At 53.7% G+C, this 56957-nt stretch overlaps 2 protein-coding genes across 2 annotated transcripts; one reads left to right on the forward strand and one right to left on the reverse strand.

Moving 5' to 3' along the window:
* The first annotated feature begins 403 nt into the window (after positions 1-403).
* Positions 404-9463, forward strand: RPIA (ribose 5-phosphate isomerase A). Its single transcript, XM_032950868.2, has 9 exons — positions 404-547; positions 2944-3004; positions 3869-3924; positions 4757-4816; positions 6363-6427; positions 6539-6607; positions 7330-7471; positions 7729-7828; positions 8498-9463. Exons 1-9 carry the CDS (start codon positions 446-448, stop codon positions 8599-8601), a joined length of 759 nt encoding a protein of 252 aa, XP_032806759.1. The 5' UTR covers positions 404-445; the 3' UTR covers positions 8602-9463.
* A 174-nt stretch (positions 9464-9637) lies between these two features.
* LOC116940706 (RNA-binding protein 20-like) lies at positions 9638-53855 on the reverse strand. Its single transcript, XM_076065810.1, has 13 exons — positions 53388-53855; positions 38363-39797; positions 37476-37537; positions 35796-35834; positions 35338-35384; positions 34716-34807; positions 20615-20761; positions 18749-18880; positions 17821-17897; positions 16174-17243; positions 13728-13817; positions 11864-11985; positions 9638-11105 (listed from the first exon to the last, which is right to left on the reverse strand). Exons 2-13 carry the CDS (start codon positions 39578-39580, stop codon positions 10998-11000), a joined length of 3204 nt encoding a protein of 1067 aa, XP_075921925.1. The 5' UTR covers positions 39581-39797; positions 53388-53855; the 3' UTR covers positions 9638-10997.
* Positions 53856-56957: the final 3102 nt, after the last annotated feature.

Genomic DNA, 56957 nt, shown 5'->3' on the forward strand with positions numbered 1-56957 from the left:
CTCACACAATAAAAGAGATTGGTTTAATCTGTGTATTTTTACCGATGTGTTTACCTTTCCTATACTTTGCACTGCTATCGTGCTTTGGTATCATTTGTTGCTGTAAAGTTTCTGACCCGCCCCTACTGGGCGTCTGTGAAAAAGAGCTTGAAAGATCTTCGGATTCCTGATGCAGTCGAAATAAACATTATCATTCTATATTCTTTGGTTCTATTCGGTAAAGTCACGTAGGTAAAAATAAAATAACCGAATAGAACCAAAGAGTATGGAACCTTGCAGTCACGAAAGCTTCAAATCTAGAATTCTCATTCTCTCGTGCACGTGCACGGGGCCGAGTTCCCGCGCTTTCCGCGTGAGGACACGCCCCCTCACCCCGCCCACGGTCCCGCCCTCGGCGCTCCCCACGTGGCGGCGTCGCGGCCAATAGGAGCGCTCGGGGGCCGGCATGCAGCGCGCGCTGAGCGGAGCGGCGCGGATCGGAGCGCGCATGGCGGAGGAGGCGGCGAAGCGGAGCGCGGCGCGGGCCGCGGTGGAGCAACACGTGCGGGTGAGCGGCTCCTCACACAGACACACTCACCACCCACTCGACTCGCGCGTCAGTCACTCACCTAACCCACTCAACTCACACGCTCACCAGTCACCCTCCCCTCACCCAACTCAGCCACTGAACTCGCACGTTCACCAGTCACCTCACCCACGCTCACCCCTCACCCACTCGACTCGCGCGTCAATCACTCGCCCTACTCTCCCCCCAGCCACTCGCCCTACTCTCCCCCCAGCCACTCAATGCAGGTCAATCACTAACTTCATGCACTCACCCCACTCGCCTCACTCACCCACTCAACTCGCACGTCAACCAGTCACCTCACTCTCATCTCACCCCACCCTCAATTCACCCCACTCTCAACTCACCCACTCTCAACTCACCCCACTCTCAACTCACCCACTCTCAACTCACCCCACTCTCAACTCACCCACTCTCATCTCACCCCACTCTCAACTCACCCACTCTCAACTCACCCCCTCTCATCTCACCCCCTCTCATCTCACCCCCTCTCATCTCACCCCACTCTCAACTCGCCCCACTCTCAACTCGCCCCACTCTCAACTCACCCCCCTCTCAACTCATCCCCCTCTCAACTCACCCCACTCTCAACTCACCCCACTCTCAACTCACCCCATTCTCAACTCACCCCCCTCTCAACTCACCCCATTCTCAACTCACCCCCCTCTCAACTCACCCCACTCTCAACTTACCCCACTCTCAACTCACCCACTCTCAACTCACCCCACTCTCAACTCACCCCCTCTCATCTCACCCCCCTCTCAACTCACCCCACTCAACTCACCCCACTCAACTCACCCCACTCTCAACTCACCCACTCTCAACTCACCCCCTCTCATCTCACCCCCTCTCATCTCACCACACTCTCATTTCACCCCACTCTCAACTCGCCCCACTCTCAACTCACCCCCCTCTCAACTCATCCCCCTCTCAACTCACCCCACTCTCAACTCACCCACTCTCAACTCACCCCCTCTCATCTCACCCCCTCTCATCTCACCCCCTCTCATCTCACCCCACTCTCAACTCGCCCCACTCTCAACTCGCCCCACTCTCAACTCACCCCCCTCTCAACTCATCCCCCTCTCAACTCACCCCACTCTCAACTCACCCCACTCTCAACTCACCCCACTCTCAACTCACCCCCTCTCATCTCACCCCCTCTCATCTCATCCCACTCTCAACTCACCTCACTCTCATCTCACCCCCCTCTCAACTCACCCCCTCTCAACTCACCCCACTCTCAACTCACCCCCTCTCAACTTACCCCACTCTCATCTCACCCCACTCTCAACTCACCCCACTCTCAACTCACCCCCTCTCAACTCACCCCCTCTCAACTCACCCCACTCTCAACTCACCCCGTCTCAACTCACCCCACTCTCAACTCGCCCCCTCTCATCTCACCCCACTCTCAACTCACCCCACTCTCAACTCACCCCACTCTCAACTCACCCCACTCTCACCACTCTTAAATGACACCTCAACCGCTCGCCTCATCACCTCGCTCTCATACCACCTGTACTACTAACCTCACATAACTTTCCCCCTACTAGCCTCGTCCATTTACCTCCCGCTCATGTCGCTCCTCACCCAAACAGGATCCCCTCCACCATCCCTTTCACTGAGGGATTACTGTGTGGTGTTATCTTGGTGTGGTCTGGGACTGTTTTGTTGTTTTGCTGCCATGCCCAAGCTTGATAAATATAATACATTATTTTTTTATTCATTCATATTTGGTGACTTGCCCTTTTCTCTATTTTGCACTCCGATCGTTTTCTGCGTTGTTTATTGTAACTTGCTGACTTGCCCCATACAGCTTCATAGCTTATCGGATTCCTCCAGTCTAAATAAAGATTCTGATTCCCTTGTGATTCCTGCACCCCACCCCCCTCAACTCCTCCGCTCTAGAGCCCGCCACACCACTGACCCTGATCTAACCCCCGACTCACCACCTGACAGCCCCGTAGCCAGTGCTGTTCCACATATAGCCCAGGGGTCGGCAACCAATAAAACAAAATTTTATTTTTCTGAATTCGGTACAGAATTCAATATTTCAAGAGCGGCGATGCATGTGACTACATACATTACGTCACGGAGCAGTCCGGAAAGAGACACAAGCGGCACCAGAGCTGCAGGTTGCCGACCCCTGACATAGCCGATACATTAGCTAACCTGAACCCATAACCCGGCTCAACTGGGCCTTAACCTGAACCGACAGATTCGGCACTCGGTCCGCTGTGCGACACTGCCAGGTTCAGTCCAATGCCTGGGACTGTCTGACCCGGTGTCCCTCTTGTTCCCCCTCTCTGTCACTTGCCTTCCATTGTCCCCCCGTGTCTCCTCTCTGTGTGCCCGTGTCTCCTGGCACCCTGCAGGGTGGACATGTGGTTGGAATTGGGAGCGGTTCCACCGTGGTGTTCGCCGTGGAGAGACTGTGTGAGGCAGCCTCGGCTCTACACCATCACCAGTGGCAACTGCACACCTTTTTTCGCTGTTTTAAAAAGTCTCATCCCCTGGTTTTACCCAGGTGATGCTTTCGGCGTGATGAGACCAAGCGTGCGCTTGGGTCGCCCACAGAGCTGGTGTCATGGTTCGTGTTTGAGAATGGGCTACAGAAGCTGATATCACAGCTACCTCCCGAGTTCCCTTCAAGTGACCTCTGGTTCACACACGGTAGAGGCCACAATTTGCCACAGACGAATGTTCATGAATTGGCACCCAAACCGATGTTTTTTTACTTTTACATAGCTGGAAGTTATCCTCATTAAGTAAAGAATTCATTTTAATGTGATGGTATTTATATGCAGTCATTTGCTGACAGAGCTAAGACCATCAACTCACTGCATTAAGCAACTGTAGTCACGTGTTGGCCAGGATCATGATTCGGTCAGCGTGCTGGAGGAGGAGGCTGTCACATGGTTGTGTGGCTACGTGGGCTGACGTCCACTCGTATAACATTGACATACATATGCATTAAATTAGTTAGTTTTCTGGTGTAGCTGGTACTTTTAAATGTATAAAAGTTACGCGTAAAAGCATTCGCTAAATAAACACTGCATTAAGTAACCAGTCTCAGGGATGCCACCTCAGCTGTCAGACCTCCAAGCCACTGGGGAAACTCTGGCCACCACTCACTTAACCATTGGTTATCAACGCGACTTGCCGTCGCGATCAAGGTGTTTTCAGGTCTTGCACATTCAGCTCATGTTATGGTGCTGTGAAACACTGAACTCGTCAGCATCGGACCCATGAATTGGCAACCTACAATTGCTTGCTTTAATGGCATTGCTTTTTCTGCAGCGGAAAAGGTGAAGAGTGAAAATTTGAAAATCATATGCGTCCCTACATCCTTCCAGGTACAGTACGTGGGCTTTAACAGGCATGGACACGATAGCATTGGAGATGGTGCTGTGCCAGTGGAAGAGCAGCCTGCCAGCTGGGTTCTGTTGCACAACGTTAGCTTCATGGTAGGGTTCCAAAACCAATAGAGGCAGTTCCACAAATTGGGTAACCTCACTGTCAAATTCATGCTAATAATATGTATGGGGTATTATATTGAAGGTTATGATTTTGGAAGATGTGGCTTATTTATGGAGTACGTGAAATGGCTCTGCATGGAACTGAATGTGCCAACACCATCCCAGCGCGGATAGAAACAAGTCGGCTTGTACGAGTATTTACGGCACGGTTGTATTTTACAAACATTTCTTCATTAAATTGTTACAGCCATAATTGATTGACACTATGACTGAGTAATACGTCACTTCATGGTTATACAAATTATTACCCGCATATTTAAAATGTCTCAAATATAGTCCAATATCTTGGCACTGCCCATATAGTAGTCGCTAGGCCATCAATGTGGGCTGTTTCGAATGTTCTTCCCAGGTGTCGACAGCGCCCTAGCCAGGCCCCCTGGATAGGTATGTCCTATGCATACCAAGCAAAGTGAAACGTTAATGAGTGACTTGTACAATTAGTTCACCTAGATGCTTTAGGCAATAGCCATACACAAAAGCCAGTTATTCATTGCCTAGGCTCACCAAGGCAATATATATTACATGTTCATCCCAATACGTTAGAGCAGTGTAATATCAATGAAAATCCTCCGCCCTGGTAACCATCCAGGCACTGGGAAACGTGTGCCGTGGTGGGCAAGATTCAGTCGGCGTGTTATCGTTTCCGCAGGCACGACAGCTCATCCTGGAGCATGGCCTCACGCTCAGCGACCTCGACAGACACCCTGAGGTGAGTGGCTGGCATGGGGAGAATTTGTTTGAATACGATTGGATAGTGGCAAAGACGAACGTGATGACGGTGGTGGGATGGCCGCAAGGAGTTTGGTCCAGCTCCAGTTCGGGGAACATCACGAGAGCGCTTGCTGAGAGCTTGTGCTGACAGGGAGTGCTGATAGCTTGTGCTGAGAGGAAGTGGTGAGAGGAAGTACTGAGAGCTTGTGCTGAGAGCTTGTGCTGAGAGCTTGTGCTGAGAGCTTGTGCTTTGAGCTTGTGCTGAGAGGGAGTGCTGAGAGCTTGTGCTGAGAGCTTGTGCTGACAGGTAGTGCTGACAGGTAGTGCTGATAGCTTGTGCTGAGAGCTTGTGCTGAGAGGAAGTACTGAGAGCTTGTGCTGAGAGCTTGTGCTGAGAGCTTGTGCTGGGAGGGAGTGCTGACAGGGAGTGCTGACAGGGAGTGCTGATAGCTTGTGCTGATAGCTTGTGCTGAGAGCTTGTGCTGGGAGGGAGTGCTGGGAGGGAGTGCTGGGAGGGAGTGCTGTTAGGGAGTGCTGATAGCTTGTGCTGAGAGCTTGTGCTGGGAGGGAGTGCTGAGAGCTTTTGCTGGGAGGGAGTGCTGGGAGGGAGTGCTGGGAGGGAGTGCTGGGAGGGAGTGCTTGGGAGGGAGTGCTGGGAGGGAGTGCTGGGAGGGAGTGCTGACAGGGAGTGCTGATAGCTTGTGCTGGGAGGGAGTGCTGAGAGCTTGTGCTGGGAGGGAGTGCTGGGAGGGAGTGCTGGGAGGGAGTGCTGGGAGGGAGTGCTGGGAGGGAGTGCTGGGAGGGAGTGCTTGGGAGGGAGTGCTTGGGAGGGAGTGCTTGGGAGGGAGTGCTTGGGAGGGAGTGCTTGGGAGGGAGTGCTTGGGAGGGAGTGCTTGGGAGCTTGTGTTGCCCTCCATTGAGGTCTGACCTTCGAACCCGGATCAGGCACTGATGGATGGGTTGTGGCACAGAGTGTATTGATGCTGCCAAATCTGGTTGTGTTAGTTTATTTTTCGCTTGGCTTGTGTGTACCTTTTTATACGGATGCCTTGTAGAGTGTCTTGAGCAGCTCTTGTATTTAGATGCATTCCACATTTGATCTATGGTATCCATTGAGCCAAAATAATCGGCAGTTGTAATGTGTTCAATTACAAAAGGATTGTCTTGAGCATATTACCACTCGTAGACTTGGCAGCTGAGTTCTATATCTTGCAGTGCTGGGGTTTAGTATGGAGGCATTACTAATCTGGCCGGCTGGCTTGGCGATTGAGCGAGCGATTCGCTGAGCATGAGGCCAATGTCCCATCATCATCCTTCCTGGTTCGATAGGCAACAAATCCCACTTTTTGCGGACATCAACAGCGGATGTCCTGTGGATAGTCTCACCCCTGCGATACGAATGGGTAATTTCGACCACTGGCTCAGGGCTGTAAAGAGGAGATGAGCAACACTTCACTTCTCATGTGAGCAGGAAATATTTAGTAGCGCTCGAGTGAAAACTCAGTATTTACCAGCAGCCATTGCTGTTATTGTGTCGCCTGCAGCTGGACGTGGCCATTGACGGTGCAGACGAAGTGGACTCCAAGCTGACCTGCATCAAGGGAGGAGGGTAATGAGCACCGCACGGCATCGCTCGCCATGGCGGGGCGTGGGAGAGGCTTGTATATGCGGCTCGCTGCCTCGGCCGTGTGTGGTAAGTGCTCCTCATCCCACATTCCAGGGGCTGCCTCACGCAGGAGAAGATCGTCGCGAGCTGTGCCAAGCGTTTCATCGTTGTTGCCGACTATAGGTAAGCAAACAAGGGGGGTTTCATGTCTCGCTGAATGTTTTCCGGGTTTATGCTAAGATTGGAATAGTGATGTGACTTGCAGCCACAGCCATGAAAAGAGGTAGACTGGATGCGGTGCATTCTGGGTGCGGAAGTATTTACCGGGTCGTGGACCCGTTAAGAGTTGGCTGAAATGAAGCTTGGAAGTAAACGTGATGTCCTTTGAATGTCGGGGTTTTCCCGTTCGAAGGACACAGGGTGTCATGGTCGTTTTGACGCTCGCCTGCTTTGACTGCGACAGCCGAGTGATCTGACAGGAGGAACTAATTTACAGTGGCCCCAACGGCATTGGTGAAAGTCAGCGCTGTACCCTGCAAATCCTCATCAGATTTAATGCCTCTTTCTCTTCGAACGAAATCTCATCTGTTTTACATTTATAATGTATTCCATGAGTTTGAGATTTTTTCTTGGTACTTGGACAATGGATTTCATTTTCATATAACCATATGAAGTACATTTTCCCATGTTTTTATTTTTATTGCAAAAACAATTTTGTAACCATGAAAAAAGTTCTGCCCCACGACTGCGATGATGTATACTTTGTAACATTTTCACGCTGCACATTTTAAGCCAAAGCCTTCCTTTGCAAACGAGCCTCTCACTGGGCACCTCGCCTCGTTATGAAGCTTTTTGGTCGGAAGCGATGACCTCCAGCACCGTTCGCCCCACTGACTTCTGTGCAGGAAGCGATCGTCGGAACTGGGCCAGCAGTGGAAGAAGGGCGTCCCCATCGAGGTGGTGCCCATGGCGTACGTTCCGGTAGGGCGCACCATTGCCGCCCGCTTTGGGGGCACCGCCGACCTGCGCATGGCTGTCAGCAAGGCTGTGAGTGCCCATTATTCACCGCTTATTGTAATTTTTGCTTTGTTCCATATTCATTATTTCTCAGCCCATGGTAACAGTTGGTCTGTCCGAATGATGGATGTTCTGCGGTGTATAGCGCCGTGTCGCTCTGCTTTTTCTAGCCGTTTATGCATATTCACGCATTTTTTTTTTGCCCTCCACTATTATAACTCAGCCAGACTCGCTTCTGAAATGGCCGTGGCATATTTTAGCGGTCGTAACGTCCTGCAATGTTCTAGGGTCCGGTGGTCACGGACAACGGGAACTTCATCCTGGACTGGAAGTTCGACCGTAAGCACGACTGGCAGGTGGTCAACACGCAGATAACGCTCATTCCAGGTATGAGACAAAACGGTACAAAAAAAACTTCAGTCAAACATTCCTCACGCAAAAAAAAATTGTTAACATTTCAACCCATGGACAAGTGCCCATTCTTGTTATTTGTACAGATACAGCCCCATGCTGTGCGAGTTAAATGATCATACTTGACCGCTCTGGTCAGTGTGGGTTGGTTATAGCAGAGAGTATAGATGTGGCAGTGGTACAAGAAAAGTACAACAAGGAATTGTGCTGCTGCCACCATAGCCACTTCGGGTTGCTATTTATTTAATATATGAAAAGTGCGTTGAGAAGAAGTCCTTTCCCCAGGCCTTACTAGGGTTGCTCCACACGGCTGTGCTTACCGTGTGAGTGCGGGGAGAGGAAGTGTAGCGATTGGCACGCTGCGCTACAAACTCAGCGACCAGGGTTTGATTCCCGTTCGTGACCAACACCAGTGATGATTATCTGAACTGGTTCTGGACCTCCCCAAGGTCTACTCAGCTTCAAATGAGTACCTGTTGCACTGTGTAAACCTTGCCATTTGAGACACAAAGGTGGCCGGGCGTGGTGGTGACCACCCACCCCCATCGTGTGCCGTACTGGCCTTAATAGTTGCTCGCTAACAGCAATTGCCCCAAAAGTATGTTAATGCTATGCGGGGGATTTTTGTGCGTGTTTGTGTGGCAGGGGTCGTGGAGACGGGCTTGTTTATTGGCATGGCGGAGAAGGCCTACTTTGGGATGCAGGATGGCAGCGTGGCCACCCAGGAGCCAGGTGATCAGAAGAACTAGTTGGTGGAGAGGCCGGAGGTGACGTGTCACAGAGCCCTCCCAGTGCTCGCGAGCTCGCAGATTCCCTTTGCTGTACACTCACGTGATCGAACGTTCATCTTGCAGCTTGCCAAATTTATGTTTACATTTGTACGGTGCCTTCGTTTGCCATGTTGAATTGCTGGTATCATACTGTGTACTATAATTTTTGGAATGCCAAATATAACAGCAAAATCCAATGAATGTTTCAGTTTTTTAGTTTCTCCTTGACTGAATTTCATACACAGCATTTGTAAAATATACGAAGAGACAATGAAAAATATATCAACCAAATCTTTGCAATCGTTGAACAGATAAAACAAATTTTGTGCATATCCACTGCTGTCGACATATTTCGACTCGGTACTTGAGAAAAGGGTAGATAAATATTGGATGCATTTTTTTATATTTTATAACCTTTGTAGCTGCTGTTGCGGTTGTGATTTTTCCAGGGGAGATTAAAAAACAGGCGTAGGTAACTGGTATTGAATGCTGGGTCTGGCATAATTTGAATTCACTGCAGAGTGCCTACAACAGTTTAGAAGACTTAGTCCATATTATCAGTAGCACTGCCAGGGTCTGTCTTCTCATCTGTTTTTCTAAAAGTTTTACGACGCGTGACGTCTTACCAGTGTTCGCAATGCTTCTTGGCAAGTTTGTGTCCGGTTCATTTGTGTGAATTACACTACCATAGAAACGATGATTTGAAATCGACTCTTGACCAACAGCTGTGTGTGCATGTTGGACTTCTTTTGCATCGCACTTAGCCAACTGAGCTAATCGGATGTGCGAAACGTCTTTGAAGTTGCAGTCAATAAAAATACATTCTCTTGATTAATTACAATTTGGTGGTTTCACGTGATACGTTTGAGAAATCCTCTTTGTTGTCTCCCTGAGTTCTGCGCATTTTCAAGATACAAAATTCTTGGGACAGAATCGGCTGTAAGAATCTGGGCCTCATGAAGGCTTGACTTAAAACGTAAGACAAAGAACTGTTAAATGACAATCCACGAGGATGTAAATGTTTTCAAACGAGGGTGTTTTATTTTACAGATATTTACCTTTTCACAGCAATGTTGAAAGTTCAATATTTTCCCGTAAAAATTATAAAACAAAACATGAAAAAGGACTGCAGCAAACACCCGAGCAAGGAGACGAAATGAGCGTTAACGTTGTTGCAACATTACTGTACCTCCCAATAAGCTGCAAAGAGCCTCCTTTGCCAGGTCGGCATGCAGTGTGATTACACATGCCACTCTGGGGTATTCCTGTGGCATTGCGGAAGTGCGAGTCTGAAGTTGCACAGACAAATAAACAAACTAATGTGCAGGCGTATAAATAACTTGATGTGCACAACGCTCCGCTCGGCACGTTTATGAAAAGCACTCGAGACGGTGCTCGCTGCGATGAATTAAAGATGGGCCCACGTGGCCACTCTGATGTTCTTTGGTATCGGGCGTGTCTTTACAGTGGGTAAACGGATTTGTTATTTCAGCCTAAAAACGTATTGACGGGTTGGGTGAAAAAGTTTGTTGGTGTCAGGTTTTTGGCAAAGGGAAAATGTTGCCCGTGAGAACACGTCGGCGATTCTCACGCTGCCCATGGTAACGATGGCGGCGCATGCAATGATTCTATTGGACTCGGAATTTACCTGTACCCAAGTGTACCGTTTCTGTTTTCCCTGCGTCACAAAGGACGAATCTGTGACATTCAAGTCGGCTCCATAATGCGATGATGGCAACGTACCTGAGAAGACCTAAGAGCGGCTTTGTTGCCGTCTCAATACCCCATTTACAAATATCGACCCATAAATACAAATAAATAAATAATTGGCGTTCTTACATCAAATATCAACTAAATTCACAACAAGAAACTAAATGAACAAAGAAACCTGTAACAACCATTTAGACTTGTTTTCCTTCTGTCAAAAAGTACAATAGGTAAAAGGTTGAACATGTACGGTCTGGCCAATCCACTGCTGGATGGGGGACTCGCCTTGCCGCATTCATCATGGGGGTTATTGACCTTATTTCACCACGCTGGTCAGTGTGGGTTTGGAAGTGGGGGGATCATAGTTGAGTACAACGGATTTTTCTACACTGCTGTCTGATGACAAAGCCTACACCACCCGTTTTATGCATGGTGGTCGCCCATCCGAGCACTGTCCAGGCTCAAAAATCCTGCTTAGATTCCAAGCTCTGATGAAATCGGGCGCGGTCCGGGTAGATTTGGTCACACGTAGGCCGTCGGAGATCGAGCTGCTGGGGAGCGCACGGGATTTCTGGAAGCCTCGTCAGCAGCATGTGATGTCCACCTGGGGTCGCGACCTCAGGATGCACCACCCGGCTGTGGGGGGGGGGGCGAGCGTGTGGTGCTTCTCACAGCTGCGTCCGATGTCCCTCGGTGACGTGCTCGCCACACTCCGCTCCCATCGCCTCCCCCAGCCCGCTCTCCCCCAGCTCCCCCAGCCTCTGGATCAGGTACCTCTGCCGGATCAATGGACACAAGGCAACAGCGGACACTTGTAACGACTTGAAACAACAACTGTTGGGTTTCAAGAGGCTCGAGGGGCCAGAGACATTAAGACGGCATCGCTGGATATCCTGGGTTGGAATTGGAGGTTTGGCTGCTGTAATTATACCGGGCTCTCAAGTCCAGCGAGTTGACGGTTTAGAGCCTAGAATATTTAAACTAAACAATTTTATTTTACCAGGTCAGGCCCAATGGATTATATATATCTTTTTCAGAAGCGACCTGGCCACAAATGATAGCTCAACAAAGTGGCTTATGTGAAAATCTATAAGAGCCAAATACTCTGAACGTAGTCTCACAGGAGACTACTCTTGTGCAGTCTCTTATTACTGCAGAAGAAAGCCATAATCAAATCAGATTTTTCACTCCATCTTAAAACAATTACATTTTGAATGAGCACTCAAATTGCGACTGCGCCTTATGACGCTGTCTCGAAACAGTGGGGATATTCTCTCGAGGCAATCGGTCACGGGCAGAGGCAAGGGTGCAAGATCCTGAGCCTGGACTTGAACAGGGAGAGGGAAAACTGGCAGCGATGACATCTCGGATTTTTGTCGTGCGCGCCGAGCAGAACAGACGTCACGACCCCGGGAGAGCACCCTACAACAGCATCACCAGGGCAACCCTCGCGGTAACGTCCTGCGGGGGCAAGGGGTTCCGTGCTCCGGGGGGTGGGGCAGCCGTGGAAACGGATCGCGGTCCCGTCACTCGCCTCCACGTTGCGGTAGTGCGTGGGACTCCGGCAGTGGCTCTCCCGCGCCGAGCTCTCGCACACGTAGAACAGGCGGCACAGGAGGCAGTAGAACCCCGTGCGCGGCACCACGAAGTTCACGCCTGCAGGAGGAACGGCAGCGTGAAGGGCGCTCGCCCGGCGTGCCGTGCGCCGGCGGCCGGTGGCGGCCCACGCGAAGCTTCACCGCGCGGAACGTCTCTCAGAGCGGCGCCGTAAACGGGCACCACGACGGTCCCTCTGATGGCCACAGCGGCTCCAAGGCCGATCCCCAATCACATTTAAGATCGCAGTGCTCACCATCTTTAAGATCCTCTGTGGACTTGCCCCTGTCTGCCTCTCGCCTCACTCTACTCCACGCACTCTCCAACCTTTTCCCCTCTCTTCTCTACTCCACGCACTCTCCACTTCAGCAACCCCTGTGTGAACCAGTTCAATTGCAGGGATGTCAGATGTAGTTTTGTTGCATCCACTTCCGCGTGTCCTTCACTAACACAGAGGCTTGCGCAAAGCCGATCGCGCAATCGGGGTAACATTTGGGGAGGGGGAAAAAAAACGACGAAGAGCCAACTTCAAACGCGGCGCTCCACGCGTTTGTTTGAAAGTTTCGCGGCCGTGACGGAGGGGGGTGGGGGGGTGGGGGGGGAAGCGCGTGCCGCGTTTTGAAGGTGGCGCGGCCCCACTAACCTGCGCCGGTCCAGCGGGACCCGCCGCGCTAAACAACGTCGGGGCCACGCGCTCATGACGCCGCATTCGACCAAGGTTTCGGATGCACGAACGGAAGAGCGGGAGGCGTTGCTGGGACACGTCGTCCCAACAGAGCAGCCTCTCAATTAGCCCCGGCCGCGTGCCGCGCGGGTTCCGCGCGCCCGCCGGTAGTGCGCACTCAGGGCAGGCATTCCCTCCCCCCGGCAGACCCCTTCAGTCGTTGACCCCTCGTAACCCCGCGAGCCCTGGGGCCCTTTTAGCGGCACCATGCATCAAAGGCGCCCGGGCCGAGAAGGCCCCCCACCATGACCCAACGCGCTCCCCTCTCGGGACCTGGCTGGCACGCACCCACCTCCGACTCGTGAGCGAGATCGCTCCCGACGGCAGGCGACGAGCGGGCGGTCGCGCGGTCGGCCATGAGCGGATTGCGGCCGTGTGCACTCTCACGGTCGCGCCGTGGCACGGAGCTCCGATGTGCTATCGGGTCGTGGCACGCCATTGTTGCTGGGAGCTTCTCCAGGAACTGAATTCAATATTCATCCCTTGAAGATTCTTCCAGCATGTGCAGCTATGGGTGTACCCCCCGCCTCCCCCTCTCCCCCGACAGTGCTATCCCCCTTTGTGACCCCCATTTCACTTTGTCCTGGAGTCTCCATTGCCAACAAAACATTACTCACAACCTTTAAAGCTAACGATTAATTTTTACTATTTGCAGTGCGCGTGTGTGTGTGTGTGTCGTGGTTAGTGCACTACAAACCCAGAGACCAGAGCTCACTTGCCGTTCACAGCAAACATCAGTGGCAAGTATCTGAATCGGTTCTCGGCCGACTTAGCTATAAAAGAGTACGTAGTACAATGTGTAAATATATCAGCACTGCGCAGACAAAGATGGCCAAATATGGTTCTGGCTACACCACCCATTCGTCTGCCACATTAGCCTAAATAGGTGCTCACTATCAGCACTCCCCAATAGTCTAAGCAGGCTATACTTGTGTGTGTGTGTCGCTACGATGCAATCGGAGTGTGATTCCTGGCCATAGTCAACATCGGTGGGGCAAGTGGTATCTGCCCCTGTCCCGGGGACATCGACTAGGTCGACACAGCCTCAAGTGAGAACGTGGTGCAGTGGTGGACTTGCCGATAGGAGGACTGAGCGATTCCTCGCCGGCCGCCGACACGGAGACGCACGCAGGGGACCCCGTGCATCTCTTCAGGTCGCTGAGGATTTCTGCGGAGGAGCGAGAGGCACGGACGATGTTGACTAAACTGTTTTATTTATTTATTAGGTAAGGCCCACTGAGCTACATAGCTCTTTTTCAGAAGCGACCGGGCCACTAACGATAGCTCAACAAAGTGGCTTACTATGTGCAAATGTATAGCAGTAGCAAAAAAAATCTAAACGCTTGTTGTTTCTACATGTGGAGGGAAAAAAACCGGGGGACACGGAGAAATATCCACGCGACCACAGGGAGAGAGACACGCAAACTCAAAATATACAGGCGTCGGGATCGGGATCGAACCCACGACCTCATGTACACCAGGCGAGGTAGTTAACATCTCGCCGCTGTGGCACCCCTTGACACCAACTCGCGCGTGACGCACGACATGGTCGCACGGCTCGCCCACGTCGAGGCCTCGGGCTCCGGTGCCATCGTTAGTGGTCGTGGCCGGCCCAATGGGGGGCCCAAGCATAATTTATTTTTGGGGTTCCCCCCTTTCAATTTCTAAGAGCCTAGCGAGATGACAGAAGACGTACGGACGAGAGAAAGAGATGTCACGTGGGATGAGAGAAGAAGAATGAGGACAATGTTGAGATATACTTCCCATTGTTAAGGTTATTAGGGTTTGAATGTTGATATTTGGTTCAACAATATTTTTTTTCATGAATCTGGGGCCCCTTCAGCTGCGTGGGGCCCTAAGCTTGAACTTGGTTGGCGTTTGTATGCCTAGCGCCACCGCTGGTCACCATCAACATCGCCGTCGTGTTGAGCAGATTCATGGGTTTTTTGGATGCGTTATGTTTAGAATTCACCGACATCGAGATGATTTGCCAGATAGTAAAACACGTACAGGCATTTCTAGGGGCCTTGTAAGCCTGACACAAAAATCACACCTAAGATTGTTACTCCAAACGGCATAGAGGGAGGGGGGAGTGGCGGAACTGTGGTTAGCGCACTGCGCCACAAACCTGGCGACCCGAGTTGACGTTCCAGGCCACGGCAAGCGACATCCGAATCGGCGCTTCAACAACCCACCGCACTCACCAGCTTTGGTGACGTACGGTCCAGCAACCCCGATGGGAGGTAATAGTCCAGCAGTGGATTGACAAGGGGGCTGTTAACGTTGACGTTGCTACAAATGGGAAGCAATTCAAGGGCAGCTGGTTTATGAAACCAGGTTGAACGCGACCAGCAGGGGGCAGAATCGAGCCGCGGATGAGATAAATAAAATAAAAGTTGAAAACGTGCCTTTTGTCGCTAGCACCACGGGGTTCCATATTTGTCTTTGGGTTAGGTCACACGTGGCGGGGGCTTTATGCCAGTGTCTTGTCATTAACCCTCCACCACCTGACCAGATTTAAAACGTCGCACGTTGGCGTTGAACTCGGTGGGGGAGGGGAAGTCCAAAGCCGCCCGTGAGCAGCTGGAGCTCTATCGGTCAGAGTTTGATGAAAGCATCGTCACGGTACAAACAACAACAATAATAATGTCTGTGTTTAACCGGACATTCTCGTCGGGCGGTGGAGGGGTTGACGACAAGAATTGTGACGTAAAAACTACCAGCACGCGTCGCCCGACACGAAGAAACAGAAACGACTAAAGAAATAAAAAACCGTATGAAGCGCCTGTGCAGAGTGGTGAAGTATGGTCAAGAGTGATGTTTCTATTGTGTAGGAGTCTCGTTTGCCAAGAGGGAGGAGCCGGCGCGTGACTCCGAGACACCTCCACAGCGGGAGCGACGCGACCCGTCAGAAACAACACTGACAAATCATCACCAAAACCACCCCCCCCCCACCGCGGCAGATTCTATCGCCGCACGTGCCCCTCGATAGCTTACAGATTTCTATTTAGATCAACGCTCGCCGCTGCGGCCGACAGCCCCCCGGACGCGTGGCAGATGCCGCCGCCTCCACCGGAGGGAGAAGCCCGGTGCCGTAAAACACGAGAGGGATGTGACTCGAGACGATGGGAGACGCGAGATGGAGATGACTTGTGGCCACGCTGACTCGATTGCCTCCCGGGCGCGCAACCATTGGATGCAGCGATTTAAAAAAAATCGACACCGCACACTTCGTTCGAGGGGGTCACGTTCTAACCAAGCCGCCCCCCAACCCCCCCCCCCAAAGCCGTCGCACGCGCGAGCCGATCTCGTCGCTCCATCTCCGCGATGGACGTCTCTCTCCCCGGCTCGTGCGCACACGCGCCTCTTAATTGAAGAATTCGGAACTGTGCAAATTACTCGTGAAGGTAAGGGTCAAGGCGGTACGAACGTACCACGCAAATATTTATTGATTCTTGAATAAAGTCACGACCCCAAATCCGGGCAATGCCGTGTGCACTTATGAATCAGGAGTTGCCACGCACCTGGAGCGAGGGGTTGGCCCGCGGGCTTCACAGCTCCGGGCCACCCGTCGCGACTGTTGTCACCGACGCCTGCCCCCCCGTCCCCCTCCATCACCACCCCGGGCCGTGGTCCCTCGGCGTCCTGTACGTCGCCGTCGGGTTCCGACCTGCCGCTCCGCGGGAAGGACGCGGGTTCGTCCCGCGAGCCGCGAGGCTCTCGGGGGAGGGCCGGGGCTTCCGCGTCCGCGTCGGCCGTCCCCTCCAAGCGGCCTTCCCCGTTGGCGGCCGGGACCGGCTCGGGCACCGTCTCCTCGGCGTCCGCCGCGTCGGCTCCGCCGCGGGGGGCGACGTCCGGGAGATTTGCGGCCTCGTCACCCGACGACGGTCGATCGCCACCGCCCGGGGGTGCCCGCTCATCCACGAGCGTCGCCGCCACAGACGCCGCGGCGGCGGCGGCGGCGGCGACCTCGTCGGCCCCCGCCTCCTCCCCGCCGCCCGATCCCTCGCCGACGACAAGGTGAGCGGAGCCCTTCTCCTCCTCCCCCATCTCCTCTTCGGCTCCAACCTCGTCCACGGTGACGAACCCGACGTCGCCCAGGAAGAAGTCCTGCTCCTCATCGCGATCGCGGAGCGCGTGAAGCCCGCTCGGCTCCTCTGTCGTGCCGCCGCCCCCCCGCGTCTCGCCCGCTCCATCCCCTCGCCGCTCGGTGGGGTCGCGTCGCCACGCTCCTTGCGCGAGATCCTCCAGCTCGCTCGGCGCAGGGCGCGGCCTCGCCCCGTTCTCCCTCGTCGTCTCGCTCCCCCCCGTCTTCTCGCCGTCCCTCATCGCCGCCTCGCCGTCGTCCATCGTGGCCTCGTGCTCGCGCGGGCTCGTCGGCCTGTTCCCGCTCTGCGAGGGGTTCTCGAGCGGAGGACTCTGGGACTTGCGGCGAGGAGAGGGGGTGGAGGGTCCAGGAGACGAGCTGGAGAGGCTCTCACGGCGCAAGGGCGACCGGCTCCGTTTCCACGGCGCCGGGCTGATCGCGCGCGCCGCGTTGGCCGTGGGAGACTCGCGGTCGCGGGACAGGGGACTGCGCGACCGCACTCGGCTCCTGCGGAGTTGCAACAGCGGGCGCTGGCATGAGCAGGCGACTCGGCACCCGGCAGCGTCCAGCAGCGATCAGCAGCGACCGAAAAGCGACCGGCATCTCGACTGTAGCAGTCGGTTGTGGTTTTTCAAAAGCACTCGGACCTGCTCTCGCCACACCTCTATTGCGACGTCACTGTTTTCAGTGCATCTGGTGAACTGGGCCCCCCACTAGAGGGGGGTCTCTCGAGGTCCCTGTATTGGAGGCCCTTCCTTGAGCAGTGCCGCGAGCGAGCAACTGCAGGGCTGCGCCTTTACCTAAACCAGTGCAGTCATTAAAGGTGGAAAAATGACGGAAGAAAGAGGCTGACAAAGAGCCGATTGGAGTGCTGTTGGAAAACCACGGAGGTTGAGTGAGGAATCGGCTCGTGTGCGCGGGTGCTCGATGATTTGTTTGAATCGTAGGACCGCGAGAGATGATGACAGCTTTGAGAGGATCCTTCATTCAGCAGTGGATAGATGATGGCAATGGCGATGTCAATCATGATGATGATGAGTGTCGTGGTGCTGGTGAGTGCCAGCGCGGAGGAATGTGTCCGTACTGGGCGGTGCCGCCGTGAGCTCTGGCCGAGTGCCCCGTCTCCTCCATCAGCACCTCGTCCACAGGGCGTCCCGGTTTCTACCGGCGGAGGACATCGCACGCACGCGGCATGGGGCAGAGGGCAGAGGGCACGGGGTATGGGCATGGGTTAGAGGGAAGCGGGAAGGCACCGCGCAACGTACACCAGGCACTCAATTCTCAATCAATATTTTCAGGATCGTTCCTAGGGCTGCCTTGGATTACCAGCGTGAGGCACTACCACTAGCGTGCAAGGTATGGCTATCCATACTAACGCTATGTTACTGCACCGTATAACCGGTTGGTGACTCAGCGGTAGAGCGAGCCTCTCGCAATTGGAAGGTTGCAAGTTCACATCCCGGTTGGGGTTTCAGTCAGCCCCTCATCATCCCTCTGGGTACGATAAAATAGGCACCACCTTGTAGGGAAGTCATCAGTGGTTGTCCTGTTGATAGACTCGCCCCTGCCATGGGAATGTGGAATTTCCACCATATTCTGCTCATTTGAGCAGGAAATCACTTCGACTATGCCCCTATAATTATATGACAAGTAAGGCGAGATGGAGGTGCCGACGTTAATCCTGGCACAGCGTCGTTCCCGACCGTTCCGGCTGAAACTCATCACGTCCACTCACGCAGGACAGCGATCCGCTAAGTTTGCCGACCCCTGCGAGTCTGCGCCGCGACCCGGATCTCCGGGTCGGCCGACCTCCTCCGCCAGCACGCGAACCTGACGACCCTAGACCCCACCAAACGTCACGTTTGGCCGACATCAGCAGCTGCGTCGCCGGGGCCGGGCACGACCTCCCGGGCCGGAGGATCGCCGCGATGGCGTGGGGGAGGGGGGGCGTGGGGGGTCACCACGAGGGACCCTGGGTTCCGGGGCCCCACCGCGACGGGAGGGACGGGCACCTTGAGCACGAGGCGCTGGTAAGAGCTGGACATCTGCACGGCGACCGGCTGCTCCTGCAGGAGTGGGGGGTGCGCCGCGTACGTCCTCACCAGCGCCCGCGCCGCCTCGGGCCTCGCCATCTCCAGGAAAGCCTGCGAGCCGCCGGGAGCAGAGCGCGCACGCCGCGCTGGCTACCGCTGTTTTTTCTACCACGCTCGCGGATGCGTCGGCTCAAAACGCCAAGCGGCCAGCGACGAACAGGAGCGGTGGCGCAGTGCTATGCGAGGGTGTAACGCGAGTCACGAATCCGATTGGCACGGTTGGCTAAGTACGTGCGAAAGTAGAACATACAGGCATACAACTGAGCAGGGTTATTATAGTAAGAGCTTGGGAGCAAAGAAACGATGATGATGATGGGATGGAGGGAAATGCAAAAGTGGAGCGGTGCGAGGGAAGAAGCGGAAAAGAAAAATGAGCTGACCTGCAGTGTGGTGAATGAGCGGGTGAGCGAGTGAACGGGTGAGCGAGCGAGCGAGCGGGCGAGTGAGCGAACGGGCAAGTGAGCGGAGCAGCGCGAGGGAAAAAGCGAACAGGCGAGCGTTTTCACCTGCAGCGTGGCGATTTGAACGCGCCGGTAACAAAGGCACATTTGACATTGCCTCGCCCCCACGCGGCGCTGCCCGCCGTGGCACGTGTTGATTGTTTTGAGCTCGCGCAAGCAAGCAAAAAAGGAAGGGGGAAAAACATGTAAATGGGATGTCACGTGCGCCGCGGCGCACGTGATGAAGATGCCGCGCAGCGGTGCGTGACGGTCGCCGGTGCTTTGCCGTTTGTATTCCCGGGCAAACGACCTTGAGATGCTATCAGAAGCCCCACTTTTTTGACAGCAGCGAAAGTTTTTACTTTCACTCAGCTGCCACCTTATCGATCAAAAGTGTTTGCTCCTGGCAGTGTCTGTGTGTCCACATGTCGGTGCGCGTGTGCGAGGAGTTCGGGGGGAGCGGGGGGGGGGGTGTGGAGAGGTGGGGGCTGTGCTGCCGCTTCTGCTTAAGGAACTGGGGATGCAGCCAAAAGGCAGAGTGAGCGAGAGAGAGAGAGAGCGTGATTATTTCAAATATGAACTGAGCAGCAGATTTCTCGGCATGAATCATAACGGTGACGCGGCTGCACAGACAGCGTCGCCCACACCACGCACGCAAGTCAGAAGGAAGGTCGCAACTCGGTTGGACGGCGTTACGTAATAATGATGTTTGTTTAATTTGGTCTCTATTTGTTAGATGAACATCTTTTTGTTTACATATATATTGCGTGTAATGAAAATGTCTTCACGTCATAACCCAGGTCGGCCTTAACGTGTCATGTGTTGGTCAAATGAAGAACACCGGCATAACGGCACAAGCTGAGAGATTTCATTCATCGTTCGGGCAGGCATTTTGACGAGGGCGTATGGGGCACAATGAGACAGACACCAAAGTAGCAAACCGGGCAGAAATGGAACGGTCAAAAGTCAGCGGGCAGATAGAACCAACTGCCCCCGGTGGCTCTTTAAATGGAATGAAAAGCCATGACATTTTTAGTAACAGCCAAATATATTCCAGGCCGGTTAAGAAGGTCACATACCTGATCACTTTGACCGACAAAGCCAATCCACAATGCAAATATTTTGCAAACTTGAGAACGTGGAAAAGGGTAAACCATCGCCGTGCGGCAGCGTAAACTCGCCGTGCGGCAGCGGAGAGTCTGACGGGGAGCAAGCCGCTCCGTTTGTAGCCGCGTGTTTGTAAAGGACCCCAGCACGCTCAAACCAAATGGCTCGCGGGTTTTGGTACTCGCGCCATTTTCATAGCGCGGGGCTATCATCGCCCCCCTGACCCACGCGCCCTCACCTGGTTTTTGGACCTCATGAGAATGTAGTTGGTGACCTTGCCGAAGGGCAGGCCTAGCCGGATGATGTCGGCCTCAGTGAAGGCCACGGGCGGAAGGTTGTGGAAGTGAACCACGCGGCCAGCGCTGTCCGTTCGGCCGGCCCCATCCTGCGTGGAAGGCAACGGCAGCTGTCAAGCTCGAGGCGGGTTCACAAATCGCCTGGCTTGCGTTTGTTCAGTTTGTCCGGGTTTTTTTCAAAAGGACGAGCCCCCAAAATCGATGCAACGCGATACAAGAGTCGAGTTTTTTTTACATATTTATCCACAAAAGCCACACTGAAGCCAAGGGCTCTTGTTAGTTATTTATTTACGTATGTATTTTTTTCCCCCACAACGTTTTTAGGGAATTGTGTGAGTGTTTATTACAAGTGGGAAGACACCGGAGCACCTGTAGAAACCCCACACGTGCAAAAGGGCAACACTATAAATTCGTCCACTTGCTGCACTGGCTTCTCCTGGCGAGCCAGGGTACGGAACCTCCTCGATGCCCACGGGAAGGAAGTTTCACAGCATCTGTGCATGATCCACCAACCTTCGCTGCTGCCCCCACAGTGCTGGATCACAGGCCAAGGCTAACATTGGAGGCGAGTGACATCTGAACTGATCCTCGGTAGCCCTTCCCTCACCTTTACCAAATATGGCCGCCGTGGGGGTGAAGTATGGACAAACAAACGACGGCACGGGGAGGGCTTCATCCAGCAGTGGATTGATCAAGGAGAGGGCCGTGAATGCTAATGATTTATTATTATTACGCGCACGCCGGCGGCCACGCCGCGGGGGATTAAGTGGACATTTACGACCCCTGGCTGCACGATCGCGCCGCTCTGCCATCTCTCGGACCGCACGCACGGCCGCTTCAAAGGCAATGTATAAATAAAGCACGCGCGGTGGAGCAGCGGTCGGGCGGGCGGGCAGGTGGCGCCCTCCCTGCCCGGTTATGGCAATCGGCGCACTCCGCTCGCGGGAGCGCCGGCCGCCGACCCGAGCGACCGGACGCGTGCGGACGCTCGGAGAGACCCAGGAAAACGCACGGAGGTTCAGGGGTGTGCACGGAGAGGCGCAGAGAAAAAGCGCGGAGGAGAAGAAGCGCGGAGAGGCGCGCGATTGGAATGACACCGAGAGACGGAAGAGAGACGGGGGGAGCGCGTGCACGAGAGAGTAAAAACCGGAGCCAATGCGCGCCAGTTAGGGGCGGCACGCTGACGTCAAGGAAATAAAGAGGGCTCAGGGAGGTCACCTCGATAGCCCGAACGATCGCCAATGAGCGAGACTGGCGGTGGAATTGCAGCCAAAGGAGGGAACAGGCGGATTGTGGCAATGCAGGACACGTGAGGGATGGTGATGGTGTGGTCAGGCTTTTAGCCAGCAGTGGACAGACAATAATTCTTGATGGTAATGATGAGGATGATGAACGAGCCGGTTGTGAATGACTCTAGATTCAGTTGCTCCTTTCACGTCGGCGGAATAAGAGCCACCTATGCGACCTCAGGTCCACACCAAACTCTCCAGCTCTGGGAGTTTGTTTGGAGACGTCACATGGGCGACACGTGGTCAAGTGGTGATCGTTCCAATACCACCACCACCACCACCAAGAAGCCCACTCGAGGGAGGTTACATGCTCCTGGCTTAACCCCAACCATCAACCGAGCAACAAAACCCCCCCGTATAGCATCAACAGATTGCTGTGGCAAGTGCTGTTAGCGAGCACTGACAGAGGCCGGCACGGCGCACGAGGGGGCGGGTGGCCAGCATCACGCCCGGTCACCTTTGTCTCCCAAGCGGCGACGTCAAGGAAATAAAGAGGGCTCAGGGAGGTCACCTCGATAGCCTGAACGATCGCCAATGAGCGAGACTGGCGGTGGAATTGCAGCCAAAGGAGGGAACAGGCGGATTGTGGCAATGCAGGACACGTGAGGGATGGTGATGGTGTGGTCAGGCTTTCAGCCAGCAGTGGACAGACAATAATTCTTGATGGTAATGATGAGGATGATGAACGAGCCATCTGTCAATGTCGCTCTGTTCACGTCGGCAGAATGAGAGCCACCAGACCCCCTCGTCACACCAAACTCTCCAGCTCTGGGAGTTTATTTGGAAATGTCTCATGGGCGACACGAATTGTGGTCGAGCGGTGATCGTCCCAATACCACCACCACCACGAAGCCCACTCCAGGGAGGTTACATGCCCCTGGCTTAACTACAACCATCATCCGAGCAACAAACATCGCCCGTATAGCATTAACAGACTGTTGCGGCAAGTGCTGTTTGCGAGCACCTTTGAAGGCCGGCACGGCACACGAGAAGGTGGGTGGCCAGCACCACACCCGGCTGCCTTTGTCTCCAAAGCAGCGACGTTTACACGCCGCACCAGGTACTCATTTGAAGCCGAGTCCACGTGGGGGAGGCCCAAGATCGTCACTGGTGTTGGCGGACGTGAGCGGTAATCCAACTCAGGTCACTGGGCTCATAGCGCCACATGCTAACCCGCTACGCTACTGCTCCCCACCAACACCTCCACCAACAACCAACATACCCCAACTATAAACCACTCCACGTACACTCCGCTTCATTAACCAAGGATTCCAGTCGAAGTCCCAACTCAATCCCCCCCCCCCCCGACCGCTCAGTGGAAAGTCGCGCATCTGCTTCTGCTAGTCCCAGGCGTCCGTGCTGTTGACTACATGCCCCTTGTTTTGTATAGGCTGAAGACCTGAGTCTCCTTTGGTTACGCAACAGATAAACAAGCCTCTCTTCCCTGGGAAGCCCACGTCCCGTTGTTTCTGCGCAGCGTCTTGAGATGCGGTGTCCGCGAGGCGCCGCGTGGATGTGGCTCGTATTGAATCGTAATGGTGACACTGTAGGGCCGATGATTCAGCTTCTGCGGCGTCGAAATGAAACATTTACGACATTATAAATAAAGCGAAGACATTTTCCCAGAAGAACCCGCAGCGTTTGGCCACGAAACGGAAAATCTGGCGCAGGAGGTCACCCCTGGGGAAGGAAAGCTCTGCGGTGACGTGACCAGAGGCAGATTTACGGTTGCAGGGGGGCGGTGCGTGGGACGAGCGGCCACGAGCGCCGTGCGGGCCGCCTCGTCCGTCCGCCAAAAACCAACGGCCCTGGTCTGGAGGGCCCCGTGGCCCCCCGCGGAAGGCAGCGGCAGGAGCCGTGGGTGTTGTGGGGGTCCCGACACCCCCTACCCTCCCCACCCCACCCCCAACACGGCTAAGAGACCCACACGGAAAACACTTGCCAAAAGTTGGTGGTATTTTTTAATCTGCGTTATTCCCCCCCCCCCACTTTCAGCAAGGCATCGTTCCACGAGTCGCGACTGGCCAGGATTTACACCTCTGGGTCAAATGAAGGGACACCGCTGGCGCCGATGGCGGGGCCTGCAGTCGCATGGTAGCGCGCGCAGTCAGCTCGGCACGGAGCCGTGGCAGCCAGCAGCTGTGGTTATCCAGAAACCACAGGGAGCCATTCGCTGGTAGTGTCCCCCCCCCCCCCAACTTCCACAGTGCGCCCGTATCGGTGGATTGACAGGTTGCGAATTTGTATTATCATCAACAAACATGATCTATCCACTGCTGCGTGAAGGCCTCCCCCGAAGCCAATAAGCTAATTTCATTGCATCTCCCTGAGGTGTATAAAATCAGTACCACTTTGTGGACAATCAACGGCGGTTGGCCCCCACCACAGGAATGTGGAATTTTTACCGCTGGCTCTGGGGTGTGAATGGGAGGCGAGCGTTGCCACGCGCTCGTTCGAGTGGGGAAAGCACTCTGGCCGAGCGAATGCGGCGATGACGGACCGATCGGTTTCCTTTATTTAACCCAGGTGAGAGCCCGCTGGGAGAGGGGGGGGGGGGGCACGTGCGTCTATTCATAGGACCTCCTGGGTAAAAACCAGGGGCGCAGTGCGGTCGGTGTGGCCCCGGTACACGCTCGATGGCCACGCCGCCGCTAGCACAGTACAAACAGAGTCGTCAAACGGCACGGGTCCCTGCCAAACTGCAGATAACTGCAGCACCAAGGCGGCCAGGGGCACGAGGGGGGGGGCGGGGGGTTAGGGGAGGGTGAGGAAAGTGGCTTTGGCCAAGAGCCTAGTCCCCTGATCCTGGTCTCCCGAGATTCAGCCACTCGCAGCGGCGTAGCCATCCAGCGTGCCGGCGGTGCGACTGGGCCGGGGCTCACGGGCCCTGGCGCCGGTGGGAGGGCCCCGTTTCCTTCCTCACACCTTGGGCACACGTCCTCCACGCCACACCACTGCCCGCTCGCAGGCCGGGCCAACGCCACACACACACACCCTCCACGCGCACGCACACTCTCTCCGTCTCCCTCTTTAACCCTCGCCCCAACTCCCGACGTAACGACCGCGCCATAACTCACTCTTCATTAGTGGACACGACCCAAGACTTATTTAATGCAAGGGGGGCCCGCGGCGCGAGGCCCGGGAATGCTCCCGGCCGCCGGCGGTTTCCGCCGCTTGCGCCGAGCGCGGCCCGGCTAATTCGGATCGCGGCACAGGGGCCGCTCGCCGGTGGCGGAATGCGACGTATGGGTGGCAGCCTCTTAGCGGCGTCCCATGGCGGCCGCGGGGCACAGCTGTCACGCGTCAGCGGCACGCGCGGCCCGGCGACACGGGGATAATGATAGGGATGAAATACGCGGCGCGATAAGGAACCGGGTGGCTTTGGCCGAGCGACGACGAACGCGGTGATGGTTGCCTTTCCATCGCCGCGAGAGAGACGGGGGGGGACAGAACCGCAGAGAGACGCGGGGATGGATTAAAATCACAGCACGGTGCGGGATGCCTTCAGGCTTTCAGCTAGCAGTGGACAGACAATGATTCTTGATGGTAATGATGAGGATGATGAACGAGCCGGTTGTGAATGACTCTAGATTCAGTTGCTCCTTTCACGTCGGCGGAATAAGAGCCACCTATGCGACCTCAGGTCCACACCAAACTCTCCAGCTCTGGAAGTTTGTTTGTTTGGAGACGTCACATGAGCGACACGTGGTCAAGTGGTGATCGTCCCAATACCACCACCACCAAGAAGCCCACTCGAGGGAGGTTACATGCTCCTGGCTTAACCCCAACCATCAACCGAGCAACAAAACCCCCCCGTATAGCATCAACAGATTGTTTTGGCAAGTGCTGTTAGCGAGCACTGACAGAGGCCGGCACGGCACACGAGGGGGCGGGTGGCCAGCATCACGCCCGGTCACCTTTGACACAGCGAGAGATGTTCATCGAATCAAATAGAGCTTTGAGAACGGATTCATCGTCTCATCAGGTGATGCCGATAGCACAATCTGGATAACATTTGGGGAACATTTTAGAACAAAGATTTTCAAGCAAAAACTGGAAGCCTCGTAACGGTGCAGCGCGTAGCTCCAATTGTGCGCAGCTGTGCATCGGTTGCCGTGCTGCAGTCCGCGAGGAGAGATGCGTCACTGGCGCGCAAGTGACCCAGACCACTGGCGCACCACTCTCCGCACACCCAATTGCGGCTGGCTCAGCACAAGTAATTTGGGGATCAGCATCATCACGTTACTCAAATGAATAAAAAATATAAGACCGTGGTAATAAAAAGCTGCGGGATTTTAGCTCCGGTCGCAAGGGCCCTGAATGGCGACCGGGGCCGGGACCGCCGTGAGCGAGCGATCGAGCGCCCCGGAACCCGAGGCTCCGCCAACGAGGAGATGTCAGCGCCCCGCACCGGATCCCACAGCGCCGGCGTGACGTGTTTTCTGTTCGCTGTCATTGTTTCATTTTCACCTCCATGTACAGTGAAGAAAAAAAAGTATTGATCCCCTGCTGATTTTGTACGTTTGCCCACTGACAAAGAAATGATCAGTCTATAATTTGAATGGTAGGTTTATTTGAACAGTGAGAGACAGAATAACAACAACAAAATCCAGAAAAACGCATGTCAAAAACGTTATAAGTTGATTTGCATTTTAATGAGGCAAATAAGTATTTAACCCGCTCTCAATCAGAAAGATTTCTGGCTCCCAGGTGTCTTTTATACATGTAACGAGCTGAGATTAGGAGCACACTCTTAAAGGGAGTGCTCCTAATCTCAGCTTGTTACCTGTATAAAAGACACCTGTCCACAGAAGCAATCAATCAATCAGATTCCAAACTCTCCACAATGGCCAAGACCAAAGAGCTCTCCAAGGATGTCAAGGACAAGATTGTAGACCTACACAAAGCTGGAATGGACTACAAGACCATTGCCAAGCAGCTTGGTGAGAAGATGACAACAGTTGGTGCGATTATTCACAAATGGAAGAAACACAAAAGAACTGTCAATCTCCCTCTGCCTGGGGCTCCATGCAAGATCTCACCTCATGGAGTTGCAATGATCATGAGAACGGTGAGGAATCAGCCCAGAACTACAAGGGAGGATCTTGTCAATGATCTCAAGGCAGCTGGGATCATAGTCACCAAGAAAACAATTGGTAACACACTACGCCGTGAAGGACTGAAATCCTGCAGCGCCCGCAAGGTTCCCCTGCTGAAGAAAGCACATATATATGCCCGTCTAAAGTTTGCCAATGAACATCTGAATGATTCAGAGGACAACTGGGTGAAAGTGTTGTGGTCAGATGAAACCAAAATGGAGCTCTTTGGCATCAACTCAACTCTCCGTGTTTGGAGGAGGAGGAGGAGGAATGATGCCTATGACCCCAAGAACACCATCCCCACCGTCAAACATGGAGGTGGAAACATTATGCCTTGGGGGTGTTTTTCTGCTAAGGGGACAGGACAATTTCACCGCATCAAAGGGACTATGGACGGGGCCATGTACCGTCAAATCTTGGGTGAGAACCTCCTTCCCTCAGCCAGGGCATTGAAAATGGGTCGTGGATGGGTATTCCAGCATGACAATGACCCAAAACACACAGCCAAGGCAACAAAGGAGTGGCTCAAGAAGAAGCACATTAAGGTCCTGGAGTGGCCTAGCCAGTCTCCAGACCTTAATCCCATAGAAAATATGTGGAGGGAGCTGAAGGTTCGAGTTGCCAAACGTCAGCCTCGAAACCTTAATGACTTGGAGAAGATCTGCAAAGAGGAGTGGGACAAAATCCCTCCTGAGATGTGTGCAAACCTGGTGGCCAACTACAATAAACGTCTGACCTCTGTGATTGCCAACAAGGGTTTTGCCACCAAGTACTAAGTCATGTTTTGCAGAGGGCTCAAATACTTATTTTCCTCATTAAAATGCACATCAATTTATAACATTTTTGACATGCGTTTTTCTGGATTTTGTTGTTGTTATTCTGTCTCTCACTGTTCAAATAAACTTACCGTTAAAATTATAGACTGATCATTTATTTGTCAGTGGGCAAACGTACAAAATCAGCAGGGGATCAAATACTTTTTTCCCTCACTGTAACTCGTGTAAATGCCCTCTGCGCTGGGTCACATTACGCTTTATATTTAGCGATCCATCCCAGAGCCATTGAATGCACTGGGAGCTGAGATATTTCGTGGTGGCTCAAGAATATTTTTTTCCTCCGGTGTAATTTATTAGCCTTGATACGGAATAATTAAATTATTTTTCTAATTCCGTCTCTCTCGCCCTTCGCTCTCCACCCCTCCCCATCTCTCCAACTCCTCCGCAATTATTTCCATATCGCGGCTCGTAAATTACGTCCAATAGAAAACTATTCTGGCGTGACTCGTGCCTAAAATGAAAAACACGCCACGAGGGCGCAACGTGCCGGGCCGCTCTGAAGGCCGCGTACAACGAGGAAAGGTCGCGGCTGCGTGGGCTTTCCTCACGCCGCATATTTGCGAGTCTGTCGCGGCCAACAATCGGCAGGGGTGAAGAGCTACGAGTAAGCGGCGTCGGGCCGGCGATGCGAGACGTCGGGCGACGTGGAACGTGCAGCCGTGACGCGGGCCGGGGGCGGCGTCGGGGAGAAGCGCGCGGAGCGACAGGAGTGTGGTGCACAGCTGCCCCGCACCCCCACCGCCCCCGCGGAGCAATCTCGTGGCAGCTCTCACAGACACAGTGGTCACAATGCACAGAATGCCAGTGTATGAACGTGAGAGTTAACGTACGGATTAACATCCACTGTCGATAATGTTGGACGTAATCTCCAGCGACTCGACTTTGTACAATCAATGTCCAAAATCTCTCTTGGGCTTTTGAACGTTCCTCCTCCTCCTGTGGTGTTGCCGATGAAACAATCAATCGGCACGTTCGCCCCCACGCCGTAACAACTCAATTCGATTGGCTCTGTCGCTGGGTGGTGGAGGGCTAGAGTTAAACATTGCCATTATACCTACACGCCAATCTAACCCCCAAAGAAACTAGTCACGAATCCAAACTCTTGTCAGATTAAGCGTTTGCGAATTCTTTTTGTAGGTTTTCTATTTCTCAAACGCGACAAATCGGGCGTCAGGCACAGAACGAGCAGCGGGGACGTCTCAACGGCGTCGCAGCGGCAGCAGCGTCAAAGCGGGACGCGTACAGAAGCACCGCGGCAAAGACATCTCAAGACGTGGAGGGGATATCACGATGGGGATCGGCGGCTTTACCACCCGCTGCCGCCCCCCGCCGCGTCGCACGTGCAGGGGTCCGCACGGCCAGCGGGCGTGCGCCACGGGAGCGACCACACCGGCCGGGGCGAGGCGGGGAGAGGAACAACCGCGTTCCGTTAGCCGGGGGGAGAGGCTCCTGCGGAGGAGGCCTGCGTGCTAATTTCCCACAGGATGTTCCGACGCCGTGCGCTGCGTTTTCACTTTCATTTCCCAGGTCTTCCCGTGTAAACGGGAAGACCTTTTCTCCACAGAGTCCCGTGTTCATCGTTATCAGCCATGGTCAATCCACTGCTGGATGAAGGCATCTCCCCAAGCTGCCACCGCCACCCCTTTCAACGATCCTGCGATGCAATAATCCACCTGGCAGCTGCCGCTCACGAGCGGCTGGGCGGATTCTCACCAGTCGGTTCCAAGTGAGGAACAGCTGCCCCTACATCAAATCCTTGCTTTTTTGTTTGTTTAGATTGTTGTCCTTCCCCCGCACCTCCGATTAGCATGGTTGGCTATGTCTGGCGCGAAGTAAGTCCAACATACTTACATATAATACCACTACCTGGACTCGCTAACCGTGCGGAGAGACGGAGCGTGGAGTGCACGTCACCTCTTCGGGAGGGCGGCAGCGACAAGGATCTGAATTTGTTTCCCCGACTCGGGCGCCGTACTGTACGGAGCTTTTATGTTCTGCCCCTGTTCTGCAATGGGAATTCTGAGGATTCCCCACTTTCCTCCGACAGCAAAAAGAAAACACGCAGACAAAATGTAACCGATATTGGTTAAAACATCGCAATGCTGAAATATTCCCTGCAACTTACTCGGTTCCGATTACCCACAGCAACACTAAACCCAATTCTAGATTTGAAGCTACACCTTTCATCATGCTAAGTCTGCCAATCAAATGCCAATTTTTTATGCTAATTCCTTTATCGAGGCACCTTAATCCCTCTCACACAGCTTAAAGGTCGCAGTCTGAGCTTGGCTCTGTTTCACTCCAGCGCAGTCTTCGAGACAGGCTGGTCCCTTCACCTGATGAAGGCCGCTTGTGTTGTGGCCGAAACGTCGTGATTTTTGTTGTTTTATTTTTTTACCTACGTGACTTTACCGAATAGAACCAAAGAGTATGAACACTAAACCCCCTCGTGTGTCTTGAGACTCAGCGAGGCTTTCCTGGGTAAACAAGCTTCGTAATAATGATAATCACTATTATTATAACGAAAACAACACCACCATCACCACCGCGCTGAACCCTAACCCCCACGCTCCCGCGGCCTGGGGCAAAAGTCCGGTCAACGATCGCGTGCACGAGAAGAAGGCCTCCGAGATTTCAAAGGTCCGCAAGAGCGAGCGAGCGAGCGAGCGAGCCAGCCAGTGAGCGTCACGGGCACGCGCGCGCGCGCCCTTTAAACGCCGATGGCCCACCGCCCTGTGTTATCAACAAGTCAAGTCCCCAGACGGGCACCCGTCTATTTTGAGCGTGTTTTTCATTTTACAAATGGATGACCTACTGGACTCGCGGTTGGAGGGGGAAAAAAAGAATCGGAACAAAAATTGCAAATTGCACGTGAACCCCACTTCTGCATTCCCCTCTGCGCCCCCCCCCCGCCCCCCCCCCCCCGCGCGTGGCAAAGCACGCACCAAACAATTAGCCGCCGATCATAAATACTCCCAATCTTCTCGTGAAATTCAGCTTCCATCTCTATAAGAAGATTTCTGGTTAGATTGTGCGAATATACATGCGTCATTAAACCTGCCACCACCCGACACAGCCACTTAACAAGGTTTGTCACGTGAACAAAACGTGCCAATTCGTTACTAGCTCAGCACACCGGCGTGTTGGACAGTAAACCCATGACGTTTCACCGATAACTGCAACCAGCCGCATCAGGCGACAGCCAGAGTTGTGAAGACATCCTCCTGTTTCGGTCTCAAATAGAGGGATAAACGTGATGTCGTCAATCGAAGAGAGGAGCTTCCTTCTACATTACGTCGTAACGGGCTTCATGGACGGGCGTTCAACACGCGCGCGTGAGTCGACGCCCGGGAGGTTGAGACCCGTCCAGAGTTTGCTCGCTCAGACCAATGCTGCACAGCATTGGTCTGGTGAGTCAGCAGGCCGAAGGACTTGGCGCACGCCTCACATGTGGCGATCTCGCACTGCAGTGACTCAGAGACTCACACAAAGACCCACAGACTCACGTTGAGACTATTAGACTCGCACAGAGACCCAGAATCATTTGGAGACCCACAACCTCACTAAAACGACCATTGACTCAAATAGAGACCACTAGACTCGTATACAGTTCACAGCAGTATCCCACAATGTGGGTGCACATAGACGCACACTCTCACATAGAGACCCGCAGCCTCACATTGAGACCATTTGACTCAGATAGAGACCCACAAACTCACATGGAGACCATTAGATTCGCAGAGACCCACGGCCTCACATTGAGACCATTAGACTCGCACAGAGACCGACAGACTAATTTGGTGACCCACAGCCCCACGTAGACAACCATTGTCTCTCACATAGAAACCACGAGACTCTTATGCAGTTCACAGTAGTTCACCGCAATGTGGATGCACATAGACCCACAGAGTTCACTGCGGTACGTGATTCACGGTGCGTTCGCCGTCTCGCGGCCGCGTGCCGGGCGCCGTGCGATCGTGAAACGCGACGTTCACGTTCGGCAGCTGCGGAGAGGCGCCGAGCCGAGCGTTTGAGTCGGAGCCGACATCAAAGAATTGTAAGCGACACGGCACAAAGAGAAGAGTCGCGGTCATCCGACTGCCACTTATTTATATGTTTGCCAACGGCGCCCGCGCCGAAATATTAAAGTCACGCGAGAGGCGTCTCAGTGTCCCATTGGCTCCGGGGCGATGTGGCAACGATGCGACGTCCGTGCTGACGCGGCATACGCGCGGAGTCCGGGTGGTTCAAAGGCGCTCGGATTAAAGTGGGTTCTCAAGCGTCGGCGAGTTAATGGATCACCAATGACGGATGAAATTAAACGCGCCGTGTAAATTTAGTGCGTTCCCCCCGACGGGGCCCAGAGTGCTCGCAAGGCACAGAGGCACGCAGCGGGGGCTGCTCATTGGTCTAGGTTAAGGTAGGCCCTCGCGGGATGTCAGGGGGAGGCTTCTAATGTCGCTTGCGGGTCCTTTCATTTTAATTGATAGCAGCTCCCGAGAGAGGACATGCTGGCCAGCTGCCCGAATGCAGACAGCGTTGAGATATTTATCATCGGCCGTGATAAATCAACCACTGGATGAAGGGCCTCCCCAAGTTGCCGCCATCGATCACGACCTTGCGATGCGACCGTGGCTCCTGTGCCCCGCATCGGCGGTGGACGTCCTCTCAAACGCACTCCATCCTTAGGCTGTCATTCCGGCGTTAGTCTCGACCACGGGCCATCGTCCCTGCCCAACCCCACTTACTTTTCTTCACAGGAAATATGATTCTATCAACTTGCACATGTTCTCTCATCCACGTGTTCCTCTTTCTGTCTCAGTCTAATTCCAGTGTCCTTTAGCTGATTCTAAATTAAACAAATGACGTGGAGGAATATTCTTTGGGTCTTTCGGTAAAACCACGTAGATAGACGTTTCGATCGCAACACAAGCAATCGTCATCAGGTGATTTGAGGCTGTCGGAAATTTGGCTGTTACTTTGATTGATAACAACCTTGTCAACGTCTAACTTTTTAATATGTGGATCTGGCTTCTTCTTGGACATTGAGGCGGCTGAAGAAGCTGTCATGTTATCTACATGGTCCCAATCAGATGTGGACATTTTTTCTGTCAATGTTAAGTGTGATTGCAAGAGAGTCTTGTCTAAATTGTCCAGTTCGAATCGGATCAATCTTATTCTCTCTGAGCCGCCTCAATGTCCAAGAAGAAGCCAGATCCACATATTAAAAAGTTAGACGGTGACAAGGTTGTTATCAATCAGAGTAACAGCCCAATTTCCGACAGCCTCAAATGACCTGATGACGATTGCTTGTGTTGCGATCGAAACGTCTATCTACGTGGCTTTACCGAAAGACCCAAAGAATATGAATTCCTGCAGTCACGAAAGCCTTAAGTCAAAACGTGGAGGAAGAGAAGTCGTGGTGGCGGTGGTGAGCGCGACTCTTGCGCCCACGTTTTGTATGAAGATGGCCAAACTCTTCCGCTGGACCCTTCAGAGGCCTCCTGGGGAATCCTCCACGAAGCGGCTTCAAGTTTCCCGGAGATTGCACGCCAGGGACATTTTCTCCCGGCGGTCGGCAGCGTCAAAACAGAAAGGGCACGTGTGAGGCCACGGGGTCAGGGGTCACGGGGAGGGGGCAGGAGTCACGTCAACAGCCGGCCATTGGCCACACGAATGTGCGCACGCACGCCGAGTCCCAAGGCGGAAACGGGTACGTGCGTGAGCGGAGAAGCCCACACACATCTCACAGAGAGTGAGGCGTCACACATCCGTGCACACCCGTAGACATCTGTAGAGATCCTTACAACTCCTTATGAACAATAAAATGTGGAACGAGGTTATGGACGCAGTTTAAAAAAGAAAACAGGTTGTAAACGCCCACGAGGGCTTGGCACCGAAATTCGATGGCAGCGGCACCCGCCATCCGATCCCCGCGACCGTCACGCGCTCACCGGCCACTGCCCAAATATGTCCGCGTGCCGATTATGTAACGACCCGGGGGTCGCCTCGCTAATGAGGGCGAGGGGCGCGTCCCGTGCAGAGCATAGGTGAGCGGCGATGCCGTTTCTCTTCGACGCGATCTGGGGGGTCGGGGGGGGGGGCACCTGCCGGTGGTGGCACAGCGTGGTCGGTTGGCACGCACCTCGGTGTTAGGAATTAAATGGGTCCCTGTCCCCCCCCCCCCGCCCCGCCATCCCCGATCCAATTTCACTTCCTCTCCATAGTTTGCCTCCAGCCCGTAGGCCCTGGTGCAGTTGCGCTGCCTGCACACGCGATGGCTTACACCTCCGGTCCTCCTCTGCACGGAGGGGAGCAGCGCAAGGGGCTCATTTGTCACTGTGAGCGGCAGGTCTTTCAAGTGCAAGTTTTATTTGTTTAACCGGCTCACAGCTCGCGGGCGGGGAAAACAACCACCGCACCAGGTCGCGAGTGCGTGATGCACGTGTGTGCGCGCGAGTGCGCGTGTGTGTGCGTGGGGAGCGGTAGTGTAGCAGTTAGCGCGCTGCGCTATGAACCTGGCAACACGGGTTCGATTCCCGCTCACGGCCAACACCAGTGACGATTATCTGAACCGGTCCCGGGCGTCCCCTAGGTCGACTCAGCCTCAAATGAGTACCTGGTGCGGTGTGTAAACATCGCCACTAGGGAGACAAAGGCGGTCGGGCGTGGTGCTGGCCACCCACCCCCTCGTGTACCGTTCCGGCCTTCATAGGTGCTCGCTAACAGCACTTGCCCCTACAGTCTGTTACAGGCTATATGGGGGATCTTTGTGTGTGCGTGAGTGCACGTGTGTGCGGGTGAGTGCACGTGCCGCACCTGCTGTACCGGTGTGGGGGGAGCGCCGGGGGGGAGGCTGGGGAGCGCGGCAAAGCCACCAAACGCTGGTGAGGCGCCGCTGGGCCCGTCAACTGCAGAAGGCAAGGCAGAATTACGCTCACAATGAGACAAAAATCATAGTTAACTATAAATAGCTTCCATCTGTTTGTCAATCCACCGCTGGATGAAGGCCTCCCCATGCCGCCTTGGTCGTGGGGGTTGTTTGACCATACTTCATCGCGCTGGTCAGGGTGGGTTGGTGAAGCTTGGGTCTCAGGACCGATTCGGATATTACTGCGTCCCACCGATGTTAGCCGTGGCCGGGAATCGAACTCAGGTGGCCGTGGTTACGGTGCGGCGCGCAAACCGCTGGTCCCCCACCGATTAAACGATGTAAAACATTCGTCAATTAATCTCTCCGACATTAAAAGGCAGCCGCGCACGAGCGCGCGTCTTCACGCGTCGTTTGTATCGCGCGCGACGTGAATAACCCACAACAACAAAACACGCACACAGGAAGGCCATACATCTTGGGCACCGAAACTCGCAGAGCGCACGCGGCCCTGCCCCGAACCAACGCGTCGCTCGCGGCGTTCGCAGCGCCGGTGAATCGCGGCCTCACCAGACGGGCTGGGACCGTTGCCTGGTAACCCAAACTGCAGCGGGGACCTGCCGGGAGCAGACACACCTGTTAAAGAGTCCCGCAGGGCCAGTTGGCAAAACTTGGCACGCTACCAGCCCGTATACCACCCGCCACCGCCCCCAAAAAAAATAATGTTCGTCACGCGGCTGGGTCGCCACGGCCCCCAACCACCGTCGCAAAAAACATTTACGCAGCGTTGCAGCCCGACGCTACCCGCCACCGTGCGACGGGAAATCATTCGTAAGGTTCCGCCCGTGTTAAAAGAAACGGCGCGTCTGTGCGCACGTACGCACAGACGCACCGACCGATGGACAGACTGATAGAGTGACAGACGGATAGACGGTACAGACAGAGAGGAGAGAAGGACGGAGAGGCATAAACACAAGCGCGCACACACACACACACGTGACCGCACGGACGGACGGATAGAGACCGACCTGTGCAAGCTGTCTGCTGCCGGCCTCCAGGTAGGGAATCTGAAACCACGAGGAACACAACGAACGTCAAGGGCAGCGGCATGTCACCGTGGTCAATGCCGTTGATGTCACCAGACCTCACCATCTCTTCCTTTCTTCCGCCAGGTTCCAACCATTGGTCACCAACCTCTCGGTTTCCCGACATCTGGATTTTAAAATAGGTTTTACCCTTTCTGGCAATAAAACAGGTGTTCAGATGTTCCAACACCAACTCGATATCTTTTGCAAGGCATTAAGTCTGCATTAACCACATATACTTGTGGCAAAACATGCAAACAAACATGCTCTGATAAATAGATGGCATTGTCTTTAAAACTGATTGGCCTACACCAGAGACACCCTTAAATCTTGACTAAAAAGCTTTCGTGACTGCAGGAATTCATACTCGTTGGGTCTTTCGGTAAAGTCACGTGGGTAGTATAGGGACAGCCTTGTGTATGGCCTTGTCTCTCCAGTGTTAGACCACAGAACGCCAAAAGGGAAACAATACGAAGACAATGCGAGTATCACAACACTTACAGCTCAGCTCGAGCAGTGACATCTATGGGACCCTTTATGCCAGTGTAGTGTCTCGAAATTACTCCTACAAAAGTATCAAAAATGAATAAGAAGAAATATTGTTTTAAATCATGTTGAAGAATAGGTTTAACCCTTTTCCGACAATAAAATAGGTGTTAAGATGTTCAAGCACAAAACATAGACCCTTTGCAAGGCATTTTCACACCTGTTTTATTGCCAGAAAGGGTTTAAACATATTCTTATTTTTCATCACTTATGACACTGGCAAAAAAAAAGGTCGCCAACCCCCCGGGTGAACGTTCGTTCAACTTAAAAATTATTCACAGGCACTTTGCACTCTGCGCTCAGTTCTTGCTCTAACCCAGGTCTCCCTTCCTAGTGAAATACGTAATGCTGTTTTCATGCGTCTCAACGGGTTCATCTCAACTCCTGGTTAAAAAAACAGGAGGTAGGAACAACAAGACCGATGCTTGTCTCAGTAACATGCCCTCCCCTCCTGTCTGCACATGTGCTTTGTCACAACAGAGAAATTAACACCGGTGGTGGCCGCACTGGTGGTGGTGGTTATGGTGGTGGTGACGATGGGTGGAGAGCGGTAGTGTAGCGGTTAGCGCGCTGCGCAATGAACCCGGCGACCCAGGTTCAATTCCCGCTCACGGCCAACACCAGTGACGATTATCTGAACCAGTTCTGGGCCTCCCATAGGTCGACTGCGGTGTGTAAACATCGCCACTGGGGAGACAAAGGCGGTCGTGCGTGGTGCTGGCCACCCCACCCCCTTGTGTACCATTCCGGCCTTCATAGGTGCTCGCTAACAGCACTTGCCCCCACAGTCTGTTAAGGCTACACGAGGGATCTTTGTCTTTGGTGACGATGGTCGTGATTGTAATGGATGGTGGTGGTGGCGGTGGTGGCGGTGGTGGCGGCGGTGGCGGCGGTGGCAGTGGTGGCTGTGTTGATGATCATAGGGGTGGTGGTGGTGGTGACGATGGTGGTGGTGACGATGGTGGTGATTGTAGTGGATGGTGGTGATTGTAGTGGATGGTGGTGGCAGTGGTGGTGGTCGTGGTTGCAGTGGTGGCGCTTGTGGTGGATGGTGGTGATGGCTGCTCTGGCACTCACCGCAAGGCGAACACACGACACTTGCTCCTGTGCTTCTTGCCAGTGATGTGCTGCCGCCAACCCTGCCGTGGGCACACACACAAGACAACGATCTCCCATGTCGCCTACACAGACGGTTAGGGCAAGTGCGGTTAGCGAGCACCTATTGAGGTCGTAGCGACGCACGAGACGACGGAGCGGAACAGCACCATGCCCGCCGTGTTCATCTCCCCAGCGCTGATGTACTCAATTATTAAAGGCTAAGCCATCCTAGGGGAGGCCCAGAATGGTTTCAAATATCACTCCCCACCGACCTTAATGAGGAATCGTATTCAGGTCGCTGGGGTTCGTAGCGCAGAGTTGCTGACTGACCACTTCGCCACCGCTCCCCACACACAACACAAAACACGTGCACAGGGCAAGCACACGCAGCACATATACGCACAGCACACGTACTGCACGTGTATGGGCGTCTCTGTACGTGTCTGTCGGAAGCTATGGCCAATCCAGTCTCGTGATGCTACGCTGTGACAATGCACCCAGCACCCGCTGCACACGAATTGATTTCATCGCTCCATCTCCCCGGGTCGCATTACATTCCTTGGCTGCCACTCCCGTTATTATTCTCGACCGTTGGACTCATCAGATTATTATTTCATAACAACCATCAATTATGATTAACCTGCCATTCCTAGTCCTATTCATGTAATATCTAAATTCAAAACCATTGGAGCCGTTGGGAGCAGGGGGGGGGGAGCAGGGGGGGGGGAGCAAGGGGGGGGGAGCACGGGGGGGGGAGCACGGGGGGGGGGCGGAGCGGGGGGGGGCGGAGCGGGGGGGGGCGGAGCGGGGGGGGGGCGGAGCGGGGGGGGGGCGGGGGGGGGTGACATGCAGCGCGAATCCCGCACCTTGTCGCACAGCAGCCGCACGCCGCAGATGCCGCACGTGCGGGGGAAGGCGGCGGCCGCGAGGCCCAGGAAGTCCTCCGCCTCCTCCGCGGTGGGCTCCGTGCGGCCCAGCCTCTCCCAGCCGAGCGCCGCGGGCCCCCTGGCCCCTGCTGGGGGCCGCACCGCGTCGCTGCGGCCCATGCGGCTCGCGCAGCCCGAGCCGGAACCCGTGGCGGAGCCGGAGCCCGAGCCGCAGCTCTTGACCGAGTCGGTTTCGCTCGGCGGCGCGAACTCGCATGAGCCGGGCAGGGCCCACTCACGGGCATCCTCGTAGGCGTCACTCGTGGGCTCCTCCGGGTTGTACACCTCCAGCAGCTCCTTGCAGGAGAACGACGAGGTGCCTGCGTACAGGACGTGGCCGAGTCCGTCTCCGTCGGGGACGTCCCCGCGGAACGGCACCAGCGATCCGCTCAGGCCCTCGCCGATCCTCCTCGTACGTTCGTCGTTGTGGTTGGCGGCGGTGGTGGTGGTGGTGAACCCGTTGTCTCGCTTGCGCGATCGGATTTCCTGCAGGATCCGGGGCAGGTTGTGCGGCGTGAGCTCCTCGTCGGGGTAGGCCGCCAGGTGCCCCAGGTCCTCCGACGAGAGGCCGAAGGTGGCCAGGATGTTGGATGCGCGCTCCTCCGACATGCCGTGCCGCTGGCCAGACCTGGCCCAGGTAGGGCCCTGATGCTGATGCTGCTGCCGCCCGGTATGCGATGGTGGCGTCGGCTGCAACTTTGATCCTTGCGAGATCGGCTCCCTGCTGAAATGCGGCGGGTTCTGCTGCTGCCTGGAGCTGCGCCCGGACGAAGACGAATTCAGCGCCATCGTCATCGTCGTCATTCTCCCGCCGGCAGCGCCGGCTAACGCCGCGGAGGACGCGGGCAGCATCGCTGAGTTCCCCGCCGGGCGGAAGCGGCTTTGAGCGTGGTGCTGGGAGTTCCACGTGCCGGGCACGCTGCCACCACCTCCACCTCCACCACCTCCACCGCCACCGCCACCATCGCCGCCAGCCAGCGCCGAGCGGCTGCCGGCGTCGCGCGGGAACTGCGGCGTCGCCGTGGCCGCTTCGTTGCCCACGAACGGGAACCCGGGGCCTCCCGTGTGGGCCACATGCGGGCTGCGCGGGCCGTCGGGGCCCTGCTGGAAGAGGCCGCAAAACGGGGCGGCGGTGGGCCGCGCGGGGTGGCCTGACATGCCGAGAGCCGTGAACAGCAACTGGTTGATGACGGCCAGGAGGGCGGGAGCGGCACCCGGCACGCCGGCCGCAGGGAACACGGAGGCCTGGAGCGTGCGCTGGGCCGCGAGCTGGGCCTGCACGAGGAAGAGCTGCAGGGCCAAGGGCCCGCTAGGCCCGAGCGACGGGGTCAAGGAGACCGGGCCGGCACCGGCGGAGCAAGGGAACTTGTTAATCCTGGAAGGCGCCAGGGATGTAGGGTGGAGGAGGGGTGGGATGGTTTGTGGTTATGGGGTGGTTAAGGGTTTAGAGTTGTGGTGGGGTGCGGTTACGTGGGATGATGATGATGATGGGGTTCGTGAGAGCGGTCGTGCCAGGGGACGGGTGTTAATTTAGGATGGAGGATTTGAGTCGTGTGGATTAGGGGAAAGGTTAGGGTTGGGTGGTGTTAATGAGCAGGGTCGGGAGGCAAAGCAAAAGATGAAAAGATTAGAAACAAATCTACAAATCGGGACGCACATTTCCCATTAACGCCACCGTTTTTAAATTGAAAAAAAAATGGCCCAGTTGGCTTCTGGTGAACAAGACAGCTTTCATTTCCGTTGCAGAGCGATTCACCAAACATTTTAATGTTACTTGCACGTTGGGACCTTTGTGATTGCACCACATCAGTCGTGGGCAATTCGAGAACCATTACACAGTCCCATAAACGATGTCGACCTGGCATCACAATCACAACGACACTCGCTGGGTTTCCGCGCACACGTGGAAGAAAGAACTCAACTAACACAGTAAAACCTTGGATTGCGAGTAACTTGGTCTGCGAGTGTTTTGCAAGACGAGCAAAATTTTTAAATAATTATTAATTTGATAAACGAGCGAGGTCTTGCAATACGAGTAGTGTACGTATACGCTTTGTCTGCCGAGCGTCACGTGATCAAAACTGATATACGAGTGCTTTGGATTACAAGCACGTTTCCGGAACGAATTATGCTCGCGATCCAAGGTTTTACTGTATATGGATGAAATTTCCCCGATTTAACGGAACTAAGTTGGAGTGTGCTCCCGGGTTCTCCGGTTTCCTCCCATAGCTAAAAACCCACAGAGCTGTAACCTGTATGGGCCAAACATCCCCATGCGGAACAAATACCGACACATGACAATGCGCGGCTCTCCTAGGTGAACGATGAGTAACGTTTAAACTAAGACTAAACTATTTGTCGTTTACCAGCTAAGGCCCACTGAGCTGTATAGCTCTTTTTCAGAAGCCACCTGGCCACAAATGATAGCTCAATGAAGCGGCTCGTCACGTGGACATTTATAGCAACCAAATACTATGAACGCATGTTTCTAAATGTGGAGGGGTAAAACCGGAGGCACAAGAGAAAAATCCACGCGACCACGGGGAAAGAGAGACACGCAAACGCCGAATATCTGCACTGCGGAGACCAGAGCCAAACCATGGACCACGGAGGTCGGCAATGCCCGCTTTGTCCACTCGCGGGCAACATCGCAGGCAATCACGTCACCCGCAACATCCACAACATCACCACTGCAGCCAGCTCACGGCTCAACAACCTCGACATTAACAGAGAAGCGATCAAGGCCCCCACCGCTTTAAAGAACGAGGTTCGTAACTCGCCATTTTCGCGTCCTGCTTGTAACCGCGATCGGACAGAGTCCACCACCTACGGCAGCACGTGTTTGACTCAAACCTCGAATCGCTCGACCCATACTCTGCAGCACATCCAGGGCGTGCGCTTGTGTCGCTGACCGCGAGGGAGGCTAACGGGTGACTCTTGTCTGGGAAAATCGTGCTGGTATATTCATTCCAACGCACTGGTGTTCGAACAAATGGCACCCGCGTTCGAATACAAAACAGCAAAATGGGAAATCTGGCACCTGTGCTTTTATTGATATCGTTATTAATGAGGAAACAATGAATTGGTACCTTCAGCACCGAGCTCCCGGCACGTGTGTGGTGCACACACATTTAGGCGACTGAGTCACGGCCAGGGGGTGCGGGGCGCGGGTGAACGGGGGGGGGGGGGGGGGGGACCACTCAGACCCAGCGTCCCGAGCGATGATCGTGGGACGGGCATCAGGGATTAGCTGTTGCTAATTTGATGGTAGGAGAGAGCGCCCTCGTCTCGCTCTGCATCTGATTTCTCTCCAGGGCGGTGGCGGCGGCGGCGGCGGCTCACGTTTCCCCGCCTCTCTACGACGAGGCGCGGCGGAGTCGGGACCCTGACCGTGCCCTGACCCGGGACGACGCTCACCCCCGTGCTGCCAGCGCTCGTTGCTGAGCTTCACCCCCCCGGGAGCTGCAAGACGCGACGCTCCATTCCGCGCACGCGGCGAACGGCCGAACGATATTTGCACAACGAGCGCCAAGTACGATAAATGGACACGTTAGGGCCCTTTGTCGATCCACACTGCTGGACGAAGGCTTCCACGTGGCGTACGGGTCGAGGGTGCTACTTGACCATACTTCACCGCGCTGGTCAGTGCGGGTCGGTGAAAGTGAGGAGGGGGGGCGGGAGGTGAAAACCTGGTCACAGTTCAGATATCACGTGCTTCTGACGGCTGTGTTTGAACGGAGGTCAATTTGTAAGCTTGGGAAAGATGTGCTGTGATCGCTCTCGTGGGCGCACAGTACAACTTCTGAGTTTGCGACACTGCCCGCCGCATAACACCGTGAACTAGGACACACGCCATGCGTGGGAGTTGCCCTTCCAAGCACGATCAGGTGTCAACCCTCGCTTGCTTTCAAAGACCTGACGAGGTCGGGCACATTCGAGGCAAAGTGATCACGGGAACAAGTAAGAGTAAGGAGACGGGTAACGCCCCCCCCCCCCCCTCCACGGCAGGGTGTTCACGTGAAATCGGTGCATCTCCCAACAACAACAACAAGGATCGCAAAATCTGAAATTCAAAAAAGCAACAAAGTGCTGCCACGGGGGTTCGCTGCCGAGGGCCACTGCTCACAAACACCGTCGGGGGGAGGTGGGGGGCTCCATTGACCATGCGATGCCGTCACCGCCGCCAAAATAAAACGCTATCGCTCTGCTCAACAACACAAATGTCACCTCCCTTCAGTTCTCAGCCCAATGGCAGCAGGCCCGTGGCTCAAACTCCCTCCGCTTCCCATCCAATCTTGAGCTTTTACTGCACCTCCCCCACCTCACCACCACTTCCTTTGGGACGGCAAGCAGCATTTACTCCTGCCTCTTGTCCTCCGTCCCCACATCCTGCCTTTCTCAACCTCCTCCATCCAGCTGTCACCTCTGAGAATGTACCCAACCAACATATTTAGCCGTTTGTCTCTGTTTCCTTTAGCATCCACTGCCACTGATCAACACACTGCTGCCATCAGCGCCACTGCGATGCCATCACCGGCACGCGTTAAAAAACAGCGCCCTCACTGCCGCGGAACGCCGCGATGACATCAGCGTAGACGGTCACGGGCCCCGCGGGGTCCGCGTCTGGAAGGCCACACCTGCCGTGCCGGGCCCCGCCGAGCTCCGAGGGCTTTGGGGCTCCTCTCGGGGCTCTGCCGCGTCAGTATCAGGTGCCGCCTTTTGGCTCGAGACTTACAGCTGCCGCAGCGCCAGCTTAGTCCGCGTGGCCCTTCAATCCCTGCGCCAGCAAACAGGGCCGATGTTGGTATTAGGTAACCACTCGCAGATTAGGGCCCTCAACAGATTCGACGGATTCTAAATCACCCGGCAATGGTTTTTTTTTTAAACGATGAGGCTGTCGCTACCTTTCGCGGGTTGAGAAAGGGGGCGGCTCGCTGGATGCTCGACACGAAGGCGGTGGTGCTTCCTGGGGTAATTTTTTTTTCATAACCCGAGGAAGTTCGTTGCCCGGGGTGCGGGCTTTTGTCGAGAGTTACGTGGGTTGAGTGGACGCAGCGGGTGGATTGCCAATCTCATTGTGCGGCGGTCACCTGTCTGGAGATTAGACAATCGTCAACGTTGAAAATGGATAGGCCAGTGAGTGAGAATCATCATCCCCCGTGTAGCCTCTTAGACTCGAGCAGCGAGTGCCGTTAGTGAGCACCTATTAAGGCTGGAATGCATGTATGTTGAAGTTCTCACCGCACCGTACGTAGCCAACCGTGCTAATCGGAGGCATGGTGCACGAGCGGTTGGTGTGGTCAGCACCACGCGCGGTCACCTTTGTGTCCCAAGTGGCAAGGTTTGCACAACGCAACAGGTACTCATTTCAAGCTGAGACTACCTCAGGAAAGCCCAGGACCGGTTTAGTTAACCACCACTGGTGTTGGCTGTGAGTGGGAATCGAACTCGGTTCGCCGTGTTGGTAGCGCAGCGCGCTGAATTCTGCACGACCGCTCCGCACAACTGCACGGACAGACATCAAGGTATGTCCATTCGGTTCGCAAATGTGTCCGGCTTGCATTTTTTTTGCAAATCATCACGTCTGTAATTTCCCGAACCTCCGATGAGCACAGTTGGATACGTACGTTGCAAAATAAGTTATACATACATTCCTGCAGTAACGAAAGCTTCAAATAAAGATTAAACATGTTTAGGGGGGGGGGGGGTTAAATGTCGAAAAAGACCAACACTGATGCTGTACAGTTCGTGGAAATCACCGAGTTCCACACGGTTGAAATAAAAAAATGTGTTCCCAAGTTCAACGTGAGAGAGGAAATCTGGCGGAGGGCGATACTGAAGTCCTTAAAGTAAAGAACATCTCCGAACGCCGCACATCGCGTGAATAATAATTAGCGCCGCTCTGTAAAATAAATTATCGCACCACCGCAGCATTTCATTCAGAAATAACCAATCGCTCGCGCAGAGCTACGCCGAGCCAACTCGAGCGGCAGAGGCCAAGCGGGAGCCGCTCTCCCTCCACGCGACCGCGCGTCCGCCGCACGCGATAAGCGGGCGCGTGGCTCGCGAGTCGCGAAGCGATAAGAGCACCAATCACGAAGAGAAACAACAGCTGCTGCTGCTGCGAAGCGGCGAGGCAGGAATGGAAATGCCGGGGCAGGTGGGGAGGAAGAGGGGGAGCGCCCAATTCACGCTCGCGACGGGGAGCGGGGTGGTGGGGTGGGGTGGGGGGCAGCGCCGGTCCATTGTGGTGGCGGGGCACGTGTCCGAATTCCTGCGGAGCATCGTTAGGGGCCCCCCCACTCGCCGCCCCCGTCTTGGGAATTAATCGTCGTGTCGTCTGCGCTTCCGTCCGTCCGACCCCGGGGTTCGGTTACCCCTCGCGCATGGAAGGGGGCGGCTAAGTTGGTGACGATGGCAGCGAGCGCTGTTGCGGGTATTACGAGACCGGCTCTCGGAATGACACGGGGCGGGCGTCCGTCGAGAACTCAGTTGGCAAGGGCACCTCGCGGCGATAATTGATGAGCAGATTAATGTTGGTGGTGTTTGGTTCATTGTGGCCACACCTGGCATTGAGATCTTTAATACTTCAAGATGGGCGGGTGGTGCGTGTCCCCAGCATGGAGACGGATGGCGTGTGTCTCCAGCATGGAGGTGGGTGGTGTGAGTCGCCAGCATGGAGGCGGGTGGTGTGTCCCCAGCATGGAGGCGGGTGGTGCGTGTCCCCAGCATGGAGGTGGGTGGTGTGAGTCCCCAGCATGGAGACGGGTGGTGCGTGTCCCCAGCATGGAGATGGGTGGTGCGTGTCCCCAGCATGGAGACGGGTGGTGTGTGTCTCCAGCATGGAGGCGGGTGGTGCGTGTCTCCAGCATGGAGTCTGTTATTAGAAAAAAATAAACTCCTTAAAATTGTTTTTTAAACTACGGTTTTATTAACAACTTCGTTTAACTCGCGGTCGAGAAGTACGTGAGTGTCGCCTGAGACACGTGGCGCCTGTTTCTTGGGCGAAGCGATTCGAAGGTTTAGGGACCGCGGCATTTTTTACCTACACAAATATATATAAATAATAAAGCGTCCATACAAAATGTCATTTGCAGAAAAGTAGCGAATTAATTGATTAATCAATGCCGATTTTGATAGAGGCATGCATTGTTACCGGATCTGAGTACGTGTGCAACATTTGGAATTGATTGGACAACAGGAAGTAGACTAAATTTTCATTACAAGATTTGACCACGACACAGGCATCAAGTAAAGTATTTTATTTTCTACCTACGTGGCTTTACCGAAAGCACCAAAGAGGATGGATTCCTGCAGTCACGAAAGCTTCAAATCTAGATTTAGTAAAACCGTTGAAAAAGAAAATTTTCCGTGGTCAATCCACTGCTGGATGAAGCCCTTCCCAAGTCACCACCAACTCTCACGAGCCTGCGATGTAACAATCCGCTCAGGAACTGCACTTGAACTGATTTGGGATAATTCCCTTACTGAACCAGAAAGCCACACCGAGTCTCAAGACGGGTTTTCAGGAGGATCCTGCCACATTGGGATGTTTGGCTGATTCCAGGAATGAGAGCGCCTCACGCATACGAGGGGGGTGACCAATTTAAAAAAACATCACGAATCCACTGCTATATTTGCATCTCAGTAGTCGACTCGCAGCCCCAACGCTACATCAACGCCCATTAGTCCCAGGCAGGATCCCGTCCGGACACGGACCGGGCTCCCAAGCTCTGGCCCGGCATGGCCCACGATCTCCAACGGCTCCGTACGCGCCGTGATTGGTGAACTGTCGCTGGAGCGTCCCGCTCAACGCGAGTGTCTCTCTGGAACTTGCAACTCCTCCTTCTCCTCCCTCGTGCCGCTCGACACTGCAACCCCCCCTCGTCTCCCAAGATCCACTGACCCTCGGTCAATTCAAGAAATGCAATAGTCTGCTCGCCGCTGTATCTGTGAATAGTGCCGTACGTTTATTTATAATCGCAGCCCTTTGACCATCCACTACTGAATGTGATTTGCCCATACTTGACCAAGCAGGTCGTGCTAATTCTTATCGTGAGAGCGCTCTCTCGTCGGTGGCTTTGGAACTCCCTCCCATAGACTCTTCTCCCGGTGCGAGACTCTCCCCACGTTTCCCAAGTTCCCGCCACCTCGCTCAATTCGAGACGCACATTCGCTCTCGTGAGCTGCACCATCACGAGAGAGCGCCGTGGGCCCGTTGTCCGGCGTTCCGTGACGAGTTCCGTGACAAGTCGCGGAACGCCCTCGCCTCAACTGCAGCCCGGATCTACATTTCAAAGCAGCCACATTCATTTTTACACTTTTTTTTATTCTTTATATGGCTATTTTTTGTTTGTTTATTATTTAGTTATCAAACTTGTATAATGTTGTACAGTGAACCCTCGCTATCCGCGAGTTCTGGGTTCGCGAGTTTCGCGAGTTTCGCATGTGAATAAATGTTTACCAATTCCATATTTGTCACCCGCTGGAACCCCCCCCCCAGTATTCGCGAGTGTACGTAGTGCCTACAGATCACCGACACCGGGGAGGTGCGCGCAGAATGTTGCTACACGTGAAGCTGTCTGCGCAGATGAGACACGACCCCTCGGCTGCCCGCTCCGTCCTCAAGCCTCGCAGTCATCCCGCTCTGAACTCGCTGTGGTGCACGTTTACTTCATGTTGTACATACTCGCTTGTTAATTGCCCCCTTGGCCGTGGGTTGCCAAGCGTTCGACGAGAGGGGAAAGTGCGTCCGCTGAAAAGAATGCGGGAGAAAGTGATGCGTTTGAGTGAAAGGGTAAAAGCGACAGATGGGTTAGATGCCGGTGAGGGTGCATCGGTGGTAGGTCGACACTTTGGTGTAAACGAGTCGACTGCGAGGTCCATTTGAAAGAACGCGAATGCAATCGGGCAAAGTGTTTCGGCTCTCGCTACAGAGGGTGCTAAAATGATGACAACTGTGATGGCGTTGTTATCAAACACCCTGCACCTCCCGAGGGGCCATCCTCCTGAATTCCTCACCATCACCATTAACATCATCACCAAAGGTAATTAACAACATATTCATATTCTTAGTTTTTTCGGTAAAGTCACGTTGAAGAGAAACAACAAAATAACAAAATATATATAAAACAATAAAAAAAAAATTCTCACGACGTTTCGACCATAACTCAAACGGTCATCATCAGGTGTGTCGGTTTGCATAAATTTATTTTGAAAACGGCATATCTATTTATTTATTTATATAAAAAAATAACGTTTGCGTCACGCGCAACGATTGGCAGTTTGCCCAGGACTAGTCCATCTATTTTTTGAAAAGAGGAGGGGGGAGACGAAATTTGTTTTTATGTATGCTGTCTGAAAGGCACTGTAAGCGTGAACAATCAATCAAGAACTGAAATGATTTATCAAATCTTTCCAATGATTGCTAAGATAGAATCCATCTTCTCGGTTGAAATTGTCTCTGTGCTTGTATATGTGGATAGCCTCATGAACGAATCTCTCATGGAAGCCAGATGGCTTACAAAGAACCTCCGTCTTGGAAAAGTCAATGGCATGTGAGCCTACTGAATTAGAACAATGATCTGCTACGGCCGAGGTGTTGGTCCTACCGTGTTTAAGGTCTGCTTTATGTTCACGAATGCGGTCCGAGATATGGCGTTTGGTTTCTCCAATGTAACTACTACCACAGAGGCAACTTAGTTTGTAGACACCAGGGTATTGTATGTCCGGAATCACATCTTTTACAGACGGAACCAGATCACGGATTTTATGTAATGTGTTGAAACGGACCTGGATCTTGTGAAGAGATGCCGCGACTCTGGGGTAATACCAATCGCATTTACACTCACCTCTGCTACTGTAACTTCTTCTAATGCGAAACGAATTCTTTTCAAAACTAGCTTAGCTCTTATCTCAGAAAAAATCAGACTTATACGCACAGAACTAGATCAGTTAGACAAGACACTCTACAAATCACACTTATCATTGACGGCAATAATGTCCACATCGGATTGGGAACATGTAGACAATATGACTGCCTCTTCAGCTGCTACTATGTCGACCAAATGTAAGTAAAACCTGATTTCCAAATTTAACCTCCTCTTCAACAAAAGACCGGACCCACACACCAAAAAGTTAGACGTTAATAAAGTCGTAATTAATCGCAGTAACAGTTCTATTTCCGATGGTCTGAAATCCGTTTTAGCTAAAGGTCTAAACTTTGCAGTCACACCTAAACACATAACAGTGAATGATATAATTGCCCAAGTAGACGTTGCTCTCAGGGGCCTGGGTCACATCGCTGCAGACGTAGCAAGATCTGAAATCGCTGCAACCCTCAAAAACGCTAAGATGCCAGCTAGCAACCTCAGCAAAGATGAGCGTTTTGAATTATATAAATTAAAAAAGAGGAATGATATTGTAGTTCTCTCAGCTGACAAAGGCAATGCTACTGTCATCATGGATAAAATAGAATACAACAACAAAATTAAAGAATTACTCGACGATGGTAGTTATACAAAAATAAAAAGAGATCCCACCAACAGCCTCGTCACACAAACCAACAAAATAATTTCTGATTCAACCGCATTAATTGATCAATCTAAACAGTTTTCGTTGAAACCTTCTGCTGCCAGGCCACCAAGATTATACGGCTTACCAAAAATACATAAAGTTGATACACCTCTTCGTCCCATAGTCTCTACTATCAGCTCCCCCACCTACAAACTAGCTCGTTTTTTGTCTGAAATCCTGCGTCCTTTCACTGGAAAGACCACCTCTGCGGTACAAAATTCTACTCACCTGGTATCAACAATCAAGGGTATTTCCCTGTCCCCAGACGACCTGCTTGTCAGTTTTGATGTAGTTTCCTTATTCACCAAGGTTCCTGTACCTGACACCATTGCAATCATTGAAGACTTGGTTCATCAAGGACTAAACACTGAGGTACCCCCCCTGGTGAGACACTGTTTAACCAATACATACTTCACTTGGAATGGAACTTTCTACAAACAAACTGAGGGCACCCCAATGGGCTCCCCCCTTTCTCCAGTTATAGCTAACATTTTCATGGAGAAATTTGAGACTGACGCCATCCAGACTGCCACTCTGCGCCCAACCTTATGGAAGAGGTACGTGGATGACACTTTTGTCATCTGGCCACATGGCCGGCCTGCTCTAGACCAATTCTTCGACCACATCAATTCCATACACCCAGCCATCAGATTTACCATGGAAGTCGAAATAGATGGCAAGATACCTTTTTTGGATGTCCTAATTAAAAAGAGACCTGATGGTTCAATGAGCCACTCTGTCTACAGGAAAGCTACCCATACGGATGCTTATCTGAAACCGGATTCCCACCACCATCCATCACAGAAGAATTCTCTCATCAAGACTCTGTATCATAGAGCCCAATGCATATCCGACCAGGAACACATAAGCAGTGAACTCAAGCACGTACACCAAGCTCTTAGGGCTAATGGTTACTCCGACTATACAATCCGCAAAGCTATCACTCAAACCATGAAGAAGAACCCTCTTGAGGAGCCTTTCAAAACCATCACTTTACCCTACATTGCTGGGATCACAAAAAAGATCTCCAAAATCTTGAATAAACACAAGATCCAGGTCCGTTTCAACACATTACATAAAATCCGTGATCTGGTTCCGTCTGTAAAAGATGTGATTCCGGACATACAATACCCTGGTGTCTACAAACTAAGTTGCCTCTGTGGTAGTAGTTACATTGGAGAAACCAAACGCCATATCTCGGACCGCATTCGTGAACATAAAGCAGACCTTAAACACGGTAGGACCAACACCTCGGCCGTAGCAGATCATTGTTCTAATTCAGTAGGCTCACATGCCATTGACTTTTCCAAGACGGAGGTTCTTTGTAAGCCATCTGGCTTCCATGAGAGATTCGTTCATGAGGCTATCCACATATACAAGCACAGAGACAATTTCAACCGAGAAGATGGATTCTATCTTAGCAATCATTGGAAAGATTTGATAAATCATTTCAGTTCTTGATTGATTGTTCACGCTTACAGTGCCTTTCAGACAGCATACATAAAAACAAATTTCGTCTCCCCCCTCCTCTTTTCAAAAAATAGATGGACTAGTCCTGGGCAAACTGCCAATCGTTGCGCGTGACGCAAACGTTATTTTTTTTATATATATAAATAAATAAATATGCCGTTTTCAAAATAAATTTATGCAAACCGACACACCTGATGATGACCTTTGAGTTATGGTCGAAACGTCGTGAGAATTTTTTATTGTTTTATATATATTTTGTTATTTTGTTGTTTCTCTTCAACGTGACTTTACCGAAAAAACTAAGAATATGAATTACTGCAGTCACGAAAGCTTTAAATCAAAACATATTCATAGTTTATTATTTATAGTTGTCATTGTTATTAAACATTTATCATTTCCCCTCTATGTTCACTCGTACCGGGAACGTAACCCAATTTTTCCTGTTGAACAAGGGTCCTGCATTCGCGAATTCTGGATCCACGAGTGTCTTCAAGAACACAACCCTTGCGGAATTGCTTCTTTGTATTTTTTTATCTTTACAAAAATGTTATCTATTTTGATTTAAAGCTTTCGTGACCGCAGGGATTCATATTCTTGGTTCTTTCGGTAAAGTCACCACGTAGAAGGGAAACATTAAAATAATAATTGTTTTATAAATGTTATCTAGTTATTAATTTTATTAAATTTTTCATATTGTTTTACGCTGTTTTTCTGTTCGACCAAGTTCCATGTAAAAATAAATAAAGATATTTACGTCAATTTCCCACACCCCCACCTGGCCGAGGGCAGCCCCTAACGTATTAATATCTTGTCTCAGGAGGCCGCGACGGCGTTACGTAAGGCGCGCGCGCGCTTAGCGAGGACCACGGGCGCTGCCGGGTCGGGCCCTCGGTCGGGCGCGACTTTCCTCGCGCTCCGCGCGCGACGCGGCGGCGCCCTCCGGGCTCGGCTCGACCAAGCGGCCCGGCGAGGGCGACGACGACGAGGCGCCTCGCGGTGGGAGGCGGGGGGGGGGGCCGCTAGCGGGGCGAACGGATGCTGCTGAGTTTCTCTGCGGCCCCCGGGGTGATCGTGGCCGGAGGTGGGCCGCGGGAGGGGTGTAATGGACGGACGCAGCTGCGGGAGGTCCTGGCGACACTCCAGACGGCGCACCACGGGGCCGACGGATACGGCTCCGCGCAAGCGGCCGCGTGCGCGCGTCGCAGACAAACATCCCGCACGCCGTGACGCGCCGGTGGATAACGAGGATGGTTGGCCCACCGCGGGAGGTTCTGAGGGGTAGCACTATTAACCTTGACTCGAACACGACGTGCGAGTGGGCGAGCGAGACCTGAACCGGTCCTGGGTCCCCCCCCCAATTCATTCACCAACCCGCACCGACCAGCGTGGTGAGGTAGGGTGAAACGAGTCCCATGACCTACACGGTGTGGAGAGGCCTTCGTCCAGCGGTGGATTGACAGAGGGGCCGTGCATTACATTACCGATGTAATTTAAGCAGTTACAAGCTGCTGCACAAGCCTGATGATTGTCAAACAGGGTGCACGTGTGGTACGTCGGTTTTCATGACCACCGTGATTCGTAAAGGAGAAGCGATGGTTAATATGGGTTAGATCGTGTGCGAGTATGATGCCAACTTGTGCTGTGCCCCCTCCACCACCCGACACAGGCAAAAAAAGCAATCTGTCACGTGGACAAACGTGCACAAATAATTTTGTGCTTGAACAAACCGGTTACGTTGAAGAAGCAACTTCTTAATTGCTAAATGTTGAATTTCGATTTAAAGCTTTCGTGACTGCAAGGATTCATCTTCTTTGGTTCTTTCGGTAAAGCCACGTAGAATGAGAATAAAATAATACATTGATTTTATTGTGTTATTTTATCAATTTATTATTTTATTCTCATTCTACGTGGCTTTACCAAAAGAACCAAAGAAGATGCTAAATGTTGCTTGAACTGGAGTTGAACAAATGGAGCTTCAGGATGAGTATCGTTACTTCATCTGCATTCATCAAACCAAACAAAATTTAGTTTTTTTTGTCTTGTTCAACTATCGTTTCATTAAATTCATGCATGCATGTTGAACGTCTTTCGCATCCGTATGTAGCTACACGTGCTAATCGGAGGTGCGGAATGCGCGTTGATCGCGTTTGTCAGCGATAATAATTCTACCAATCAGGATACGGGTACCGAGGACAGCTGGTGGGAGGCTGCTTGGATTCAAAACGATGGAATGAAGAGGTCTAGGCGAGTGCAGGGTGGAGCGCTCTTGGCAAGATGGACAATAACAATGATGCTTCTGAGCAGGATCGTCTCGCCGAGTCTCAACACCACTTCAGGAAACTCGCAGTGACGCCTTTTCCCGATTCCTGCCGCAACGGACGCTCGCACAACGCCACCAAATATGCAACACAGCACTTCCAAAAAGCCACCGCTACGAAACGATCCACTAAAAAAAAACGTAGCACTCTTGGCCCCGACGGTCCACGAATGAAGAAGAAATGCAAAAATCTCGAGGCAAGCGTCCGATGATGAACGACGCTATCGCGCGTCACTGACAGCAACAAGACGCAGCAAACGCACCACGGGCAGTGATTTGTAACGTTCCACGCCTTGACGTCAATTTCTTTACAAACATTCGGCGCAAAAAAAAAACATTGGCGGAAATAATTTCACGAAGGGGAATGTCGACGTCAAATTCGCGGCCACGTGTCCGGCCGTCAAGCACAACACAACTTCCCATCAACGAACCGCGCTTCTAAGCCGCCGCTCGTTCAACGTGCGGGGCAGTTCGGACTCCACACAGCACGCATTCTATCAAGAGCGGCGATGTCACCGGCTCGACGAAGCTAAACAAATCGTTGAAACACTGTCACTCGAGAAAGCCCCATCTCCCGGACACGTGAGCCCACTCCCGTCATACCTGAAGAGGAGACGTCGGGACGGTGGCCGCCGTCACCGCGACGCGTCCTGTCACCGCACGCGCGGTCGTCACCACCCGTCACTCACGCCCGCCCGCCGTGGCACGGCACGAGACCGAGACGCACGGGGAGGTGGCGGCGGTGGGGAGTGTCTCCTTACCGAGGGCGCAGCTGCCCTCCTAAACACGGCTTAACTCGACCAGGCCCGGCTAAGCCCGACACAGCCCCGGCACAGGGAAAGCGATGGTTAGCGTGTCGCTCGCAGTGGTGCTTAACGCGGCGTCCCGGGGACACCGATCGAGGGTGCCACGACGCTGCCGCCGCCGCCGCTGCTGCTGACCACTCACGCCGCGTCTCTCTCGTCCTTGTGCCACCGCGACGCTTTGAGCCCCAGCTTCTATTTTTTTTCCCTGTGGCCGCCCTCTTCCTCCTCCCTCCTGGTTAATGAAATCCCCTGGAGGTGACCCAACTTTCCCCCCCCCCCACTCTCTGCCGCCACCCCCCCCCCCCCAAGTGGACCACGTGGCGCTGCGCACTGGAGGGTCATCTAATTTAAAACGCGCTTGCTTGCGGAGGCAGCCATCTGTTTGTACATAAATTAGCGCGGCGTGGCTCGGGGGCGAGGCGGCGGTGTCCGTGGAGCTCCTGGAGCCACGGACCCACCGTGGATTTGAGGGCTCTGCTTCCCAATAACACTAGGCAGGGATTGAGGACGGGGAGGGTGGGGGGGGTTAGTGGGGGCCACAAGGAACATTCTTTAATGATTATGGAGAAAACATCACCTACGCGCGGTACTTTAGTTTAATGTTACGTACAAGCACGCAGACATACGCGCGTGTATTTATGAGCAGGTGAGAGGAGTCTGGTTTTGAATACCGTGTGTGTGTTTAGATATATACACACACGACTGGGTTCAAATAAAAGGTTAGCTCAACGTCAGTGACGGAATAACAAATATGCCAGAACGTGCCAAGAAGGACCGGCCTTGTTGAGGCAGAGTCTGGGGTCTCGCCGGTGCCCCGCGGGCTGCGTGGGTTTACACAGAGTGCGAGCTTGAGTAGCAGGTGCTGCGGTTAGCACGCCACGCTCTGGGCCCGTCGAGGCAAGTTCGATTCCAGGCCACTGATCAGTATGGTGAAGTATGGTCAAACAACCCCCATGACCGATACTGCGTGCAAAGGCCTTCATCCAGAGGTGGATTGACAAAGGCTTTTAGGTACCAACATTATTATTATTACTATGCCACCATGGTCAACCATCGTAACTATAACCAAGGCTTAATGTCACCCACATTTGTCCGGTTCAATGATCATGAACATACACCGGCACACCACATCCAGTATACCTATCACAATGTCTGCTGCGTCCACTGGCAATATGTGACACGGATTCCAATCTAACAGTGACCCTGAACTCCAGTCTCCCAGTGACCCTGAACTCCAGTCTCCCAGTGACCCTGAACTCCAGTCTCCCAGTGACCCTGAACTCCAGTCTCCCAGTGACCCTGAACTCCAGTCTCCCAGTGACATTGAACTCCAGTCTCCCAGTGACCTTGAACTCCAGTCTCCCAGTGACCCTGAACTTCAGTCTCCCAGTGACCCTGAACTCCAGTCTCCCAGTGACCCTGAACTCCAGTCTCCCAGTGACCCTGAACTCCAGTCTCTCAGTGACCCTGAACTCCAGTCTCCCAGTGACATTGAACTCCAGTTTCCCAGTGACCTTGAACTCCAGTCTCCCAGTGACCCTGAACTCCAGTCTCCCAGTGACCCTGAACTCCAGTCTCCCAGTGACCCTGAACTCCAGTCGCCCAGTGACATTGAACTCCAGTCTCCCAGTGACCCTGAACTCCAGTCTCCCAGTGACATTGAACTCCAGTCTCCCAGTGACATTGAACTCCAGTCTCCCAGTGAACCTGAACTCCAGTCTCCCTGTGACCCTGAACTCCAGTCTCCCAGTGACCCTGAACTCCAGTCTCCCAGTGACCCTGAACTCCAGTCTCCCAGTGACCCTGAACTCCAGTCTCCCAGTGACCCTGAACTCTAGTCTCCCAGTGACCCTGAACTCCAGTCTCCCAGTGACATTGAACTCCAGTCTCCCAGTGACCTTGAACTCCAGTCTCCCAGTGACCCTGAACTCCAGTCTCCCAGCGACCCTGAACTCCAGTCTCCCAGTGACCCTGAACTCCAGTCTCCCAGTGACCCTGAACTCCAGTCTCCCAGTGACATTGAACTCCAGTCTCCCAGTGACCTTGAACTCCAGTCTCCCAGTGACCTTGAACTCCAGTCTCCCAGTGACCCTGAACTCCAGTCTCCCAGTGACCCTAAACTCCAGTCTCCCAGTGAACCTGAACTCCAGTCTCCCAGTCACCCTGAACTCCAGTCTCCCTGTGACCCTGAACTCCAGTCTCCCAGTGAACCTGAACCCCAGTCTCCCAGTGAACCTGAACTCCAGTCTCCCTGTGACCCTGAACTCCAGTCTCCCAGTGACCCTGAACTCCAGTCTCCCAGTGACCCTGAACTCCAGTCTCCCAGTGACCCTGAACTCCAGTCTCCCAGTGACCCTGAACTCCAGTCTCCCAGTGACCCTGAACTCCAGTCTCCCAGTGACATTGAACTCCAGTCTCCCAGTGACATTGAACTCCAGTCTCCCAGTGACTCAGAATTCCAGTTTCCCAGTGACCCTGAACCCAAGTCTCCCAGTGACCCTCAACTCCAGTCTCCCAGTGATACTGAAACAACTGGGTGACAAGTTAATCAAACAACAAAACAGAAACCACCCAATCCACACGATGCACACCGCACACAGTCATTCCACACAACGTCTCAATCCACACGTAAAATAACAACACAAACAACAGGGCTGGCCGGCTGTGTGCGACCCTACGACTTGGCGCCAGCACGTGCGGCTCTGCTGGCACGGGAGCGTCCGCGCCGCTCGTGATTCTGTCAGTCCCGCCACTTTGCGAGAGTGATGGAGGAGGGCGTGACGAGGCGTGCACACGGGGAAGGCGACACCGTCGTTCGCGCCCGGCCGCCAAGCGCCGCCTCTGCTTCCTCGCGGCCCCAGCAGCAGCGCGTTTGCAGAGGTTTTGCGGTCAGACCTCTTGCGGCCGCCCTGGTTATCACTGACGTGCGTGTTCACCGTAAACAAACCACTTGATGTCATTGGCAAGAGGAGGCCGTTTTTGTGCCATCGTCACGGCCAAAATTTAACAAATTCGAAAGGCTATGGGTTTACACAGCAGCGATTATCCCCCCCTCCACATCACCTACTGGCAGACTAACGTTCACTTGCAGGCCGTGCGCCCCATCACCTCGTGCCGCACGCAGACAGCTGCCACTGTGAGCGCCCTTTTTCATGTCTTGAAGCGTAAGTCGCTTATCGCGGGTAAAGCGCTCCGAGACGAGGAGGGCGGCTCTATCAATCACGTGACTGAACGGCCCTTGCCACGCGGTCTCCGCATCGTCGAAGTTCCGGGGTTTCGTGGCTACGCAGCTGCGAGCGGGGCCCCCGCGGGATTCAACATGGGGGATTTCGGGCTATCTGCCACCTCCTTCACCTCTGCCATCTCC

The sequence above is a fragment of the Petromyzon marinus genome, chromosome 9 (genome assembly GCF_048934315.1).
Source record: "Petromyzon marinus isolate PM22_M1 ecotype Great Lakes invasive population chromosome 9, UKy_Petmar_22M1.pri1.0, whole genome shotgun sequence".
NCBI lineage: Eukaryota > Metazoa > Chordata > Hyperoartia > Petromyzontiformes > Petromyzontidae > Petromyzon > Petromyzon marinus.

Coding starts and splice junctions, on each gene's coding strand:
- RPIA (XM_032950868.2), top strand. CDS start 446: ATGCAGCGCGCGCTGAGCGGAGCGGCGCGGATCGGAGCGCGCATGGCG. Junction 548..2,943: donor CGGTGGAGCAACACGTGCGG/GTGAGCGGCTCC, acceptor GGCACCCTGCAG/GGTGGACATGTGGTTGGAAT. Junction 7,829..8,497: donor GCAGATAACGCTCATTCCAG/GTATGAGACAAA, acceptor TTTGTGTGGCAG/GGGTCGTGGAGACGGGCTTG.
- LOC116940706 (XM_076065810.1), bottom strand. CDS start 39,580: ATGTCAGGCCACCCCGCGCGGCCCACCGCCGCCCCGTTTTGCGGCCTC. Junction 18,881..20,614: donor TCATGAGGTCCAAAAACCAG/GTGAGGGCGCGT, acceptor GGCGGCTCGCAG/GCTTTCCTGGAGATGGCGAG. Junction 13,818..16,173: donor GGGCCAACCCCTCGCTCCAG/GTGCGTGGCAAC, acceptor GCTCCTCCGCAG/AAATCCTCAGCGACCTGAAG.